This window comes from Neltuma alba, unplaced genomic scaffold (genome assembly GCF_004799145.2).
Source record: "Neltuma alba isolate B1F8T4 unplaced genomic scaffold, ASM479914v2 tig00007147_pilon, whole genome shotgun sequence".
NCBI classification, from domain to species: domain Eukaryota; kingdom Viridiplantae; phylum Streptophyta; class Magnoliopsida; order Fabales; family Fabaceae; genus Neltuma; species Neltuma alba.
Genome location: NW_021634689.1, coordinates 96232 through 149647, shown reverse-complemented (window position 1 = coordinate 149647; position 53416 = coordinate 96232). Strand labels below are relative to the sequence as shown.

General features: G+C 35.3%; 3 protein-coding genes, 1 long non-coding RNA gene and 2 pseudogenes across 5 annotated transcripts; all 6 read left to right on the top strand.

The window, feature by feature from the left end:
- Positions 1-313: 313 nt before the first annotated feature.
- LOC114751886 (probable pectate lyase 5) lies at positions 314-1732 on the top strand. The gene is made up of 3 exons (XM_028940575.1): positions 314-426; positions 534-1271; positions 1372-1732. Exons 1-3 carry the CDS (start codon positions 323-325, stop codon positions 1730-1732), a joined length of 1203 nt encoding a protein of 400 aa, XP_028796408.1. The 5' UTR covers positions 314-322.
- Positions 1733-7317: 5585 nt separating this feature from the next.
- On the top strand, positions 7318-8725 carry LOC114751885 (probable pectate lyase 5). The gene is made up of 3 exons (XM_028940573.1): positions 7318-7433; positions 7527-8264; positions 8365-8725. The coding sequence occupies exons 1-3, from the start codon at positions 7327-7329 to the stop codon at positions 8723-8725; spliced, it is 1206 nt and encodes a 401-aa protein (XP_028796406.1). The 5' UTR covers positions 7318-7326.
- Positions 8726-20497: 11772 nt separating this feature from the next.
- LOC114751880 (uncharacterized) lies at positions 20498-20890 on the top strand. Its single transcript, XM_028940571.1, has one exon. The coding sequence runs from the start codon at positions 20498-20500 to the stop codon at positions 20888-20890; it is 393 nt and encodes a 130-aa protein (XP_028796404.1).
- An 8735-nt stretch (positions 20891-29625) lies between these two features.
- Positions 29626-31028, top strand: LOC114751887 (probable pectate lyase 5; annotated as a pseudogene).
- A 2277-nt stretch (positions 31029-33305) lies between these two features.
- Positions 33306-36172, top strand: LOC114751884 (uncharacterized). Of its 2 annotated transcripts, none has more exons than XR_003740781.1 (3): positions 33306-33610; positions 35324-35491; positions 35596-36172. It is a non-coding gene; the product is annotated as an uncharacterized LOC114751884 (long non-coding RNA). The 2 variants fall into 2 exon arrangements; XR_003740780.1 differs by having other exon boundaries at positions 35257-35491.
- Positions 36173-41669: 5497 nt separating this feature from the next.
- LOC114751892 (probable pectate lyase 5) lies at positions 41670-48977 on the top strand (annotated as a pseudogene).
- The last annotated feature ends 4439 nt before the right edge of the window (positions 48978-53416 follow it).

The following is a 53416-nucleotide window of genomic DNA, read 5'->3' as shown; positions in this document are numbered from 1 at the left end:
AAATCCCTCAATCACTCAATCATACGGCTTTAAAGATTCAATCAATTAGACAAGTCAAGTGTGCATTCTTTAAGCATCAAGCATCTTTTTAGTACGTAATATTAGGTTTACGGAGCCTAATCATACGCCCAACTATTTTGCAATCATCATCATAACTGAAATATAAATAATGCTTTATCCATTCCCACCAACATTTTATAATCTGACAAACCTCTCGGTTCTTCGCTATATAAACCTCACATTGTCTTCATCCTTCTTCACAAAATCACAAACATTCTCTCTCTCTCTCTCTGTATCATAATCTCAGCTTCTCCACACAGACATGGCAATTCCGTTCTCATTTCTCCTCCTCCTCCTCCTCGCTCCTTCCTTCATTTTCTGTTCCACGCTTCAAGATCCACACTTGGTAGTCGAACAAGTGCACAAGTATGATTCATAGCCATCGCTCTCTCATAATTTTCAGTTTTCTGATATTCTTCCTATTCATACCTTAAACCTCTGTTTAATAACTCTGTTTCTACTTTCTGTTGCAGGAGCATCAATGCGTCGAGAAGAAATCTGGGGTTTCTTTCTTGCGGAACTGGGAATCCCGTTGATGATTGTTGGAGGTGTGACCCCAACTGGGAGAAGAACAGAAAGCGTCTGGCGGATTGCGGCATTGGGTTCGGCAAGAACGCCATCGGAGGCAGAGACGGCAGATACTACGTCGTCACCGACCCCGGCGACCACCCCGTGAGTCCCAAGCCAGGAACCCTCAGATACGGCGTCATACAGAAGGAGCCACTGTGGATCATCTTCAAGAAAGACATGGTCATCAAGCTCAAAGAAGAACTGATCATGAACTCCTTCAAGACCATCGATGGCAGAGGAGCCAATGTTCACATCGCAGGGGGCCCTTGCATTACTATCCAGTTCGTTACCAACGTCATTATCCACGGAATCAACATTCACGACTGTAAACGAGCAGGTAACGCCTACGTACGAGATTCTCCGACACATTACGGTTGGAGAACGGTGTCGGACGGCGACGGAGTTTCCATTTTCGGAGGAAGCCACATATGGGTGGACCACTGTTCTCTGTGGAATTGCGAAGATGGACTGATCGATGCGGTTCAAGGATCGACGGCAATCACAATCTCAAACAATTACATGACTCGCCATGACAAGGTGATGCTTCTGGGTCACAGTGACAGTTACACGAAGGACAAGAACATGCAGGTCACCATAGCCTTCAACCATTTCGGCAAAGGCTTAGTCCAGAGAATGCCAAGGTAAAAACTTGAGCAAACCTTTTTCCGACAGAAATCGAGCAACGTTGTTGAATCAATTTCAATTGATTAATGAACCAAAGCTTTTGTATATAATTTGCAGATGCAGGCATGGGTACTTCCACGTGGTAAACAATGACTACACTCAGTGGGGCATGTATGCGATAGGAGGGAGTGCGAATCCAACTATATACAGTCAGGGAAACAGATTTCTTGCTTCTAATGACGGAACCTTAAAAGAGGTGACCAAGAGGGAGAATTCGCCGGAGAGTGAATGGAAGAACTGGAACTGGAGGTCGTCGGGGGATCTGATGGTAAACGGTGCGTTTTTCACGCCGTCAGGGAAGGGAGCATCTTCAAGCTATGCTAGAGCTTCAAGTCTGTCTGCAAAATCGTCGTCTTTGGTTGGATCTATAACAGCCTCGGCTGGAGCACTTAAATGCACAAAGGGCTCTCGTTGCTGAATCAAATCAGCTTTGGTTTCTCTTCAGGATTTATACTCTGCATTTTAATGCAGCAAGGGCTAAGACCAGTGAGATCCATATGATCTGATCTTTCCTTCTGTATATACTTTTTATTTTCCCTCTATGAGTATTGTTCCGTAAGACTACAACCTTAGCTTGTGGTGATGGTGGCCACAAGCATAAAGAGTTGATATGACGAACATCTTTGTGTTCAATGACAAGCCCCAAAGAAATGGGTATCTTATTTTAGTTTTTAATTGAAATGAAATATTTTCCTGTATTCTAAATATAAGACCTATTTTATAATATAAGATTTTACATTTAGAAATGGCGAAGTATGTTTTGTTAATGAATTTAATTAAGGAATTTGCATTATATATTATTCATTTCGATATATTATTCTTGCACTCTTCTTCTCGGTTTGGCCTTATCCTAAGCCATTTGCTTTCCAACATGAAATATGGAAGGGAAAAAGGCACCCCTCCGTTTCTAAGTGATAAGAGGCATTTTTTTAGTATAATTTATACTAGAAAATACATCTTGTATTTAGGACCGGTGGGAGTATTATATCATTTATAAAATGCAGAATATAATTATTTCCAGGTTTTACAAAAAAGACTTGATAATAATACACAACTTTAGACGAACATAATATCATATTTAATCCTTTAAATTTAACATTATTTTGGTTTTAGTTTCTAAATTGAAAACAAATGATTTTGGTCTTTAAAAATTCTTTTTTTAAATGAAAACTGAATATCATTACTTCAAACAAGAGAAAAACTACAAGACTACAACAAACAGGAAAAAAAACTCCGCCTCTATCACCATTCAGTCCTTGAAATTTGAAATCAATAGTTTTAATTCCTAAAATTTAACTGCATTGTGGCTCACCTATAGATTTTTATCCTTGGAACAATATTCTTTGTGCCGAAACAAGAACCAAAACCAAAACTAAGGCGCATTTCAAAGATCAAAATCACTAGTTTTAAATTTTGAGGATGAAAACCAAAGACCAAAACCACTAGTTTCAAAGTTCATAGACCAAATTCAAAATGATGTTAAATTTGAAAAACTAAAAATAATATTAACCCAAGATAAAAAAAAATTAAAATACAGTCACAGTTTAAAAACAAAGCTAAATTAAATTACTTTTAATATTAGAGGTGATTCTAGATTTTAAGAGGTAATTTGAATTATTATTGTCTCAATTGCCTCTTAATATCTAATTTATCCCTTGACTATAATTAAAGTTATAACTGATTAGTTTAGAAATTTAACTGCCTCTTATGCGTTGTTTTTTTTTTAACCAGGGTAATTACCTCTTACATAGTGTCTTTTAAACCACCGTGCCGCATTCCAGTTATATGTTAATTACTAACTTTTTAGGTCATTTCTTAATTATATACTTGATCTACAATATTACTCTAATTCGCTCAAAAAAAAATTCATAACTTTAAAATGATTGACAACCTCAATGAGATTTAATTTTTTAGTGTTTGAGGCAGACGTTGTTGTGTCTAGCAATCAAATTAATTAACTTCTTTGCAATAATGATGATACGTGATCTTAACTTGAAGTATGAAAATAAGTCAAGACCATTCGTATCAAAATCTTCACTAAACTAAACAAATTTTCAAGATTGATACAAAAATTTTCTTAGTTAATGTATAATCTCCATCCAAAATTTTAAAATTTTCACATTCAAGTAAAAACGAAAAAAAAAATACTACCTCCTCCTGTAAAAAAATATTACCTCTAGTTTTTACTGTAATAGTTATTTAATTAATTTTATTAAATTAAAAAATTACACAAATAAATAAATTATAAAATGTGACATGACATTACTAAAATATCCACGTGTTGTATTATATTATACATCAACATATAAGTTAGGTAAAGTGGTTCAGGAAAAGAAATGATAAATATGGAAAATAAAGTGAATTAATGTCTTAAATTTAAGATTAAGTCTTACCTCTCAACTATCTCTTATATTAAGGACTGCATTGAGCATTGTTTTTTATTTTATTTTATTTTTTCAAACCGACCTAGAGGGCGCATTTTTCATATTCTGAAAGTTGTTAAAATTGAGTTTTTTCTTTTGAATTAAATGTCATGGGTATGCACATACAAGAACAGGGTGTTACTATCGAGTATTAGATATAGACACCTCTCCTAATGGGATTTCGAATTTCATCACATTGCAAAGATTTAACCCATTTGGTGTTTTTCTTATAGAGATAATTAATTTGACAGTCTTTAGAATTTCATCAGATTTTGAATTAGGTCCTTTTAGTTTAGTTTAGTTTTTTATTTAATCCTTATATTTTATTCTGTTAAACCTAGAAGTCCTTGGATTAACTAGTCTATGTTTGATGCCCAGCGTGCGAAGAAATGAGAAATGAGTCGTCATTGTCAAAATAAGCATGCACATCCTGACAAATCTCAAAATTTGATGCCCAGCGTTCGAATTTCACCAACAATCCAATTGCTGAAACAATCCAACAAGCATATCTCAAACTATTGATGAGGGTGATTTTTTTCCTTAGATTTTGAATGTAGAAAATATTTCACTTAAACAGAATTGCCGGGGCGGGGGGGGGGATTAGCACTCAACAATCATTACCTTGAATTTGCTTCAAGAGTTTCTTTTCCAGAACATAAACTCTTTCAATAATTTTACCATTCTTCTTGTCCCAAAGAGATACAAGGTCGTTAAATGAAAATGTGTCAACGGGGGGTTGATGTAGAGATCCTTGCTCAAGGTTCTTGTATTATCCACACCTTTGATTACATGGGTTCCAATTTTGTCTTCCTTGTTAAAAACAGCTGTTAAGATCAAGAGATGGTTAATCAATAGTACATTGCCGGAATGTCAAACACCGGTTGAAGAAGAAGCTTTTCTTTTTCTTGGCGGCAAAGTGGTTCACACACACACACACACACACACACACAGCACATGAGCTTTTTAGCGGGGGAGAGAAAGAACACAAGTATTGATATCTGCGGAGTTGCTTCAATGCCATCTCACTTTCTAGTGTCATCATTAACTGTGTTTGGAAGATTAATTAACAGAAGGACCTACAGCTTAAACAGAATAAAATATAAGGGTTCAATAACAAGAAATAAAACTGGAGGGATCTAATTCAAAATCTAATAAAATTCTAAGGGCCGCTAAATTAGTTGTCCCTTTCTTATAAGAAAAGCAAGTAACTAATGTTTGAACAGAAGTGTTGTCTCCAGCACCACTTGAAGGAAAATGAGAAGGTACGTATTGATGAATAATTGCATGTGAATAATACAAACTGGCATTCAGTCCCTGCATTCCTCTTTTGGCCAGCTTTGTGAAACCTTATAACAACGCCACTGGTATGCAAATGCAATATATTATATTTCAAAATATTGCTTTTTTAATTTACGTACACACGCGCTACAATTTCTCCAGCGGATAGCATGGACCTCCCTTGTGCAGCTTGACGGTGGACTAATCAATAAAATTAACTAACATTTTCTTTTAAAAAAATGAAAGGAAAATATGGTCAACATAAAATTATTGATCTTTTTTTAAACAAAAAAAATTCCTCTTTTTTTCCTTGCCAAAAAAGGTTGACACAGTGTGAACCAAAATAGAACTAGAAAAGTCAGCAAGATTCCACGTCATCACATTTCAGTTCCCACTCCGCACGCAGTTGGCGGGTACCCGCCATGTGTTTTTCGTCAAACCTTTTATGTATTGCCTATCTGTTATAAGAAAAAATTCAGAAGATTCACATATAAATAGATATGATGAGCTTGCAGTGTATCAACTTAATTTCCATTTGCCTTCAAAATGTTGTAAAATTTTACTATATTGTCAAAAGCTAAAATTAAATTAAATTCTATAGGAAAACACGTTGATATTCCTATTCATTTTTTCTTAATCAACATCACCAGCCGCTGGAGCTCCGATCATTGACGGCTCCTCAAGCTTTGGGGCCTGCAGCTGAAGCTCTAGCAACCAAAAAAATTATTTTATATATGTGTTATTTTTCTTGCTCGCAATCAATTGTTGCAAGACTAAACGAGAGATTTCAATTTCACCTGTGACTCTGTGAGGCGCCGATTTGATGCAAAAATGGGAATAACATTAAACATCTGAATGTGCCGTTTTCTTCATCCTAAAAATATGAAAGGAAGGTGACTTAAAAAAAAAAAAAAAACAAAGAGACCATAATAAAATAATCTTGAGAGGTGAGGGAATGGCCTCCACATTATTGTTTTCTTGCAGTACAAACTAGTTTCAACCGCCATAACTGTACATCACCAAAATTTTCAAAACATGAAATAATTTGATATTAATTACCATTAAGATAGATTCAAATATTGTAAAGTCTGTTTAAAAAAGCTCTACCAAACATTATTTTTCTGTTCATATTAATTATCTCATCAACTTGATTTAAAAAAATAAAAAAAATGAAACAAAAATTCTTGTTAGTTTTCAAAAAGACAAATAGGTGAGGCTAACTGCCATTGAAATGGTTTTGATAAGTCAAAATTTGTCAAAATTACTTATTTATCATTTTAAAATTAACGTTTTTTTTTAAAGAGTTGAGTTTTATTCAATCTATACAATCATGAGCAAAATATATCGGGCCTAAAATCCCATTGATTATTCGTTTACTAAAATACACAAAATATATCTTCTATTATTTAATAACAAGTCTAATTTAATAGCAACTTATCTCCACTTAGCTTTTCTTCAAAAGAATTCGCCAAGGTGATCCTCTTTCCTTTGAGATATATTTTGGCTGCAGATGTGCATTTTGAGATTTTGCTTGTTTTTTAAGGCAAAAGTTTGTGGAGTAATGTAGTATTTTTCAACTTTATATTTTAGTATTTAGTCTTTTTAAATAATTACAATTTTTAAGGTCTTTTCTAATAAATATAATTTTTCTATGTTTCCATCTAATTTTCCCTTGATTTTTCATCTTGGACTACGAACACTTACTTTGTTTTCTAATCTTTAAATCATGTTTTTTTCTTAAAGAAAAAAGGTAAGAAAGCCTCAAAGGGACAAACCTTCAATGAAAAGGGAAGAACCAAAGCAATTAATCTTTTTGGTGGTTACTCCCACACAACACAAGCCCATACATCGTACAGTTATTAATGGCCGTTTTCTTCATTCTAAAACATCCCTAAAATGCTTTGACCTAAGCAACAGTCAATTAGACATGATTAGCCATACCCAACCCATACACACACCATGTGAGTTTCATTCAAGTTACCATTATTTTATTAAATCCCCCAATCACTCAATCATACAGCTTTAAAGATTCAATCAATTAGACAAGTCAAATGTGCATTCTTTAAGCATCAAACATCCTTTTAGTACGTAATATTAGGTTTACGGAGCCTAATCATACGCCCAACTATTTTGCAATCATCATCATAACTGAAATATAAATAATGCTTTATCCATTCCCACCAACATTTTATAATCTGACAAGCCTCTCGGTTCTTCACTATATAAACCTCACTTTGTCTTCATCCTTCTTCACAAAATCACAAACATTCTCTTTCTCTCTGCATCATAATCTCAGCTTCTGCACACAGATATGGCAATTCCATTCTCCTTTACATTTCTCCTCCTACTTCTGGCTCCTTCCTTCATTTTCTCTTCCCCACTGCAAGATCCAGAAGTAGTAGTCGAACAAGTACACAAGTATGTCTCGGAATCATCACACACCCACCATGTTTATTTTCTGATATTCTTCATATCAGTAACTTATAACCTCTGTTTCAATTGTTATTCCAGGAGCATCAATGCGTCGAGAAGAAACCTGGGGTTTCTTTCTTGCGGAACTGGGAATCCCGTTGATGATTGTTGGAGGTGTGACCCCAAATGGGAGAAGAACAGAAAGCGTCTGGCGGATTGCGGCATTGGGTTCGGCAAGAACGCCATCGGAGGCAGAGACGGCAGATACTACGTCGTCACCGACCCCGGCGACCACCCCGTGAGTCCCAAGCCAGGAACCCTCAGATACGGCGTTATACAGAAGGACCCACTGTGGATCATCTTCAAGAAAGACATGGTCATCAAGCTCAAAGAAGAACTGATCATGAACTCCTTCAAGACCATCGATGGCAGAGGAGCCGATGTTCACATCGCAGGGGGTCCTTGCATCACTATCCAGTTCGTTACCAACGTCATTATCCACGGAATCAACATTCACGACTGTAAACGAGGAGGTAAAGCGTACGTACGAGATTCTCCTACACATTACGGGTGGAGAACGGTGTCGGACGGCGACGGAGTCTCCATTTTCGGAGGAAGCCACATCTGGGTGGACCACTGTTCTCTGTGGAATTGCGAAGATGGACTGATTGATGCGGTTCAAGGATCGACGGCGATCACAATCTCAAACAATTACATGACTCGCCATGACAAGGTGATGCTTCTGGGTCACAGTGACAGTTACACGCAGGACAAGAACATGCAGGTCACCATAGCCTTCAACCATTTCGGCAAAGGCTTGGTCCAGAGAATGCCAAGGTAACCACTTGAGCAAACCTTTTTCCTACAGAAATCGAACAACGTTGTTGAATCAATTTCAATTGATTAATGAACCCAAGTTTCTGTGTATCATTTGCAGATGCAGACATGGCTACTTCCACGTGGTAAACAATGACTACACTCAGTGGGGCATGTATGCGATAGGAGGGAGTGCGAATCCAACTATATACAGTCAAGGAAACAGATTTCTCGCTTCTAATGACGGAAACTTAAAAGAGGTGACCAAGAGGGAGAATTCGCCGGAGAGTGAATGGAAGAACTGGAACTGGAGGTCGTCGGGGGATTTGATGGTAAACGGTGCATTTTTCACGCCGTCAGGGAAGGGAGCATCTTCAAGCTATGCTCGAGCTTCAAGTCTGTCTGCAAAATCGTCTTCTTTGGTTAGATCTATAACAGCATCGGCTGGAGCACTTAAATGCACAAAGGGCTCTCGTTGCTGAATCAAATCAGCTTTGGTTTCTCTTTAGGATTTATGCTCTGCATTTTAATGCAGCAAGGGCCAAGACCAATGAGATCTATATGATCTGATCTTTCTTCTGTATATACTTTTTATTTACCCTTTTTAAGTATTGTCTTTTATGACTACAACCTTAGCTTGTGACGATTGTGGTTACGCAAGCATAAGAGTTGATGATGTACATCTTTTATGTTCAATGACAAGTCCAAAAGAAATAGGTATCTCATTTTAATCTTTTATTGAAATGAAATATTCCCTCTTATCACTTATTTTATAGTATAAATTACGTGATAAAATGAATTTTACATATAGGACCGAAGGATTATGTTTTATTAACGAATTTAATTAATTAAGGGATTTGCATTATATATTCTTTTGAGCGCCTTGCTATAACGATTAACAAATGAGTGGCATATCATTCATTTCAATATATTACTGTTGCACTCTTCTTCTCGCTTTGGCCTTATCCTGAGCCATTTGTTTTCCAACATGAAATATGAAAGGGAAGAAGGTACTCCTCCATTCCTAAATATAAGAAGCACTTTATAATACAATATACACTAGAAAATGTGTCATATATTTAAGACAAGTGAGAATATTATATCATTAATAATTAAATTTAATAAAATGATGAAACTAAACTGCTTTCTTTTACCCAAAAAAAAAAGGTGAGTTGGATACTGAGGGTTTATCATGGTCAAAGTATACTTCCATGCTCATAAAACACTCACAGAGGTATTTGTCGGTCGCCTACTAATAAGTTTTTCAGCAGATTCGAACTCATTATCTTACGAGTTTATCCTTTACATGTTGGCTTGATTAAACTAAACTTAAATGGCCAACCAAACGTCCATTTTGGTAGACCCATGTCCAAAGTCTAGGGAGTACACAAGGCCGAATCAGCAGGCGGCAACTGCCCAACTCCCACGTTGCACAAGGCTCCTTGCATGCGTGTGTATCAGTATGCAAAGTCAATGGTGGACATAAGCATCATTCAGAATTCCATGGCCACAGCTCTGCCCGTCTCCATTCTTAGTAGTGATTTTGCTAGTTACTCTTCTAGTACTATTTAACTGAGAAGTTTTTTTTATATTGTTTACAAGGCAGAGAGAAAAATTTCTAATATATATAGATGTATAATTTTAATCTTCATTTATTATTACGTTAACTTTGTTTTTATGAGATATAATATATACATTAAATAGAGAGAGTTAGAAAATCATTAAATTTTAAAGAGAAGTTATTAAAGTTTAAGGTTTTTCGTGCCTATATGAAATACTCTTCCGGTCTTTAATATAGTATCTAATTAGGGAATTAATGTTAGTCTTATACGTAAGACCTATGTCACAAGTTTATCAATTTTTTTTTCAAATTAACCCTATTGATATTTTTCAAAAAATAATCACGTAGGAGAGGAAGGAAGAGAAGGATTAAGAAAGATACTTAGGGTATTTTATTAAAAAAAATGTTATATTAGCTAATACAACTAACATTCTTAATATACTTAAATTAGTTAATTATGTTTTACATTAAATATAAAAAGAGCATGTTGGAAGTCAGTTGTAAATAGGACCAGAAGAACATTAACTTCCTTCTGTCCTATTTATAGGTCATTTGGAACTATATTTCACAAAATTCAAGAGACTAGGTTAGTTAAAGTTTAGTTTATATTCTTAAATTATTTCACTTGTTCAACAATTGGCACACACACCACTATCTGTGACATGCTCAAGTGTTAAACCTACTTATTCGCAACACGTCGGACTAAGTAATAAGCTAATAAGCAGAATATAATTATTTTCACTTTTTACAAAAAGGACTCGATAATAACACACAACTTTAAACAAACATAATATCATACACAATCCTTTAAATTTAATATTATTTTGGGTTTAGTTTCTGAAATTTAAAAACAAGTGGTTTTAGTCCTTGAAACTTTTTAAATGAAAACTGAATACGGTTACTTCAAAGAGGAGGAAAACTATAAGACTACAACAAACAGGAAAAAACTTCCTTTATAACCATCTGGTCTTTGAAATTTGAAACAAATGGTTTTAATCCCTAAAATTTGACTGCATTTTGGTTGGCATATAAATTTTTATCCTTGGAACAATGTTTTTGGTCCTGAAACAAGGATCAAAACTAAAACCAGATCACATTTCGGGGATCAAAATCACTGGTTTCAAATTTTGGGAACCAAAATCAAAGACCAACATTACTAGTTTCAAATTTTATGGACCAAACCCAAAATGATGTTAAATATCAAGGGCTAAAAATAATATTAACCCAAAATTAAAAAAACAATTAAAATACAATCACAGTGAAAAAACAAAGCTAAATTAAGTTACGTTTAATATTAGAGGTGATTCTAGATTTTAAGAGGTAATTTGAATTATTATTGTCTCAATTGCCTCTTAATATCTAATTTATCCCTTGATCATAATTAAAGTTATAATTGCTAGTTTAGAACTTTAATTACCTCTTATATTTTGTTTTGACCAGGGTAATTACCTCTTACATAGTGTCTTTTAAACCACTATACCGCATTCCAGTTATACGTTAACTACTAACTTTTTAGGTGATTTCTTAATTAGATACTTGATCTACAATATCACTCTAATTCGCTGAAAAATAAAAATTCAAAACTTTAAAATGATTGACGTCCTCAATGAGATTTAATTTTTTTGGTGTTTCAACAGAGGTTGTTGTGTCTAGCAATCAAATTAATTAACTTCTTTGCAATAATGATGATTTGTACCACACGTGATCTTAACTTGAAGTATGAAAATAAGTCAAGACCATTAATATCAAAACTTCGCTAAAGTAAACAAATTTTTAAGATTGATACAAAACTTTTCTTGGTTAATATATAATCTCCATCCAAAATTTTAAAATTTTCATGTTCAAGTAAAAAAAAAAAAAAACTACCTCCTTCTATAGAAAAAATATTACCTCTAGTTTTTAGTATAATTATTATTTAATTAATTTGAGTAGATTAAAAAAATTAGACAAATAAATAAATTATAACAATGTGATATGATATTTCCAAAATACCCATTTTGTAGTATTATATTATATATCAACATATAAGTTAGCCAAATTGGTTCAGGAAAAAATGATAAATATGAAAAATAAAGTAGATTAAGGTATTAAATTTCGCATTAAGTCTAACCGCTTAACTATCTCTTATATTAAGGATTGGAATGGGTATTATTTTTTTAATTTTATTTCATTTTTCGGACCAACCTAGAGGGAGAATTTTTCTTATTCTAAAAATTGTTAAGATAGAGTTTTTTTTTTGTGTGAATAAAACATCATGAGTATGCACATACAAGAGTATGGTGTTACTGCACCTTTCCTAATAAAAATTTGAAGATTGTTACATTGTAAGAATTTAACTCATTCCACTAGACCTAATCCCACATACTAAGTAAAGATAGTAGGTGTGTTTCTTATAAGAAAAACAAGAAAATAATGTTTGAATAATAGAAGTGTTGTCTCGAGCACCACTTGAAGGAAAATGAGAAGTTATTGAATAATTGCATGCGAATAATACTCCAAATTGGCATTTAGTCCCCACGTTCCTCTTTGGCTAGCTTTGTGAAACCTTATTCATCAATAACACCACTCGTATGCAATGCAATATATTATAGGGAAAATGACCACAAAATACCATATGAATTTAAAAAAGACAAAGAAGGCATCCAAATAAGTAAAATAACAAAGAATGCATCAGGAACCAATCTAGAATTTTGATTTTTGGCCTAAAGACCGAATTGCCCTGGTGAGTGAGGTAAAAAGAAGCTAAAAGTGAGAAGAAAATAAACAGAGCAAGATGTTGAGGAATATGTGAAGAAGGAAAGAGGAATGCCGGAGCAACACGTTTAAGCTGAAAAGAGGTAAGTTTAAGTCGCTAGTCTTTGGAAATGGTATTATCTTACTTCTCTGTGTCACCATTTTGTTGAGATTGCTGATTTAGTAGATTTTGGTTGTGGGCAAAAGGGTTTGAGTAAGAGAGAAAGTAAACATGTCGCATTACGTGATGGTGGGGTTTGGGTTGTTCATTTTTGTGGCTGCTTTATGGCGCAATAGTGGGGACGGGTGTGTTGGAGATGAGGGTTTATATTTAGTATTTTGAATGACGTAGTGGAAATAAAAAAAGGTGGCAAGCAATTATGTACGCGTGAAGTTTGCATCCACGTGGTGAGTGTTGTTAAAATCAATAATAGAGTTGTGAAACCCTATAATAAAGTTGCGAATAGAAGAAAAGTTTGTGTGTGTGTTTTGGGTGTCACATCTTAATTTCTAGGTCTAGAATCTTGAAAATAGCCTAAAGAAGGTAGGCTACTAAGCCTTTTTTGAACAGAAGTCCTAAAGATGAGAAAGGAAATCAAAGCAGTTTCAGGCACTAAACTGCAAAGTGAAAGTTTTCAGGGGCTGAGGTATAATCAAAGTTGGAGGCTTCAGTAAAATCTCAGAGGCCCATAAAGAAAAAAGAAACTAGAAACAGGCCAAGGGGTAAAACCTCAAAGAGATAGTTGTATGAAGTTAAGTCCAAGTAGGGACTAAACTGTAAATTTAGAAAGTTACAACCAACAGGGGTAAAAATGAAAAGTATACAGAAAATTCTAAAAAATGGGAAATAATATTCCAAGACTCTTTTGTGAAGAGAAATGACAAAAATACCCCTGAGGCAGCTTAAAGGGAATTTATAAGGTTATGGCAGGTAAAAAGTACACCATTTGAGGTAATTAATTAAAACAGCAAGAGACCTCAAAAATATATTGAAAAATGAGTTTAAATGGTTGAAAGGTTGTACTAATTTATAAAATTAGTCCTGCAACCAAAAGGTCATTGGAATGGCTTTAATAAATTAAAAAGCCGATTATGCCGATAAAAGGGTATTTTAGTAAATGATTTTTATACAAGGCTTAAAGGAAATGTTATGGCCTAAGAAAATTTATAGATATTCTCTAGAATTAAAGGGAATTTATGGAGTAGACAAAAAAAATTTCTGAGCTCCAAAAGGCCATCAAGAAAGCCGGAGAAATGTGGGCCAAGTAAATTATGAGGAAACTTAATGATTAAGTTTTAATCCAATGGCTAGGATTCAATCTCCCTTCTCTAGGAGAAGTTCTCCTCCACCAAGTTTGTAACATTTGGCACCTTCTAGAAGGATGATATAAGGATGATGCAAGAAGATGATGCAATGATGATGCAAAAGTCCACTTGAACTTCTAACATTGTTGATCTTGTTTAAGCGAATGCACCTATGCAGCTTGGCAAGTGTCAAGTATTCCATGTCCTCAAGCCTGTGTAGCTATTAAGGCTATCAATTGCAATGTGTATGAATTTGTTGACGAATGCGACAAGATTACATCACAGCAAAAGATTTATGGGAGGATTATGATTCTAGTGGTGACAGTAGACATGTCAAATCCTAACAACTATTGGGTGGAAAATATAGCAAGTCAAGTGTTCTTGGCACCACTTTTGACTAGTCAACCACCAGAAAAGCATAAAATAAAAAGATGAGTCACAGTTCTAAAACAGGAAGATCTACCATTCTAGCACATGTCAACAAGTTGGACACATAAGAAGAACATACAAGAATCCAAACCTGAGTTGAAGTTAGATGCCAATAGATATAGTCATTTTTGGTGTAAATGGAATGACTTTTGAACCCTTCTTAACATTTTTGGTAGATGGGTTAGTAGATAGATTATCCCATTTGTATATGATGTTTAACGAATAGGGTATGTTTTGTGGGTTGAATGACAAGAAAACATTAAATGCTGATTTAATTTTAATATAAACTTGTTATTTCAACATATGTAAAGTAGCTGCTATCACAGGCCTGCTGGTTTTTGGTAAATATTGTTACGTGAATGGTACATTTCATTACAAATGTAGTTAGTATAAAAGTTAATGGTTCAATGTTTATTATGATGTACTTCAGGTGCAATCATTTGAATATATATAATATATCTGCTGTTATATGGCTACTGGTTTTTAGCAAATATTGTTTTATGAATGGTGCATTCCATTACACAAAGTAGTAACTCTCACTTTGAAAGTTGTAAAAACCACTGTGTTTTGTAAAATTCAATGTGCAATTGTATTGTTTTTAACAGAAAAGTTGCCCAGTCCCTCTGAAAAGGTTGCAAAACCCATTGAAGAAGTAGTAACATTCACTATGAAAGTTGTAAAAACTACTATGTATTTTGTCAAATTCAGCATGGAATTGTATTGCTTTTAATAGAAAAGTTGCCCAGCCCCTCAGAAAAGGTTGCAAAACCAATTGAAGAAGTAGTAACACTCACTGTGTAAGTTGTAAAAACCACTATGTATTTTGTAAAATTTAGCATGGAATTGTATTGTTTTTAAAAGTTGCCCAGCCCCTCAAAAAAGGTTGCAAAACCCATTGACTAACTAGTAACACTCACCATGAAAGTTGTAAATCTCACTATGTGTTTTGTCAAGTTTAGCATGGAATTGCATTGTTTTTAACAAAAAAGTTGCCCAGCTCCTCACAAAAGGTTGCAAAACCCATTGAAAAAGTAGTAATACTCACTGTGAAAGTTGTTATTCCCACTATGTGTTTTGTAAAATTTAGTATCGAATTGTTTTGTTTTTGACAGAAAAGCTGCCTACCCCCTCAGAAAATGTTGCAAATCAGGTAGCTGTACATTCTCTGAAAACAGTAAATCCCCTTACATACATAACTATAAGTTAAACATCATTAAACTTAAACAGTATAATTTACTACTGTGACACACGTTGCTTTTTCCTTGCTGCAGGTTGTGGAGATGACATCAATGTCAATGCTTCTTCACGCCTTGAATTGAGCTCATGATTAACAATCCACCAAATTAGGTTTCGTCAAAAATCAGCAACATGTTCTTCATTATAGTCAAGCATCACACCGGGCTCCCATTTGCTCAATCATATTAAAACATGAATGCCACAGTTTTGCCTGCACATGCAACAATGTCTATGAGTCAAACACAAAGTACCATTCATACATTATTATATCAACAACCTAAACCACTTACAAATTGTTTTGTTGAGGAACAGGGGCCCAAATAATGTCACTCATTTTTTTCTTCCCAATGGTATTGGACTTTACTATATCAATCATTTCATAAAATCAATTCCTTTGCACAACACATACTTGCATTTGTAAATAAATTGGTAAACAAACAGCATCTTACGTAAGAAGAGTAACAATATCCTTACACATTCGGTGACCACAGTCATCATATCACCTTCAGCTGCACCTTTCTTCTTACTCTTCTTCTCAGCAAAACGTGGCTTCATTGAATCTAGCACATAGAAATTCATTATCTTAGGCTCAAGCACAAGACAAAACCAGTGAGTCCTAACAAGTGTAGGTCCAAAAATCAAGTCATAGTCTCCTATATCATAACCGACATATTCAGGTGAAAATTGCTTTTGTCGTTTTGTAGCATCTCACCAAGATGGGTTCACAGCCATTATTGTCTACAACATTGACATATTAGTCATGTACCAGCAATAGTTTTGTAAACATCTTATAAACCTTACCATAAAGTCAGCATCAAATATGTGCCGCTTCACTTCTCCTTTGCTCTTCATACCAGCCATTAAAGTCTTGCACACAACTGACATGAGCTGTATGCAAGTAAATTTTAGTTTTTTCCAAAGGTATACATGAGCATCAAATATAAAAGTTATACTACTCAGCCCAAGACCACAATACTAGTTTACCCGATTACCTATTTTCTCAATTCCTCCAAGTGTCCTTAACTGATCTCGAGTGATATCCTTATCAAATATTTTAACTAAAGGCCTAAAAATGTGTTCCCAGTATCATTATGTGTGTAGTTAATTAGTAAACGAACTATAAGTAATATCATTCACAGTTATGCGAATAGTAACTTACCTGTCACCATCCTGACTTGAACACATACGGGATATCATGTTAAAAAACTTGTCCTTTTCCTTCAAATTCCTCTTTTTCCTCTTAATAGGCCTTGTCAAAATCCATGGAGAATTTATGGTCGACTTTATCTCCCTCTGTGATCTCCTGGGTTGTACAGCCTTGTCCATGGGGGAAACTTTAGGGGAATCCATATTTCCTACTTGTATTCCTTCTTCCTCAACATTAATCATGTGGCCTCGTCCAAGTCATCTCCATGATGATGTAGGTGACCTGAGTCTTGTCTATCATCATCACCTTCCTCATTATCATCATCACCATCATCAACTTCATTTTCTCCCTTATATTCATCTCCAACTTCACTAGTGCCCTCATCTCTCATAGTACAATTTTCCTTGTCATCTGTGTAACATCCTAAGTCTTATCGGGTTTTAATAGCCTCTTTTGGGTTGATTTTGAGGATAGATTAGCAATTTAATCTTGATCTTGGTGTTTGGGTTGAATTTGAGGTTTGTTGGAGGAATAGGTGAACGTACCCCTCTCAGGGAGAAATAGGAATCAAGGGCAGAATCAGAGGGCGAATGCTCAGAGGGGCTTTATGCAGAGGCACCAGAATCCAAACAATCAGACTGGTGGGGGACAGGGCTCCCGTCGAGATTCATCAGTGACCACCCCGAGTGTTACTGGACCGTGCCCTAGATGCGGGGGTAGGCATGCGGGGCAATGTTGGGAGTGCTTTCGATGCCACCGGTGGGGACATATTGCCAGAAACTGTCCAGAGAGTTAGTCGACACCTCCAGCTAGTCGTTCTACTGTTCCAGGGCGAGTCTATGCGATGACAAATGAGGAGGCTTCTGCATCTCCGAACTTGATTCAAGGTAACATTATACTTGAGGGACATGTTATTTCTGCTTTGTTTGACTCGGGTGCTACGCACTCCTTTATTTCTGTGGACTATGCTCAGAAGTTGAGCATGCCTGTGGTTGAGCTACCTTATGACTTAAGAGTGTCTACTCCTGCTGGAGTCACTGTTGTAACTGGAAGAGCGTGTCTAGAGCTTACACTTCAGTTTGAGAGTCGAGATTCTACAATAGATTTGTTCTATCTACCTTTGAAAGGTATCGACGTGATTATTGGCATGAACTGGTTGATGGCCAATGGAGCAATCCTTGATTGTAAAAGGAGGTTGGTGACAATCCCGGTAGGTGCCTTATGTGTTGAAATGTCAAGTGGTCCGGTTTTGTTGTCAGCTGCTCAAGTAGAGAAGGCGGTGAGGAAAGGGTGCCAGGCCTTCATTGTCTTCTTTTCAATTAGTGAGGATGAGGCAGGAGGAATTGAACAGATAGATGTGGTGAGGGACTACCCCGAAGTGTTTTCGGATGAGGTTGCAGGACTACCTCCAGAGCGAGAAGTGGAGTTCTCCATAGAGTTGGTTCCGGGAACCACCCCAATCTCCAAGGCTCCCTATAGAATGTCTCCTTCAGAATTGGTTGAGTTGAAAAAGCAGCTAGAAGAATTGCTAGAAAAGGGACTTATCCGACCAAGTGTGTCACCGTGGGGATCGCCGGTTTTGTTTGTGAGGAAGAAAGATGGTAGCTTGAGGTTGTGTATCGACTACCGACAACTAAACAAGGTCACAATCAAGAACAAGTACCCGTTGCCTAGAATTGATGACCTATTGGACCAATTAGTCGGAGCATCAGTTTTCTCTAAGATTGATCTAAGATCAGGATACCATCAGTTGAGGGTACGAACAGAGGACATTTCAAAAACGGCTTTTCGAACTCGTTATGGACATTATGAGTTTTTGGTGATGCCTTTTGGATTGATAAATGCTCTAGCTGTCTTTATGGACTACATGAATCGGATCTTCCGACCTTATTTGGACAGATTTATGGTAGTGTTCATCGATGACATTCTGATTTATTCTAGAAGTGAGGAAGAACATCGAGAGCATCTTCACATCACACTACGGATATTGAGGGATCACCAGTTGTATGCTAAGCTGTCAAAGTGCGAGTTTTGGTTAAAAGAAGTGAAGTTCTTGGGTCATGTGGTGTCAGCTCAGGGAGTAGCAGTGGATCCTAACAAGGTGGACGCAGTACTTAAGTGGGAAGTCCCTAAATCGGTAACCGAGGTACGGAGTTTTGTGGGATTAGCTGGATACTATCGGAGGTTCATCCAAGGCTTTTCTCAGATTGCAATGCCGTTGACCAAGTTAACCAAGAAGGATCAACCGTTTGTTTGGACGGAGAAATGTGAATCAGCGTTCCAAGAGCTGAAGACCAAGTTGACTACAGCTCCAGTGCTTACTCTTCCAATCCCCGGAGTACCTTATGTGCTTTACATCGATGCGTCACTAAAGGGTTTGGGTTGTGTGCTAATGCAGAACAATAAGGTGGTGGCATACGCTTCCAGGCAGCTAAGGCCACATGAGGAAAATTACCCAACCCATGACTTGGAGCTAGCGGCAGTAGTTTTTGCACTAAAGATCTGGAGGCATTACCTGTATGGCTCCCAGTTTGAAGTCTTCAGTGACCATAAAAGTTTGAAGTACTTGGTGGATCAGAAAGAGTTGAACAACCGGCAACGTCGTTGGATGGAGTTCCTGAAGGACTATGACTTTGAGATTAAGTACCATCCTGGAAAGGCAAATGTGGTAGCAGATGCTCTGAGTAGAAAAGCAGTGCATGTGTTTTGCATAAGTTTAAAGGAACAATTCTTGCTCGAGGAGTTATTAGAGATCCCAATTGTACCATCGGAGCAGGCTACCTTATGTGCAGTGCTTGGAGATTATGAATTCTATCAAGATTTACGAGCGGCTCAATGGGAAGATGATCAGTTGGCAAAGATTCGGGTAGAATTGGAGGATGGCCCAGTACAGGACTATGAACTTGGAGATATGGGCATCCTGAAGTATAAGAACCAGATTTGTGTTCCCCAAGATGAGGAGATTAAAAGAACTATCCTAGAGGAGGCTCTTCGAAGCCGTTACGCCATCCACCTCGGAGCAACCAAGATGTACCACGACCTAAAGCAGTAGTATTGGTGGCCCAACATGAAAAAGGAAGTGACTGACTTCGTACTTCGGTGTTTGACTTGCCAGAAGGTCAAGATAGAGCATCAACGACCTGGAGGTTTGTTACAAGGGCTAGAAATTCCTCAGTGGAAGTGGGACAGCATCTCCATGGACTTCATTGTAGGTTTGCCGAGGACACCGAAGGGTATGATGCTATTTGGGTGGTGGTGGACAGATTGACAAAATCTGCTCACTTTTTACCCTACAAAGTCAATTATACCTTGGAGAGAATGGCCAAGTTGTACATGGATGAAATCGTCAGGCTTCATGGTGTTTCGTCGAGTATAGTCTCGGACCGAGATCTGCGCTTTACTTCTAACTTTTGGAAAGCGGTGAATGCGGCTTTGGGTACTAAGTTGAAGTTCAGTACGGCATATCACCCATAGACCGATGGACAGACCGAGCGGACAATTCAGATGTTAGAGGATATGTTGAGGGCTTGTGCCATTAAATTCAAGGGGAGTTGGATTGATCACCTACCCTTAGCTGAGTTTGCCTACAACAACAGCTACCATGCCAGCATCCAGATGGCCCCTTATAAAGCACTCTATGGCCGGAAGTGTCGATCACCTCTTTGTTGGACGGAACTAAGTGAGAGAACGGTTTTAGGACCAGACTTGGTAGATGCCACCACAAAGAAGATTGAGGTCATCAAGCAGAAGTTGTTGACAGCTCAGAGCTAGCAAAAGAGTTATGCTGATAGGAGGAGGAGACCATTGGAATTTTGTGAGGGTGACCATGTGTTTTTGAGGGTCATGCCTACTACTGGTATTGGGAGGTCCATTAAAGCGAGAAAGTTATCTCCTAGATTTCTTGGACCCTTTGAAATTCTGGAGAAAATTGGAGAAGTAGCCTATCGTGTTGCTTTGCCACCGCACCTGTCCAACGTACATGATGTGTTTCATGTGTCCCAACTAAAGAAGTACCACCCTGATCCGTCTCACATCTTAGAGCCTGAGGAGGTGGAGCTGGATGACAATCTAACTTACCAGGCTGAACCGGAAAGGATCCTTGATGTGAAGGACAAGCAGTTGAGGAATAAGACCATTCGATTGGTGAAAGTCTTCTGGAAGGGCATGAGTCCTGGTGATGCCACCTGGGAGACAGAGGAAAGGATGCGACGTGATTACCCTCGTTTGTTTTCTTAGTAAGTGTTTTGTGTTTGTTTGTGTGGTGTTTGTGTGATTGCTTGAATTTTGGGGACAAAATTCCTTAGTTAGGGAGAATTGTAACATCCTAAGTCTTATCGGGTTTTAATAGCCTCTTTTGGGTTGATTTTGAGGATAGATTAGCAATTTAATCTTGATCTTAGTGTTTGGGTTGAATTTGAGGTTTGTTGGAGGAATAGGTGAACGTACCCTCTCAGGGTATGTTCGCCGGCGCACCGAGTTTCAGAGGGAGAGTGTCTTTTCGGGAAGGTTTGGCCGCGGCGAAGTCTTGGGGACGCCGCGGCGAAGTTGTTCAGGTGAGCGAGGCTTCCCTTTCGGGAAGGTTTCGCCGCAGGTAGGGGCATGCCGCGGCGAAATTCTTCTGGGCGAGCGAGAGTTTCCTCTCGGGAAGCTTTCGCCGCGGCGAAGTCGGTTTTCAGGCGAGTAATCCCTCTCGGGATTAGTTCGCCGCGGCGAAAGGTCGCGAATCTATATATTCGGGGAGCAGTTCAGCGTGCGAAAAATAAGAAAATCTGAGGAGGTAGAGAGAGAGGCTCTGCTAGGGTTTCGGTATTTTGGCTTGGAGGGGCATTTCTAAGGATCCATTACCTCAAGTAAGTGATTTTAACTTCTAATCTTCTTTCTTTCTTGGAATTTCTTGGAATTTCTGAGGATTTTTGGTGGAACCCTAGGATTTTCTAGGTTGTGTTAGAATTGAGGTTTTTGACCGATTGTTTTGGGTTTAATTGATTGCATTTGGTTAGTTTAAGTATTTAATCGGTGTAGTTTTCTTGGATTTAAAGAATCTTGAGTTTTTGGAGTAGGGTTATGGAATTGGATGATTTGGGATTGAGGATGATAATGTAGAGATTGATTTGAGTTTTGTGTTTTGGGTTATGTTAAGGAGGGTTAAATTGGATGTTTAATCGGTTTAGAATTGTTGTTGGACCTTAATTGCTCAAATGGGATGTTTGGGTGTAGAATTCCATAGTGGGTCCTTGAGGTTGTGAATCTAATTGATGTTTGGAAAGGAATTAAGGTTTAATAGATTGGTATGACTTGGAGTGTTGCCTTGATAGTTATACCCTTTGAGTTGGGTAGAGTTTTGATGGGAGATAGGAATTTTGTGTCTCCAAGTGTTGTTGTTGACCACATTATTAGTTTGAAAGCTAATATATGATGGTTGTGTGTTTGTGTGCTTGTGTAGACCGGTTGTGAGTCTTGGTGGTGCACGGGCCACATCGTTGGTTTGTTGTTCCTTGCTCAGGCGAGAGGTAACCACTTTCCAATCCTTAGTACTTGCTTCTGTGGTATTGTGAGTAGATTTATGTTTTGTGCTCTAAGTAGTAATTATGTTCAAACTGTATGTTGTGTACAAAAAGGAAAACCGTCTTGTGGGGTTTCGACTAATGATGAATGAATTTTGGAATTGTGAAAGATATGCCACTGAATGAGGTTAATTGTGAAATGATTATTACTTTTGATTATGATTTGAGCATGATGCATTAATTGGGAATTGGTGAGAGTTTTGTCTGTTACTACCACGTGGTAAGGCCTCCATTAATGCATGATGGTTGGCTTAGTACGTCCCCCATAGTGAGGGATAGGCCTTTTGGCTCCCTACGTCCCCCAGAGTGAGGATAGGCCTTTTATGGCTCCTTACGTCCCCCATAGTGAGGGATAGGCCGGCTTCGGCTCCTAAAAATCCCCCAAAGTGAGGGATTTGGTTGATGGGATTGCATCATTGCACTTACATGAATTGTTGTGGCTATCATTATATATTATTTGTGAACTGCCCCACTTGACACCTCACGAGCACCTATTTAGTAGTACCTAGTATTGGAAAGGTTGGTTACTGGGACTTTGTCTCACCCTGTGGTTTACAATGTTTTTAGGTAAAGGTTCCAGGCGTGGGCCATCGGGAAGAGATGCAGAGGCTTGAGCTTGGTTAGCTTTAGGCCTCTAGCATTTGTATATGTATGACTAGTATATATTGCCACATTTAGGACTGCTTTTTGATATATTTGATTACCCGGCCTTGTTGTAAACTGGAGAGAATGTATCTCCTTATTTTGTTTGGCCGGAGGCCATTGCTAGTGTTTGATGAACTCTGGATTATATGGTTGAAAACTATTTAGATGGGCTGATCTTGATGTATGTGTTACCCGGGCTGGAGGCTCGGAGGCCCAGTGGATATGAATGGATTATTTTAGTTGCATGCAACGTCTTACGGGTTGACCCGAGCTTGAAAGTCAATTCTAAAAATATAAAATTTCCTTCTACTATGGTAGCTCGTTTTAACAGCTCTCCTTTTCTACCATAGTAGAGGTTTTATGATGGGTTAAAATGTCTGAGGTAGAGGGTTTTTACAATTGGTATCAGAGCCAGGTTTCGATCCTGGGACCTGTGGGTTATGGGCCCACGCCTGTGAAAACTCGACTTCGCCGCGGCGAAAGCTTCCCAAGAGGAAACTCTCGCTCGCCCAGAAGAATTTCGCCGTGGCATGCCCCTACCTTCGCCGCGGCGAAACCTTTCCGAAAGGGAAGCCTCGCTCACCAGAACAACTTCGCCGCGGCGTCCCAAGACTTCGCCGCGGCCAAAACCTTCTCGAAAAGCACTCCCTCTGAAACTCCCGGTGCGCCGCGGCGAGCCCTGAGAGGGGTACGTTCATCTATTCCTCCAACAAACCTCAAATTCAACCCAAACACCAAGATCAAGATTAAATTGCTAATTTATCCTCAAAATCAACCCAAAAGAGGCTATTAAGTTATAATGTTTTAAGGTTAAGGGTTTTACAATCTGCACCTTATGGAGCTCCTCCTCTACTGCACTAATAAGCCTCTTGTAGCTTAAATCAATTACAGCCATCAACTTTTGATGTAAGCTCTACAACTCGTGCATCACATTATTAAAAAAGGTCAAACACTTTTTCTTGTTAATGCACATTGAAATTACCAAGCAAAGCACACACTAGGTGTAAGTCAGTGAGACTTCTCCTTGTTTTCTCCTCATTCTCAACCCTAATTTTAGAGCCCTTCCCCTTATACAATAAGCCTCTACGGCTCCGTCTTTCTTTCTTTGTCATCTCTTTTATTCTTTTATTAGTCCAAAATTGAATAGCATTTATTGACCTATGTCTACTAGATTTAGATAATAGAAAGTGCTCAGCAAGATATAACTGCGGCATCAAATTATTAATTTTATCATCACTCCATTTAAACATACAACAAAAAACAAAGGTAATAAATACATATCAATAAGAGGTAGATGCATCCTTCGGCGTTGCAACTCCCTTCATTGTCTTCCTTTACGTTTCTATACACTTCGACATAATCTTCCATCTCTTTCCACAAGTTGTTCACAATGTATGTGGCCCAATCAAATCGGCAAAATCCATTCATAGCACAACACATCACCCTTACTAGCTTGTCACTCACTGTTGTTTGTGAGGTAGCAAGCTAGAAAACTCCCGAGTGTGTACAACATGAACAAGAACTCAAAGTTCTCTTCATTCTCCCTAGATTTAATGTCTTTGAGTATCTTGATAAAAAAGACTTTACCATATTCATTCTTCAACCTCTTATATGTTTCATCATCATCATCCACATCTGTTCTTACCTTTTCCCTTGTGTGGGGTACACCCAACAACTTTACAATATCTTTTGCATCAATTTCCTTGATTTCCCCCCTCATTGTAAATTGATGGGTAGGTGGATCATATGCTCAAAGCATACATACTATGAGGTCACGAGGCAGTCTCTTACATCCCATGTCAAGCAAACTTGAGAATCCTAAACTTTGTACCTTGGCTTTCAATCTTTCATTGCTATTTATAAATTCCACCAATGACTTATATTGTTGAACCGAGCAACGGGTGTTAAAAGCAACTTTTTTCATCTGCTTCTTCTTCTTCCCTTACTTCTTTGGTTTGTTAACTTTATCATTATATTTCTTCCTCTCCTCTGGTGACAGCTCCCTCCATGCCTTTGCTACCTCCCTAACTTTTTGTCTCCTATTCCTAAACTCTTTCCCTAACTTAAATTCATGGAGAAACAACATATACACATTCTTCACTTGTCCACTTGCCTCTCCTTCTCCTTCTACTTCTAATACCATTTTCCCTATTGCAATGAGACCATTTGTTAGTCATTTATTATAATATATTTCTTTCATAATAGTGTCATCAATTCCATTAACAAATGTAATAAATTTCATTAATATATCACCTAAATACCATTATCTAATCAATTAACAAATGTAGTCAATTCCATTAACAAATATAGTAAATTTCATTAACATATCACCTAAATACCATTGTCCAATCAATTGAATTTGCAGTACAACAATGTTGTCATTCCCATAACAAATCTAGTTAGTTTCATTGATGAATGTAGTCAATTCCACTAACAAATGTAGTAAATTTCATTAACATATCACCTAAAAACCATTGTCCAATCAATTAACAAATGTAGTAAATTCTACTAACAAATGTAGTAGATTTTATTGACATATCACATCAATATCATTGTCCAGTCAATTGAATTTGCATCACAACAATGTTGTCATTCCAATAACAAATCTAGTCATTTTCATTGATAAATGTAGTCAATTCCACTAACTAATGTAGTAAATTTCATTAACATATTACCTAAAAACTATTGTCCAAACAAATATAGTCATTACCAAGACAAATATAGTCGTTCTCAAACCAATAGTTGTTATTTCAATACAAAATCAACTAGTACTATTTACTACTTACCTCATCAAATTTACTACTCATAGCTAATAGAATTTATTACTGCTTTCCAAATTACCAGAATAGGAAAACCTTTGCAAATTTTACCTATAGGACAAACTTTTTAGCCTAAACTATTCAATGAAAAAGAAAGTAACTTTATTATTGCCACACATGCAGACAAAATTTTACTAAATTCAACTTCCTTAAAATCTCACCTTGTCCCCATAGAAAGCTATACTCTTTTTAGCAAAGTCAAATAACACAGACAAAACTATCCTTTTCATTTTGTTCTTTTCCTTCAAATCCAAATAAAACAATCACCACAAGAAAAGCAATCCTTTGTTCCAATTAACGGCCACCCAATATGGATTAAACACTATCAATCACAATCATTTCCAAATATGTACACAACCAAGCACATGAGAAGTAAGATGGAAACAACTTTTTTCGTCCTATAGCAACTTATGTGCAAAGAACAGAGACGGAACCACAAAGAGGATTACTGCACAAATACATTTTAAGACGGAACCACCCATCGAAAATGCTCTATTGACAACAATATTCAAGTTTCCTACCTGTTTATCACAGTTGGTGTTACTTCAGCGAACTCCTCAACGACAACAATTTCATGGAGTACGAGTTACTTCAGATAGGGTAATGTACTTCAACGATGTTTACCAATTTCACCAACGGCACTTTACTCCTATGACGGCGACAATATGATTTTGGATAATCCTTTTGGTGACTGGAGGAGCTTGGATTTAGTTTCATCAAGTGGGGGATTGGTTTCTCCGAGTAGGGGGATTCAATTTTCACCGAGTGGGGGGATTTGGTTTCATCGAGTAGGGGGATTTGGTTTCATCGAGTGGGGGGATTGCTTTCACCGAGTGGAGGCAGTTTCTACCTTTCTTCATCTCCTCAGTTTTCAAACATAATAAGGGCAATTTGATCTTTAGGCCAAAAATCAAAATTCCTAATTGGTACCTGATGCCTTTTTTGTCATTTTGTTTATTTGGATGCCTTCTTTGTCTTTTTGAAATTCAAATGGTATTTTGTAGTCAATTTTCCCTATATTATATTTCAAAGTATTGCTTCTTTTTTTTTTAACTTACACACACGCACTCCAATTTCTCCGGCGGATAGCACGGACCTCCCTTGTGGAGCTTGACGGTGGATTATCACAGTTGGTGTTACTTCAGCGAACTCCTCAACGACGACAATTTCATGGAGTACGAGTTACTTCAGATAGGGTAATGTACTTCAACGATGTTTACCAATTTCACCAACGGCACTTTACTCCTATGACGGCGGCGGCAATGTGATTTTGGATAATCCTTTTTGGTGACTAGAGGAGCTTGGATTTAGTTTCATCAAGTGGGGATTGGTTTCTCCGAGTAGGGGGATTCAGTTTCACCGAGTGGGGGGATTTGGTTTCATCGAGTAGGGGGATTTGGTTTCATCGAGTGGGGGGATTGCTTTCACCGAGTGGAGGCAGTTTCTACCTTTCTTCATCTCCTCAGTTTTCAAACATAATAAGGGCAATTTGATCTTTAGGCCAAAAATCAAAATTCCTAATTGGTACCTGATGCCTTTTTGTCATTTTGTTTATTTGGATGCCTTCTTTGTCTTTTTGAAATTCAAATGGTATTTGTAGTCAATTTTCCCTATATTATATTTCAAAGTATTGCTTCTTTTTTTTTTAACTTACACACACGCACTCCAATTTCTCCGGCGGATAGCACGGACCTCCTTGTGGAGCTTGACGGTGGATTATTAGGCGAAATTTTAATTAAATGCTAATCAATAAAATTAACTAACAGTTTCTTTTAAAGAAATGAAAGGAAAATATGGTCAACATAAAGTTGTCGATCTTTTTTTTTTTTTACCAAAAAATTATTGACCTTTTTATAAGCAAAAAAATGGCTCGTTTTTTGCCAACTAAAAGGGTCTACATTTTGTGAACCAAAATAGAACCAGAAAAGTCAGCAAGATTCCATGTCATCACATCGTCACGCAGTTGGTGGTTCCTGCCATGTATTTTTCGTCAAACCTTTTCTGTATTGCTATTTGTTAGAATGGGGGGGAAAAAATCTGAATGATCCAAATCTGATCTGAATAGTTCAGATGTAATAAATTTGCGACTAAACTTCCATTTACCTTCAAAATGTTCTAATCATGTTGATATTCATATTCTTCTTTTTCTTGATCAAGATCACCCGTCGCAGGAGGTCCGATCATAAACGGCTCCCCAAGCTTTGGCGCCGGCAACTGAAACTCTAGCCACCGAAAAATTATTTACAATTATAATTAGCAAATTTACAACAACATATAAGAAAATTTACACCTTCTTTATTTTTATGGTTTATCGTAATTATTTTATGTGTTATTTTTCTTGCTCGCAATCAATTGTTGCAAGATTAAACGAGGGATTTCAATTTCACCTGTGACTCTGTGAGGCGCCGATTTGATACAAAAAATAGGAATGACATTAAACATCTGCATTTGCCGCTTTCTTCATCCTAAAAATATTAAAGGAAGGTGACTTGAAAAAAAAAAGAAAAAAAAGAAACCATAATAAAATAAGCTTGAGAGGTGAGGAAATGGCCCCCACATCATTGTTTTCTTGTAGTACAAGCTAGTTTCAACCGCCATAACTCTACAACGCCGTTCTTTTTTTTTTTTTTTAAAGAAAGCATGAAATAATTTGATAAGTCTGATTAAAATAGCTCTCCGAAACATAGTTTTTTAATTCATATTAATTATATCATCAACTTAATGTAAAAAACTAAGAAGAAAAATTCCTGTTGAATCTAAAAAATAAATAAATAGGCCATACTGAGTTGCTAACTACTCTAGTAAGATTTTGATAAGTCAAAATCTATCAAGATACTTACTTATCATTTTAAAATTCAACAAATATTTTTTTTAACACTTTTTTAAAAGAATTGAGTTTTATTCAATCTATCCAACCATGAGCAAAATATATATTGCCTGAAATCCCATTGATTATTGGTTTACTAAAATATAAAAAATATATCTTCTATTATTCAATAGCATTTCTAATTTAATGGCAACTTATATCCACTTATCTTTTCTTCAAAAGAATTCGCCAAGGAGATGCTCTTTCCTTTGAGATATATTTTGGCTGCAAATGTGTATTTTGAGATTTTGCTTGTTTTTTGAGGCGAAAGTTTGAGGAGTAATTTAGTATTTTTCAACTTTATATTTTTGTATTTAATCTTTTTAAATAATTACAGTTTTTAAGATCTTTCCTAATAAATATAATTTTTCTATGTTTCCATCTAATTTTCCTTTGATTTTTCATCTTGGACTACGACCATTTACCTTGTTTTCTGATCTTTAAATAATGTTTTTTCTTAAAGAAAAAAGGTCAAAAAGCATCAAAGGGACAAACCTTCAATGAAAGGGGAAGAACCAAAGCAATTAATCAGGTATAACTTGCTTGGTGGTTACTCCCACACAAGTGACAAGCCCATACATCGTACATTTACTAATGGCCGTTTTCTTCATTCTAAAACATGCCTAAAATGCTTTGACTTGAGCAACAGTGAACTCTCTCTCATTGAATATATAGATGCTTATGATTAGTCATACCCAACCCATACACACACCATGTGAGTTTCATTCAAGTTACCATTATTTTATTAAATCCCCCAATCACTCAATCATACAGCTTTAAAGATTCAATCAATTAAACAAGTCAAATGTGCATTCTTTAAGCATCAAACTTCTTTTTAGTACGTAATATTAGGTTTACGGAGCCTAATCATACGCCCAACTATTTTGCAACCATCATCATAACTGAAGTATAAATAATGCTTTATCCATTCCCACGGACATTTTATAGTCTGGCAAACCTCTTGGTTTTTCACTATATAAACCTCAATTTGTCATCATTCTTCTTCACAAAATCAGAAACATTCTCTCTCTCTCTCTCTCTCTCTGTGCATCATAATCTCAGCTTCTGCACACAGACATGGCGTTTCCGTTCTCATTTCTCCTCCTCCTCCTCCTCCTCTCGCTCCTTCCTTCATTTTCTTCCACGCTTCAAGATCCACACTTGATAGTCGAACAAGTGCACAAGTATGATTCTTAGTCATCGCTCCCTCATAATTTTCAGTTTTCTGATATTCCTCGTGTTCGTCATACCTTAAACCTCTGTTTCTACTTTCTGTTGCAGGAGCGTCAATGCGTCGAGAAGAAACCTGGGGTTTCTTTCTTGCGGAACCGGGAATCCCATTGATGATTTGTTGGAGGTGTGACCCCAACTGGGAGAAGAACAGAAAGCGTCTGGCGGATTGCGGCATTGGGTTCGGCAAGAACGCCATCGGAGGCAGAGACGGCGGATACTACGTCGTCACCGACCCCGGCGACCACCCCGTGAGTCCCAAGCCAGGAACCCTCAGATACGGCGTTATACAGAAGGACCCACTGTGGATCATCTTCAAGAAAGACATGGTCATCAAGCTCAAAGAAGAACTGATCATGAACTCCTTCAAGACCATCGATGGCAGAGGAGCCGATGTTCACATCGCAGGGGGTCCTTGCATCACTATCCAGTTCGTTACCAACGTCATTATCCACGGAATCAACATTCACGACTGTAAACGAGCAGGTAACGCCTACGTGCGAGATTCTCCGACACATTACGGGTGGAGAACGGTGTCGGACGGCGACGGAGTCTCCATTTTCGGAGGAAGCCACATCTGGGTGGACCACTGTTCTCTGTGGAATTGCGAAGATGGACTGATCGATGCGGTTCAAGGATCGACGGCAATCACAATCTCAAACAATTACATGACTCGCCACGACAAGGTGATGCTTCTGGGTCACAGTGACAGTTACACGCAGGACAAGAACATGCAGGTCACCGTAGCCTTCAACCATTTCGGCAAAGGCTTGGTCCAGAGAATGCCAAGGTAACAACTTGAGCAAACCTTTTTCCGACAGAAATCGAGCAACGTTGCTGAATCAATTTCAATTGATTAATGAACCCAAGTATCTGTGTATCATTTGCAGATGCAGACATGGCTACTTCCACGTGGTAAACAATGACTACACTCAGTGGGGCATATATGCGATAGGAGGGAGTGCGAATCCAACTATATACAGTCAAGGAAACAGATTTCTCGCTTCTAATGACGGAACTTAAAAGAGGTGACCAAGAGGGAGAATTCGCCGGAGAGTGAATGGAAGAACTGGAACTGGAGGTCGTCGGGGGATCTGATGGTAAACGGTGCGTTTTTCACGCCGTCAGGGAAGGAAGCATCTTCAAGCTATGCTCGAGCTTCAAGTCTGTCTGCAAAATCGTCTTCTTTGGTTAGTTCTATAACAGTGTCGGCTGGAGCACTTAAATGCACAAAGGGCTCTCGTTGCTGAATCAAATCAGTTTTGGTTTCTCTTTAGGATTTATACTCTGCGTTTTAATGCAGCAAGGGCCAAGACCAATGAGACCCATATGATCTGATCTTTCTTCTGTATATACTTTTTATTTTTTTTAAGTATTGTCTTTTATGACTGCAACCTTAGCTGGTGACGATTGTGGTTGCGCAAGCATAAGAGTTGATGATGTACATCTTTATGTTCAACGACAAGTTCAAAAGAAATGGGTATATCATTTTCATCTTTTTCTTTTAGGTGATGTCATTCTAATCTTTTATTGAAATGAAATATGCTTTTCTTTGTTTTTGTTTTTAATGAATTTAAGGGATATATAAGTGCCTGTTGTGTAAGTTCTGTTGCGCGGCTTATCATAATAACGAATGACTGGCATGTCATTTCATTTCAATATTAGTCTTCCATTTCACTCTCTCTTGGCCTTATTTTGAACCATTTGTTATTCAACTTGATAATGAAAGGAAAAAGTATTAGGAGTGCAAGCAGTATATCATTTATACAAAACTGAAAAACGGCCACCCAAAAAAGGCCCATTATTAGTAAGCTTATAAAATGATGAAACAAAACTGAAAAATGGCCTCGAGTTCAAACGTCAGCGTATGCACAAATCCCCGTTGGAAGACTCACCCACCACAGCCAGGTGCGCAACGCGGGTCGGATCCAGATGTAGTCGGAGTAAAGTTTCGGTGAACTAGGTGGGCAACCCAAAAAAAAAAAAAACTAAAAGATGGCCAACCAAAAAGGCACATCTCCAGAGTCGTGGGATTGCAAGCCGTATGTCATTATACAGAACCCACAAGGTATATAAGTACTCCATCCAATCCTAGATATAAAATTTATTTTGTAGTATAAATTATACTATAAAATGAGTTTTATATTTAGCACTATAGGAGTATTATTAGTATTACATTAGATACTTAATATGAGAGTTAATTGGAAGATTTTGAGTCTTAAATATAAGATCTTTTTCAGACAATGGGTTTGGATCTGTTCTTGATGGGTCGGATTGTTTGATCCAACAATAAAGAATCTTTTTTATCAAGGAAATCATTCTCCATTATGAGGAAATGAATGATTAGAAAATCAATCAAGCATTAATTGTTGATTATAAATTAAAAGCAATCAAAATATTATCTTGTGATAAATAAGTTAGATTGCACCTTCTTAAATTATGGTCACTTTTACCTTATAAATAGGAGGTACCCTTCCCCTTTTCTCTTCGCCATAGCCATTTGATTTTTCTACCTATCTCTTTCTCTCTCTTTCTATTTTCTCTTGTGTGATGTTTTATTATATCATTCAAGTTTAGGTTTTAGTAGTCTAAACTTTGCATGAGCACCAGTAGATCAACTTATAAAACTCTAGAGGAATGATCCAGATCTGACCCAATATGCACTTCCTTTTATATTTATATTCCATCAACATCAATTTACATTGTCTCCTATTTTTATCAAAATATCCTTATTAATTATAAGATATTTTTTCTTAATAAGTATTTTATTACACATGATTAAAGGGAAAAATTTAGAAAAAGCCAATACATATTTAATACAAATAATTAACTTAACTAATTTTCTTAATATCTTCAAATTAATTTTTTAATTCTTATATTATGGATCGAAAGTAGTATTTAACATATGGTAAGAGCTCAATAAAAATGAATTAAGGGTAGGTTACTAAAAAGGTATTAGCAAAGGAGTTGTGGATATTGAGAAGATTCTTTACTCAATGTAAAGAGTTGGTGCCCTATTCCTGTGTGAGAGTCTCCATCAATAGGTTCATAAACATCGTCAAGAGCGGCGGTTTGGTGATCGGAGAGGACATTGAAACGTTTTTGTGGATTGAGATAGCCAGTGATGTTGGCCATGTCATCTCCCTTGTTATATGCCAACTATGCTTATTTTAATTAAATCTCATCAGCAATTTAACAATTAAATTTAAAGACCTATAATTGTTGGAGGAGATATTGATATTCTTTCATTTTTAAAGAATTAGTAGTTAAATCGTATCACAAATAATTTTATAATAACATTAAACCAATAAAAAAAATAATTTTAAAGTATTAACTGTACTTTAATTTATTAAAATATTAATGCTCTTTTGGAAGGAAGGAGTTCGAATCCTAGCTCAGCTAAGCAGGATTTTATTTTCGTTTCAGTATGAAATTACTAAGCTGCCATTCAGTTTTGAAACGGGAAATAAATAAATAAAATAAAAATAGGATCAGATTTTTCCCCCAGCTTGCTAGAAAGAAGCAAAGGCAAAACGTTTCGGGAATTTGGGGATCATTGAAAGTTGGAACTTTGAAACTCCAATTTCGTTGCTCCTCCCACGGATCATCCTCCATCATCTGTGTTGTCGTCGCCGGTGGCTGTGCGTTGTCACCATCCGTCCGTCTACAGTTGCTGGCGTGTAAGTCGTGGGTTCACGGGTTTTCGATTTCCTTGTTCTTCTTCGCCGTTCTCTCTTTCTCTCGACTATATTCAGATCCTGGTAGTTTGGGAAGGCTGATGTTTTATTTATCCCTTCTTCCTCCGTCATCATCGCTGCTTGTGAAGCTTTGGGTAAGCTCAAACTCATCTCTATTCCTAAACTCGTATAACAGTGTGTATGAGAGGAATCTTCTATGCATCTTTCCTTTCCAGTTTCGTTGCTGCTTCTATGTGGGGTTGAGATAGTCTGCTTCTTTTGTGTGGCTGTGTGTATGCGCTGAACTTTGATCCTTTTTTTTTTTTAATTGTGGCTGTTTGTGGTGTGCGAGGAATGACGGAAGATTAAATGACCTTGATGAAATTGTGTGAATGTGGATGCTGGAAAATTCGTGGTTCTGCTTGTGAAATAAGATGCTTACTTATTGAGTTAGTTTGAATGGCTATGAAGTGTTTGATGAATTGTGTGACAGAAGAATGAGATTTGAGGCTTTTGTTCAGTCAAGGCATGAGGGAGGGAAGCTTGTTGGATGTGCGTTTTATTAAAAATTTGATGAGTTGCAAGAGAAGAAGCTATAATGCAAATGACGTTAAGAATGTAACTTATGTAACTTTGTGATTTAGCAAGGTGTTTGAAGTTGCTTGGTTAATACTCCTCCGATTCTCAATTAGAACCTAATTAGAGAGTCGATGTTGGTTCTATATGTAAAACCTAGTCATTTTTTTCCAAATTAACCTTATTGATATTTTCCTAACAATAATTAAGTAGGACGGGGAGGGAAGGAAGGAAGGAACTAAGAAAGATGCTTAAGGGATTATAAAAAAAACACACCATATTAACTAATTTAAGTATTTAACTAGCATGCTTAATCTAGTCAAATTAGTTAATTAGGTATTACATTAAAGACTGAAGGTGTAATATAATATAATGAAATAGTGATAGTGTTGTGACTTGATTAAGGAAACTCGGAGAACCTATTTTATCGCTGGAAAAGCCATCATAGATGTTTTATGAGTGCGGTATAGTTCACAATTTACAGTTGATTAAGCATAATAGACTCAAAGGAGGTAAGAATGATTTGTTCTTATACTCCTCTAGTCCTTAATATAAGACCTATTTATAAGAAATATGATATGTTTTTCCTAAAACACTATAATCATTTTCCTTAATATCCTCTCTCTTTTTTTTACTTGATTGTGATTAAAGTATATCCATATAGGTAATTTAAGAAAAACTGATAAATATGAGAAATAGGTGTTATATTTAGAAGCAAAATCAACTCAACAATTAGGTCCTATATTAAGGACTAGAGGAGTATATTGAACCTTGGTAAAGAATTGAATATGGGAAGTATGGCAATTACACACACACACACGGGATTGGGAATTGTTCGGCAAGAGAGTTCAAGGGTGAAAAGTTTGATAATATTGTTTGAATGGCTTGCTGGCAAAGTCTTTGTAAAATGGTGTAGATAAGAGGAAATTAATTAAAGTGAGATTGGTCAAGTTCATGAATAGATTTTCGGAATGAAATGCTTGAAGGAAAGGAAAAATGGGAGCTGTTCTTCCAAACTTAAGAAATTAGGGTTAATAGTTAAGTGTGATAAAAAATCAATTATTATCTGAACTTGTAATTATCTGATTTATTTCTGCTTTTTCATGCTTCTGTATAAATCTTTTAGACATGTTATGTGATGATGTCCTCTCCTATATATAGCTGTAAACCTTTTGTGTGATGGTCCTCTTCCATCGCTTAGAAAAGTGAATTTATGCATTTGCAGTTGCTGTTGATTCATTTATAGCATTAAAAAACATCATCCTCACGATCACCCACAAATAAGCTGACAGGTAGATTAAGGGCCTATGTATGAATTGAAGTTCTCCTCAGTTTGAGTGTTGAGGTTGCTATGGAGTCAGTGTTCACGGCAGATTCCCCTTCTTATTGGGATTTCATTGTTGTCCTCCTTCTCCGCCCTCTCCTTGCCTTTGGATTTGTTCTCTTCTTAATTTCTCTGGGTAATTTCTCTCTTTCTGATTTCTTTTCTACTAGGCTGGATTTGCTCTAATTGTTATTTGAAAGTTTAAATTGATTAATCCTTCTGTGATTTGGATTGTTGCAGGCTGGTTGCTGGCATGGAAATTAGTCCTGGTACACGTTCCTTTGGTGCAAGAGATTTTTGGTCTCAGGAAAAAACCTGTCAAATCTAAACCACCAACTCGTCGTCTATCTAAATTTTATAGTACCATTAATGCTCAAAAGTCTCAATAGCTTCGGCATGGTAATTTTCCTTTTCTCTTTTCTGTTTTCCTCCACCATTAGATTTGCTTACCCACTTGTTACTCATAGATGCTATTGTATTTTTCAGTTGATTAGTGAACCTGACAATTATTTTGTGTACAGTGTGGTCCCTCTTCTAGAGTCTATTTATTATTTTCATTTTCCAGCCCCCCCCCCCCCCAAAATACCTTGGTTTAGAGGATCAGACAGAGCCAAGAGTTCTACTGGTTTTTGGCTTGTGCTAAGGGACTTGAAATGGATCTAGTGCTCGTTTTGTAGTCTATATTGTGATTGGGGCATCCAACTATTAACATTAATGATCCCCATCAAGATGAATTCTTAGCAATATTTCTATTATGAGATGTCACCAAGACATAAATATCCAGTTCACAAAGGTTTTGGGTGATAATATTGTTAAACTTGGTGTTCTTGTGAGGCACATGATTATAAATATAGCCAATGCCCACTGTTATTAGGACCCAAAGCTGAGACATTATTGTTAGGTGGTTGTTCTTTAATTCCTGTGTAAGGGCAAAACATAAGATGAGGGGCTAACTGTCTTCAAAATTCCAATGTATCGTTCAAAAAAAAAAAAAAATTCCAATGTACTTGCCTTAAAAGGATACCAGGATGGTTTGACTTGGTTTTTTGGCTGGATGGTGTCTTGTGTTCTGTGGTTATACGTTTAGCGTTCTGGCCAGCTGATCCTTTACCGTATGAAGTGTTTCTTTTCAGGAGAAAAGTAGGGGGTAGATTTTAGCCATTCTTGGCCTGTGAATCTCATTTCCCCTCCTTCCCAACCATCTGTTTTGGGATGTGATTCAAGTTCTAATGCATTAGTTACTTTGAATGTGATGGTACCCAAGTTGGGCTTGGACTGGAGTTCATTTTTCATAAAGCCGGGCCTAATTAAGTTTTAGCTGGGCTAAAATACAGTTAAATTAATATGCTACGATGACATCAATTCCAGTGAAATATGTTATCCAATAAAATATGATCTCTTATAAGGGGTAGTGAATGTCATGAAAGAAAAGCTTGCATTGGTCATGTAAAAGCTGTCATTGGAGATTTTGAAGAAGACGATCGATCTTATGATCGGACCAAGTGAGAAACAATATGAACAGAGCGCATATAGTAACAATAACATCAACATATAAAAAATTTATTTATAAACGGATCATATGAATATTGAATAATGTGTTGTAGTTGGGACTATTTAAGTTACAATAAAACATGTCAACAACACCTGAGAGGGGTTCGGATCTTGTTCCGTATGTAATAATAATGAGATGTAAATGTTGAGGCACAATCCATGATAATAGAAGTTGATGACAATGTACATGTTTTGTGTTCATCGACAAACCCAAAAGAAGTTGATGGGTATCTATCTCATTTTAATTTTTAATTCAATTGAATTATGTTTACAATGAATTTAATTAAAGGGAAAAAAGTATTACATATTATTATAAGCTTATAAAATGATATGAAACTAAACTTAAAAATGGCCAATCAAACATCCACTTTGATAGAACCAGGTTGTGGGGAATGCATGGCCAAATCAGCAGCTGCTAACTCCCACTTTGTCCAGGACGCCTTGCATGCATGTACGTAGACGTCTGTATCAGTAGACAAGGTCCATAGTATATAAATAAGTATTATTAGTATTTTAACATGTGATGATCCTCAATAAAAGAAATGTATTGTAGGGAATGGTTCTCTAAAGAGTAAAAAGAAGGAGAGGAGAAGGAGAAGAAAGTTGAACATGATGTGGTCAAGTTATGGCAATACTTTTAAAGTTTAAGTTGCCCCAATCTATTTCAATCTTAAGGTATAAAGTGGATTTAACGGCAAATTTCTTTCGGTGTACAATGAAGGCATTTGAGTATAATTCACTATCAAAACTCAAGCCAAGGCAATAATGATTTTTACAAAATAATAATTTGATTTTATCTGTGTGCGCACTCAAAGACAGAGAAACACAATGAGTGTGTTTGTTGTGTGTTGTATGATTTTCAAATGAAATGACGGTGAAAGATATATATGAACCATGAAATAATGTCCTGAAGAAGTCGTCTTAAATCAATGCACCTCTTCAATTAAAAGTCACAATGATATGTTGCTTCATAAGCCAACATATCTTCAAGAGACAAGTTATATTACTTTTGATCCTTAATATAAAAGCTAATTGACTAATTTGAGTAGATTAAAAAAATTAATTAAGTTAATTATTTGTAATAATAGGTGTTTTTTTAAAAACATCCTTACTAATCAAGTATTTTAGCTAGAACTATTATTTAATAAAACATTTAACATATGCAACTATGACAAGGATTATCTTGAAAAATAGATAAATATGAAAGATAAAGTGAATTGTTATTTTATATTTGGGATCAAATTAAAAGTTAAATTAACTCATATTAAGGGCTAGAGGTAGTGTAAAATAACTTTTTCATGAAAAGTCACATCATTTTACTATATAGGTTTTCTTTAAAACAATATAGCTTTTCATCAAGTGGACAACACATTAGGATATGACATTTTGGGGATGTTTGGCAAACAATGAAAAAGCACGTTTAGACCCCAAACCATGGTTTGAATCCAAAACTATTTAAACACTCCAATTTTTTGAAAAACTATGGTTTAGGTCAAAACCATGATTTTGAAAAAAGCAAAAAAAATTTCGCTTTTGAGATAAAAACTAGTCCTAGGATAATTATTAAAAATATGTTTGGATTGGCAGTAACAAAACTGATTTTTATTCTAATTGACTTTTGTAAATTAAAGTTAGAATAAAAGTTAGTTAGTGTATGCGATTTATGTTTGAATTGGTGCTTATAAAAAGTCAGTTGGAAAAGCTAAAACTTGTTTGAATGATTAATAGAAAAGTAAGTTTATTTGTAAAATAACTAAAAAAGGTATGGACTTTATTGAATAGTAGTATTTGATATTATATGTTTTTAATATAATAATAGTTAAAAAATACCTAAAATTATTATGATAAAATAAAAATAGTTTATTTGTGAAATTATAAAATAAAAATATTTGTTACCGAGAAAAATTTGAAAACACATTGTAGATAATTAATTAAATATATAAAATGGAGAAACATGAATATAAATTAAAATTTATTTGGTCTGTAATTAAAGTAAATGAAATCAAATGACTAATTAGATTGTAAGCTTTGCATAATTTGGTCTCTAATTGAGTCACGAACACAATTCATTTGTGTGGTAGATGTTAAACTTGATGAGGATGCCTCTCTAGCTACATAATTATTGTCTTAATCTATTACACTTCTATGTTTAGTTTGTATAAAGTAGTCATCAATTGGAGAATTTTGCCTAATAAAATTATGTACAGCTATTGTTGCATAATCTATGCAGACTTGTGTTTGAAACTTGAATTTGGGCATATCTCTTAAGATTGCAAACCTATTTTTCCAAACCCCAAAAGTTCTTTCAATAGTGCATCTCAAACTTGAATGATAATAATTGAAGGCCTCATTCTCATTTCTCAATCCCGGTTGACGATTAAAGTCTAGAAAGTGATAGCGCTCACATCTGTACAAGCTAAGGTATCCCACTTGTATTAGATAACCAGCATTAGCCAAATAATATTTGCCTAGGAAGTCATGACTCAATTATGCTGAGATGAAAATAATGCAATTGAAGCTGAATTTTAAAATAATTGATTTTAAATTTATAGAAATATACCTTCACATGGATGAGGGAAATTCATGGATGGATTGAGATAGCAGAATGAAACACAAGAGTATCATGTGCACTACCTTCCTAGCTGCCAACACGAAAGTGAAGCACATATCCCAATCACATATGGCCATGACATTTTGACTGGGAAATCCCTTCCTCCCAATATATTTTTCTTGCCTCGCTCGACTAACCTTACAATTTATGTGGGTACCATCAATTGCTCCGATTACATCCTTAAAAAATGAGAAGTATCGTGGATCATTTGTTATTTTTGGATGACAATAAGAAAACATAGGATCAGTTGGCTTGATATTTTCTCGAGATAAATTGAGACAAGCATCCAACACTCTATAAAAATGCCAATTGAGAGTTTCTCCTGAACACTGAAACCTTTCTTGAATCATCCTATTACATTGGCCATGCACAATTGTATTCAAGAACATGGCAACAAATTCATGGACACCTATGTACTTAGAATTTTGTAACCCATGTTCAACCAATTTAGAGCATAACCGATGGAATGTCTCTATTTTCATTCGAAACATATACTTAGACCGTCCTTTATGCTCGTGTAAAAGTTCTTGTACCCATAAATAACTCGCTTGTTTACTAGTTCTGTATGGTTGTTTGCATAGAAAATATGTCACATACTGACTCGTTAATACACTTAGCTCTAATAATTGTGTTGCGTATTCATGTAAAGGGGGAAGTAATTAAGACTGTTCATCTCCCCAACCCTCATCCCAACCCTCGCCCCAACCCTTCGTTGAATCAGACATGGATTATGTAACCTATGAGTAGTTAAATACTAAATAAGAGTAATATTTTCACAAAGAAAGAAAAAAAGATAAGATAATACACAAATAGTCATCAAATTTTAACATAGTCATTAAACACACATAATCATTAAACACATAGTCACCAAATACATTAAGCTAGAAAAACATAAGTCATAATAAGTCACACGACACAACTCAAGGATCTCTGGGTTTCACATATGGTAACAGGTTTTTAGCATTGTATTTCAACGAAGCTATTAATACCTCCTGATTTCCTCTCAAGCTAGCATATATGTCCCTGAAAGCCTTATTTGCCAGAAGATTACAACAAAGGACACAAAGATGGGTGTCACTGGCAATTTCCTCAATACTCAGCAGATCAGTGGTAAGCTCAATAGTTATATCACTATTGGACATTTTGTTTACTGCCTCTGTTGTATCCTTTGAAGCAGTAGCAATCAAACTGACTGCATCTACTATTCTTTTTGTCGCTGGCATATTTTTCTTGGTGTACTTATCCAACCCTTCACCTCTCTTTCTCTTCCCTTAACTTCCTAAACCACTAGGTACAGTAGGTGCAGTGTTCGATGTGTTTGCAGTTAAATTGATGCCGTCCAAATCATCTGAAACTCCTACACAGCGTCTAGTGTCACACTTCCCCATATGCTTTTACCATCACAAACAGCAATCCAATCACTGTTTAAGATTGTTAGAAGGCTTGAAACTCTAGAGTGGTCAAACGATCAGACCTCAAGTCAGATGGGGTCGCTAACACATGGACAAATAATGAGAGAGTGTGGAAGAATATTTCCAACTTTCAAAACTAGATAATAATTATATCAGCATTTCATTTTTATAATTTTTGAGATAAAAAATATTTTTGTTGGAAAACAAAATTCATTTTTCTAAAAACATATTTATTCTTATATTTTATAAATATATATACACATACTAACAATTAATTAATTATACTTTTTATATATCACTTATTTTGTTGGCAAAAAAAAATTACTTGCAAATTTATTATTTCAAATGAAAATATAAATTAAAATATATCTTTTATGTAATTATAATATTAATTTATGTACTTTTTGGTAATTTGAATCTAAAAAAAGTATTTTTGATAACAATTATCCAAACACTGTCATTTCATAAAAATCACTTTTTCCCAAAAGCCATTCTTTTAAAATCTATTCTCAAAATCAATTTTTTTACTAAAAAGGTGTTTGGATGGAAATCAAATCATGATTTTAAAAGTACTTTTACGGTATACGAAGTAAATATGTGGATGAGCCTGTCTCGTTTTGTGGAAAAGTGATTTTCAGAAGCACTTTTCCATCTTGCCAAACACTCTCTAAAAACTATTCTCTAAATTATAGTTTGGATTTTTTAAAACAACCTCCAACATAGATTGTCTTTGGGAATCAATGACTTTGGTGACTTTTAGGGAGTGTTTGACAAAAAAAAAAATATTTTTTTGCAAAACGAGACAAAATTCTTCACGTATTTATTTCATATACTATAAAAACACTTTAAAACCATGATTTGGTTTCTCTCAAACACCCATTTAGTGTTGTAACTTCTTACATAGTCCTTCACATAAATTGTAATTTGTAAGAATATATTTTTTTTAAAAAAACATATCACTTATTTTGAAAATATTTAACAAAATGTGCTAGATTAGAATGCAAGTGTTCATGGCGGAAAAAAAAAAAAAAAAGAAGTAAGGTAAGTGTAGCAATATCTTCTGCTAAATTTTTTATTAGTAACTGCAATTATGAAAATATATCCAAACCATTAATATCAACGTCTTCAATAAAACTTAACAAACTTGTCAAGATTGATACAAAACATCTTAATTATAAGGGAAAATTAATTTTAATCCAAAGTTTTAAATGCTTCAGATTAAAGTAAAAAACCAAAAAAAAAAGTACGTTCATGTTCTAAAAATTGTTCAAGTCCTTGATATAAAACATATTTAACTAATTTGATTAGATTAAAGAAGTCAGGTAAGTTAGTTAATTATAAGAAATGTGACATATTTTTCCTAAAATACCATAATCATATTTCTTAATACCCTTCTTCCTCTTCTACTTGATTATGATTGAGGGAGTATCCATAAGGGTAATTTAGAAAAAATTGATAAATATGAAAAATAGGTCTTATATTTAGGACCAAAACCAACTCAACAATTAGGTATCATATTAAGGACCGGAGGAGTACTTTCGAATAAAACCTCATGGCTGAACACTTACGAGAGCAGAGTGTTACATTTTCTTTATCCTCCTACAATCCACCGAGCCAATGACATGACAAAAAAAGGGAAAAATGACTCGGCAAGAAAATTGAAACTACTAAACACTTAAAAGGACGCTTAAGAATCAGTAATTAAAGAAAAATGACATAAATACCCTTTTGACAACAAGCATGCTATTGGAAATACGTAGTTTCTACACTTATATTGATATTAACAATTTTGAAATGCATTTGTCAGGAGGGCATTTCAAATTGCTATTGGACAAATAGCATGCTTGTTGTCAGGAGGGCATTTAAGTCATTTGCTTCAATTTCATAATACACAACGTTTAAGTTGTCCTTCCCTTTACGTCATTACACACACTCTTAGGTATTTATTTTAGTATTTGGTATTTTCAAGCTTCTTTTTTTTTTTTTTTTGGGTATCATTCTCTCATAAAAAAGGACATTAATATTAGGAGCCAATTTGGCCTGCTCATTAATTCACATATTTGTTATAATTACAATATAATGTGCCTAGCTTTAAAATGCTTCACATGCTCAATGAGATTTATTTATTAATGCTTGAATAAAGGTGATGCCTATGGCAATCAAATCAATAAGCTTTTCCTTCACAATGATGATGATATGCTAATAATGATTATTGTTTTGTACCAAACGTGATCTTAAAACCCACTTGAAAGGGAAATGAGCAGGTATTGAATAATTGCATGTGCTTATTAATACTACAAATTGGCATTCAGTCCCCACGTTCTTCCTTTAATTTGGCCTATTCATCAACAAACACCATTGGCATGCAATATACTACCTCCGATCCTAATTATAAGAGTTAATTGACTAATTTAATAATATTAAAAAAAATAAGTTAAATTAGTTATTTGTAATAAACATGTGTTGTTTTTTCTAAAATATCCTTGCAAATCAAGTTTATTGGTAGAACTACCATTATTAAGGATTACCTTGAAAAATACACAAATATAAAAAACAAAGTGGATTGGGATCTTATAATTAGGACCAAAATAAAAGTCAAACGAGGGTCTTATATTAAAACTAGAGGGTAGTATTATGTTTCAAAATATTGCATTTTAATTTACGTACACACACTATATTTCTCTAGCGGATAGTACGGGCTTCCCTTGTGGAGCTTGACGGTGGATTAATAGACGAAATTTTGATTCAACTATTAATCAATAAATTAAAATTGATTAATATATTCTTTTAAAGCCATGACAGGAAAAATGTCAACGTAAAATTATTGATCTTTTTATTCAAATACATTCCCCCCCTATTTTTCCAGCGAAAATAAAACCGAAAATGTCAGCAACATTCCACGTCATCACATTTAAGTTTCCATCACGCAGTTGGCCGTTGCTGTCGTCTAACCACATTAATATACTGCAATTTTCCCCCCAGCATTTATGTTTTGCTAATTGTCACTACCCCATGATTTAGTATAAGAATTAGATAGTTAATTTAGGAAGATTAAGAAATTAGTTGAGCTACTTATTTATAATAAATGTGTGTTGATTTATCTACCATTATCTCTTAGTGGGAATCCCTTATAATTAATAGAAATATTTTAGATGAAAAATTATAAATTTGATAAATAAAACAGATTAAGGTTTTATATTTAGAATCAAATTCCATTCCATACTAATCTTTACATTAAGGACCAGAGGTAGTAGAAGATCTACTATGTAGTGCAAAGTTCACTACAAAATGAAGCTTATATTTAAGATTAGATGTAGTATTATATATTACTTCCTCCGTTGTTTGTATAAGAAAAAATCTCTTTCACAATGGTATTCTAAATATAAAAAACAAATCATTTTCTCTAAAATTTAAATTAGTCTTTCATTTTTTCTCTAGTAAATATATGGCATTTATTATCTTTTATATACTCTCTTTATAAATAATGGTATAATTGAAAGTATATACCATTCTATTTTTTTTATTTGTCACTTAGGAGTTTCTCAACATAAAAAGAAAATTATTAAATAGATGAAATTTTATTTTTTGCCCTTATTAAGTAGGTAGTATTATTTTCTCTCATTCATTCCATATCTCTTTTACTTTATAATTAATATGGGTAAAATTGAAAATAGCATTAAAAATGGTACAAGGGACAAATAAAAAAGACCCAAATTCTTTTACTACGAGTGAGAAATAATAAAAACTATAATGATATATACATATTTATTACTTTTAACTAAATTCTTTTCGAACCGCATATTTAATAGTTCTTTCTTATACAAAGGAGTTATACTATCATTTCTTTCACTTTCTTTTTCCATATTTTTTAATTAAAGTAGAAAGTAGCTTATAATTATTGCAATTACACTATAGGTTATTTTGTTTGTTGGCAATCAATTGATGCAAGAGTAAATGACGGATTTCAGTTTTCACCTGTGAGACACGATATAGGAGTCTCAGACTTGATACAAAAATAGGAGCAACACCAACCATCTGAATTTGCCGCTTTCTCAATCCCACAAATATGAAAGTAGGGGAAGATGAAAAATAAATACTCTTGGGTGGTGAAGGAATGGTCCCTGTTATTGTTATCTTGTAGTACAAACTTCTTTCAACCGTCATAACGGTGTAGAGTTGATTTTTTTAAAAAAAAATAATTTATTTGGGTTACTTTTTAAGATAAAGGAATAAAATTTGGGTAAAATTACTTACAACTATTATGTAAGTTTTCGATAATATTTCTATTATTACATCATCATTTAATAAAAAATACTATATGGTGTTTGATATTATAAGTTATTGTAACTTGTTTTCACATATCAAGGAATGATAGTTAAGTTATTCGATATGTCTTAATTGATAACATTATTCAAATTCATCTTATTAATTTTTTATTTATTATAAATCATTTTCATATCTTTTTCTTAATTTCTTTCTCTTTTTTAAAAAAATTAAATAAGAATAATTAGAAAACTGTGATTAATAATTTTCAAGTGACTTATACTTGGGATGAACCTTTTCTCCTATGAATAACTCATCTTAGAGTGATACTTATATGAATTTCAAACAAGCCCGCTTTTTTTTTTTCCTGCTTTGGGTTTTTCATCTTTGGGTAACAAACACTACTTTGTATTATGTTTGCTTGTGTCTTGAAGAAAGATAAAGAAGCCCCAAAGGGATAAACCTTTACCAAGGGGAAGAAGAACCAAAGCAACCTAGTTAACTTGCTTGGTGGTAACTCCAACTCAATCCCATACATCGTACAGTTATGAATGGTCGATTTCATCATTCTAAAACATACCTAATATATTACTCCCCGGTCCTAATTATAAGACCCAATTGACTTATTTGAGGAGATTAAGGAAGTAGTTAAGTTGGTTATTTATAATAAATAAGTGTTGTCATTCCTAAAATATCCTTACTAATTAAGTATATTGGCTAAAACTATCATTATTAGAAGGATTATCTTGGAAAAAAAAAATGCTAAATATAAGAGACAAAATGAATTGGGTCTTATAATTAGGACCAAATAAAAAGTCAAATTGGGTCTTATAATAAGGACCGGAGGAGTACATCAGAATAGTTACACATACGCACAGCATGTGAGTTTAATTCAAGTTACTATTAATTCATTAAATATTTTCAAAATCCCTCAATAACTACTCAATCATATAGTTTTAAAGATTCAGTCAAATTAGACAAGTCAAATGTCTATTCTTTAAAGATCAAACATCTTCTAAGTGCATTTCTAGTACATAATATTAGGTCTATGTAGTCTGGGCAACAAGTCTCTATACTTCTCTTCTTCTTCATTTCCATCTACTTCCCATCCCAACCATTAAGATTAAAAGTTTAATGATTCAGATTCCATGTTTTTGAAAATAATTTTATAAAGTATTTTTTTATTGTTTTGAATTATACTGACCAAAATTTAATAGTTTTATTTGATTTTATTTATTTATTTTTAAAAAGTTAACATTTTATTCATAATTTTATAAAATTAAAATCTGAACCATTCAAATCTCAATTTTATGACTAACAAAGTAAATGAAATAGAAGGGAAAAAACGTGGGGACACCCTTGCCATACAACGTAATCATACTCCCAACTATTTTGCATTTATCATAGCTAAAATATCAAAGCTAGCCCAATATTGGAAAGTAAATTAAAAATATTGTACAAAATAAAAGACTAAATGTATTTTTTTAAAATTAAAAGATCAATTTAAAACTTTGTATAAAATTAAAGAACCAAATATATAATTTAGCAAAATTTAAATAATCCTTATCCAATCCCACCAATATTTAGTAGGAAAAATTCCAAAAAAGGTTCTTGGAATATAAGAAATTTCAAATTGGGTCCTGGAATTTCAAAAATGACAGAAAGGGTTAGTCATCCAATTTGTCATTTGTGAAATTAAGACCAATTGACAATTTGCCCCTGGCTAAGCAAAAGTGAGTAGTTATTCTCTAAACAAATCTAGGTAACGCTTACACTGTTCTAGTGATTACAAGATTAGTTGTAGTTAATAATAAGATATCTGACTATAAAAAAGTGAGTAGTTAGTAGTTATTTTCACATGAATCTAGGTAATGCTTACATTGTTTAGTGATTACAAAATTAGTTTTAGTTAATAACAAGACACCTGACTATGAAAAAGTAAGTAGTTATTCGCTACACAAATCTAGGTGACGCTTAAACCCTTATAATGATTCTTTAAATCATTGTAGTGAATGAATACAAATGAGGGCAAAGTTATCAATTTCTTTTGATTTTATAAATGACAGATTGGGTCACTAACCTTTTTTGTCATTTTTGAAATTTCAAGACCCAATCTGAAAAATTTTCTATATTCTAAGGATTTTTTTGAAGTTTTCCCAATATTTTATCATGGGCTAGCTTTGGTTTTTCGTTATATATAAACCTCACATTGTCTTCATCATTCTTCACAAAATCATAAGCACTCTCTCTCTCTCTCTGCGCATTATAATCTCGGCTTCTGCACACACATATGGCAATCCGTTCTCATTCACATTTCTCTCTCTCCTCGTCGTTGTTCCTTCCTTCATTTCTCTTCCCCGCTTCAAGATCCAAACTGGTAGTCGAAGAAGTATACAAGTATGATCACAGTCATCACTGCCTCACAGTCTAATTTTCTGACATTCATCGTATTTTCACCGTAAATCTCTGTTTCATAACCCTGTTTCTGTTACAGGAGCATCAATGAGTCGAGAAGAAACCTGGGGTTTCTTTCTTGTGGGACAGGAAACCCCACTGACGATTGTTGGAGGTGTGATCCCAACTGGGAAAAGAACAGAAAGCGTCTCGCAGATTGCGGCATTGGGTTCGGCAAGAACGCCGTCGGAGGCAGAGACGGCAGATTCTACGTGGTCACCGACCCCAGCGACCACCCGTTGAATCCCAAGCCAGGAACCCTCAGATACGGCGTCATACAGGAGGAGCCACTGTGGATCATCTTCAACAAAGACATGGTCATCAAGCTCAAGCAAGAACTTATGATGAACTCCTTCAAGACCATCGATGGCAGAGGAGCCAATGTTCACATCACAGGTGGCCCTTGCATCACAATGCAGTTCGTGACCAACATCATAATCCACGGAATCAACATTCACGACTGTAAACAAGGAGGCAACGCCTACGTGAGAGATTCTCCGACACATTACGGTTGGAGAACGGTGTCGGACGGCGACGGAGTGTCCATTTTCGGAGGAAGCCACATCTGGGTTGACCACTGTTCTCTCTGGAATTGCCAAGACGGACTGATCGATGCGATTCATGGATCCACAGCAATCACAGTCTCAAACAATTACATGACTCGCCATGACAAAGTGATGCTTCTGGGTCATAGTGACGGTTACAAGAAGGACAAGAACATGCAGGTCACCATAGCCTTCAACCATTTCGGTGAAGGGTTAGTCCAGAGAATGCCAAGGTAACAACTTTTTCTCTCCTCTTTTTGCTGAATTAAGGTTTAAATCGATTTCAGTTGGTTAATGAACCCAAGTTTTTGTGTAATTGCAGATGCAGACATGGGTACTTCCATGTGGTGAATAATATGACTATACCCATTGGAGGAGATGTATGCGATAGGAGGGTATGCGGATCCAACTATAAACAGTCAAGGCAATAGATTTCTTGCTCCCAATGATGGTACCTTCAAAGAGGTTGAGAACTAAATGAAATTAATAATTTTGTGAGTATTCATTCACGTTTGAATTAATTCAGATATCTAATGGCTTGTTGGTTAATTAATATCTGACTTCTAGGTGACAAGAGTGAGGATTCACCTGAGAGCGTGTGGAAGAAGTGGAACTGGAGGTCATCAGGTGATCAGATGTTAAACGTGCGTTTTTCACGCCGTCCGGTAAGGGATCATCTTCAAGCTATGCTCGAGCTTCAAGCTTGTCTGCAAAACCATCTTCACTGGTAGTTCAATAACAGCAGCAGCTGGAGCACTTCAATGCAGAAAGGGGTCTCGTTGCTGAATGATGATATGCATCTGGACGGGTTAAGACAGTGAAATCTTTATAATCTGATATTGTTTCTAAGTTTTTTTTTTTTTCTTTTTTAGTATTGATTTGTGACACTACAACCTTAGCTTGTGGCAATGGTAGGCACAGGCATAAGAGTTGATCACATGTTGAATGAGAAACCCAGAAAAAGTTGGGGGTATTTTAATTTGAAAATGAAGATATATATATATATATATATGTTTATGTGAATATGAATTATTGAAACTGGGAAGCACATGGATGATTGATGAAAAACATTATCCGAGATAGACACAGTCTGCTGAGAGCATTGAAAAGTTTGGCAGAGAAGAAGATGGGACTTGGAACAGACAAATTGAAACAATAATGGAAGGCATATATAATAGAAGGTGACAGTATTTGAAGTTTGTGAATAGTTACAAGATACGATTTGCCATAAATGTCACCACCAAATCCATTCTGCTATAATAACGCTAACTACCCATTGTCATGTTGGGTTGCCCTTTTTTTTCCTTTTTGTATTTTCCCTTCCGTCCTGAGAAAAATGCAAGATTAATGTTGAAATCCTCTCTTAAACTTGCCATTAGGATTGCCCTGAACCAACAATCCTAGGTTCACGATTCAGAAAATAGAATCTTAAATGGCTGCTTATAATGAGGCTAATGACAACATTGAGAGCTTGTGGTCGAAGCTGATAGCAGGTGACAAAATGAACAAGATAAATACTACTCCTTCCCTTATTATAAGATCTTTTTAACTGAATTACGCAGTTTAAGAAAACAGCTAAATTAGTTAAAAGTAATTAATACGTAGCCAATGCAGTTTTTTTTCCAAATATACCCTATGTATAAATGGATAAATGTGAGAGAAGTAATTGTGAGATAAATGAAAAAAGAAAATATATTAAATACATTAAATTAGGGGTAAAATAGGTAATACCATATTAAATGCTCAGACCAACTCAAGAGCATCTTATAAAAAGAGACAAACCTATTCAAAAAATTAGATCTTATAATAAGGACAAGAGGGGTATATATATTTTTTTTATACAAAAAGTTTAGGTAAGTTAAGTGATCAGGACATGGCTCTAAGCTCAGAAAGTGCTTACAGAAATACTTATAAATCGTCCCATCGTCAAGTCTTCATATCGGCAATATGATTCAAACTATGATCCTGTGGGTTATAAGTCGATTTCTTACTGACTAGATTAACTCTTGTTGACTGAACATGATATATAGATAAGTGTTGGAAAAAGTATATGGGTCCATCCTTGATCCCAAGCCATTATAAGGCACAAATATAAAGTGGAAAAAGAATATACGTAAGAAGAGTGATCGATATACCCCTTTTGATTGGAAAAGGGTGGACCAGTCAACGCATTGAGGGGGGAAAAAACTGTTTATATTATGCGTCTGTGTATATGTGCGGGGACACGAACAATAACTCCTTCTCTACATCCCAACTCTTCCTCTTCCTTTGTCGATGTTATTTTTTGTGTAACATAAATGGGATTTGGATTGTGATTCCGTTGGATTAACTATTTCATGAGATTCAGAGGCATGTGATCATTTTTCTATAATTGGAATGTTGAGGGTTTTGACATTTATTTTCCTTTTTTGAATAAAATGGCACAAAAAATGGGCCTCATGAATGTGCTGTAATACCAAAAAGTACAACAGAAATGAATGGTCCAAAACAATGAAAGGGAAGAGAGAAGAATGGAGGATTCAAACACAATACGACATTAATTCCATCGTTATAGCATGACATTTAAGTTCCTCTCTTTGGTGAACACTTGAGGCTACAAGCCCAGAAAGTACAACATATTGTCTGCAATGCAAAGTTTGTGTCCACATGCACAATACATTTCCCCTGAAAATATGCAAAAATGCACTTTTACGTACCCTTTAATTAAATTATTAAATACAAAAATGAAACAAGAGATGTCATTATTTTACATAATATACTACCTCCCGTTCTTAAGAAAATTAGTTTAGTTAATTACTTATAATAAATAGCTATTACCTTATGAAAATACCCATACTAATCATGTGTCATAATTAGAATTACCATTTAATGAAACATTTGACATATGCAACTACTATAAGGATTACCTTGAGAAAAAATAGATAAATATGAGAGACATTGGAGTCTTATATTTAGGACCAAATTGAATGTCAAACTAGTTTTTATATTAAGAACTGAAGGTAATATATCACATAAAATTATTCATTAAAGATTATTCACGTTTCTGTTATCATTTTTTTCCCATTCTTGCTCCCAACAAAATGTTCTCCTAAACCATAACTGTAGTATCATTCAATTTGATCAATTTTTTTGGGAGAAAAATCGATGCCCTACTTTAAGGCTATGCATGGATCAAACCAAATCGGGATGATGCCGAACCTAAGGTTTGGTCTGGTCAAGTCTGTTCTAACATCAACTCAAGATTGGGTCAGACCAGACTTGTGGCGCGGATAATATAAGACATCAAATTTTTTTGTTTTTTTCCTTTGTGGTTTAGGCTTTAGGGTAAATAGCGAAAATATCTCTCAATTCTCATTTGCATCAAACCCACTTGAACATATTAGAGAACAAGAGGGAAAATACATTGACCGATCACAAGCGACATGATGTGGATGAAGACAAAAACTAAAGGGATCAACTTTGAGGAGAGAAAAACATAAAGGGATCGTTTTATTGCTTCTAAAACTAAGATCAATAGTGGAGGGAGAATTGATAGCAGAAAGATCAAGTGATGGCAAAAGGGAGATTGAGATCGACGAGGTTGACATCGATAATAACGCATGTTCACTATGGATTTTCTTCATGTGAAGAAGAGAAGTGGAAGAACAAGAAAGTTGAAGAAGACTCAGATCGCCATTCTGTCGCGACCATCTTCAATTGCAAGTTTGAAACTGCAACTATCTATTCTTCCATGTTTTTGTCTGAAACATCAGCAGTTATCTCATTTGTTCTTTTTACTTTCTCCACACCTAGCCCCAATATTTTCCCTCTCACTTTCCCCTTTCCTCTAAATATATTCACCGACCATTTCCCGTACCTACTGTCCTCTACCTCACCATTAGTCTCTACTTCAAGCTCTCACTTAGTCCCTTTAACCGAACCACTTCCAAATTCCAACCCCTTCATTCCAAACCCATACTACTTTGGCAAACAATTCATCCTATCGATACTGTACTCTGTTATTCACCAGTCGCCAAGCTTGGCATCACGCCCTGTTCCTCTTTTAAGCTCCTTGAATCAGGTGGGCTCTGTCAAGTTGGACGGAGATAACTATCTCACATGGGAATTAACAATAATGCCCATTATACAAGGATACCGATTGGAAGGATATCTTCTGGGTACCAGTGTTGTACCTCCAGAATACATACTCAAAGCAGCAGAGCAAGTCCATCCTAACCCAGATTTTGAAGACTGGAAGGCGACAGACCAAATACTCCTTGGTTGGTTGTTTAGCACAATAATTGTTGAGATCACTTCTCAAATGACCCATTTAAGACTACATCAAAACTGTGAAAAGCAGTAAAAGAGTATGTTGGAGCAAATACAAAGTCGTGAGTTACCTTTCTGAAAGGGGAATTCCAACACACAAGGAAAGGGTCCTTGAAGATGTGAGAATACCTCACTAAGATGAAGACTATATCAGATAATCTGACATTGGCTGGTTCCCCTTCATTGCTCTCTGACCTTATTACCCACTCTTGCAGGTCTGGATGCTGAATATACACCTACAGTGGTGTTATTGTCTGAAAAGGAGAACATAAGTTGGGCTGACTTCAGTCCAAGCTACTTACTTTTGAGTCAAGAATAGAGCAGTTGCAAACTGTCACATCCAGTAATCTGATATTTAGAAGTAAGATATTCCTAAGCATTTAAAGGTCAAAAAGGATAAGAAGAAATAAAAGAATTTTGATGGAAAATATTTACTAGGATTTTCCAAGTCAATTATGAAAGTTTAGCTAATTAAGGAAAATTAGTCAAAAATAATTATGAAAAAATATTTTCAAGTCTCAAAAAATTAAGGAATAATAAGGATAATATTTCTTGAGAAAAATATATGAAGATGTATAATTGGTTTGATGACCAAATTACCCATAGAAAAATTAGAAAAGAATTTAAGGGTGATTTAGGCTAATTTAAGGCCTTTTATTTGAAAAATTCCAAATAAATATTTTTAAGGAGAATAAAATTCTAAAAAAATTTGTATGAGATTATGGGATTAAAAAGAGACCCTGAAATATGAAACATTTTTCCTAATTCTTTTAACAAGTGGAAAAATCATTAATGAGAAGAAAAATAGTTTTCCTTTTTATATAATTAATGGGAAATTGAGATTGAGTTAAAGAGGGCATTTTGGGAAGAGAAAAATGAGAAGAATAAGTTATGGATCTGACAAAAAATAATTACAT

Excerpts from the sequence above, each read along its gene's own strand:
- LOC114751885 (XM_028940573.1), top strand. The coding sequence starts at position 7,327 with ATGGCAATTCCATTCTCCTTTACATTTCTCCTCCTACTTCTGGCTCCT. Across the intron at positions 7,434-7,526 it reads GTAGTCGAACAAGTACACAA|GAGCATCAATGCGTCGAGAA; the intron begins GTATGTCTCGGA and ends TTGTTATTCCAG. Across the intron at positions 8,265-8,364 it reads TTGGTCCAGAGAATGCCAAG|ATGCAGACATGGCTACTTCC; the intron begins GTAACCACTTGA and ends TATCATTTGCAG.
- LOC114751880 (XM_028940571.1), top strand. The coding sequence starts at position 20,498 with ATGCCTACTACTGGTATTGGGAGGTCCATTAAAGCGAGAAAGTTATCT.
- LOC114751886 (XM_028940575.1), top strand. The coding sequence starts at position 323 with ATGGCAATTCCGTTCTCATTTCTCCTCCTCCTCCTCCTCGCTCCTTCC. Across the intron at positions 427-533 it reads GTAGTCGAACAAGTGCACAA|GAGCATCAATGCGTCGAGAA; the intron begins GTATGATTCATA and ends TTTCTGTTGCAG. Across the intron at positions 1,272-1,371 it reads TTAGTCCAGAGAATGCCAAG|ATGCAGGCATGGGTACTTCC; the intron begins GTAAAAACTTGA and ends TATAATTTGCAG.